This window comes from Hibiscus syriacus, unplaced genomic scaffold (assembly GCF_006381635.1).
Source record: "Hibiscus syriacus cultivar Baekdansim isolate YM2019G1 unplaced genomic scaffold, ASM638163v2 tig00111877_pilon, whole genome shotgun sequence".
Classification (NCBI taxonomy): Eukaryota; Viridiplantae; Streptophyta; class Magnoliopsida; order Malvales; family Malvaceae; genus Hibiscus; species Hibiscus syriacus.
This window is the reverse complement of record NW_024063208.1, coordinates 2,459,638-2,528,792: the sequence shown is the minus strand read 5'-3', so window position 1 is coordinate 2,528,792 and position 69,155 is coordinate 2,459,638. Positions and strand designations below refer to the sequence as shown.

Sequence of the window (69,155 nt, the reverse complement as noted above, 5' to 3'; positions counted from 1 at the left end):
TACCTTTATGCTTTAAAAACAATGTAGTGTCAACCTTCCCTTTCGAAAAACCTTTCTCAATTAAAAAGTTTGACAATCTTTCATATCAAACTCTAGGAGCTTGTTTTAAACCATAAAGTGCTTTTGTCAACTTAAGAACATGATTTGGAAATTTTAAATCTTCAAAACCAGGAGATTGTTCCACATACACTTCTTCCTTTATAAAACCATTTAAAAATGCACTTTTAACATCCATTTGATATAATTTAAATTCATGAAAACATGCAAATGCTAATAACATTCTAATTGCTTCCATCCTAGCTACGGGAGCATATGTTTCATCATAATCTATACCCTCTTGAGTATACCCTTGAGCAACAAGTCTAGCCTTGTTTCTTACTATATTACCACTTTCATCAAGTTTATTCCTAAATACCCATCTAGTACCTACAGTAGATTTATTACTAGGCCTTTCAACTAATGTACATACTTTACTTCTCTCAAATTGATTTAACTCTTCTTGCATAGCCATAATCCAATGTTCACTCTTTTAATGCTTCTTTAATATTCTTAGGCTCTATGCATGAGATAAATGCAACATAATTAGAAATATTTCTAAGAAAAGATCGAGTTGTTACCCCTTTGAATGGATCACCTATAATCTCACCATCCTTGACATAGTTGTACTCTCTTGGGGTAAGATACTTCTCTTTCTTCAATGGTTGGATTCTCGAGAGGATCTTGAGTTTCCTCATCTTTCGTTTCTTCCTTTGATGATGGTTCTCCAATGTCATGTTCAACGTCATTTATATTTATAATACCTACATCATCATTCAAACAAGAATCCTTCCTCGGAAGGGGATTATCATTGAAAACAACATGTATAGACTCTTCTACAACTAAGTTATTTTATTAAATACTCGATAAGCTTTAGAATTTAATAAATAACCCAAAAAATTCCTTCATCACTTTTAGCATCAAATTTGCCAAGATTGTCTTTATCGTTGTTTAAAATAAAACATTTACATTAAAAGGATGAAAATAGCTAATGTTAGGCTTTTTATTTTTTAAAATTTCATATGGAGTTTTCTTTAAGATTGGCCTAATCATTACTCGATTTACAACATAACAAGCGGTATTTGTGGCATCCGCCCAAAAATATTTTGGCAAATTGTTTTCACAAAGCATGGTTCTAGCCATTTCTTCTAAAGTTCAATTTTTCCTCTCAGCAACTCCATTTTGTTGAGGAGTTCTAGGTGCTGAAAAATTATAACTAATACCATTAGAATTACAAAAATCAGTAAATCCAAGATTTTCAAATTCAGTTCCATGATCACTCCTAACACTAGTTATAGAGTAACCTTTTTCATTTTGGATTACTTTTGAAAACGTGATGAATTTTTCTAATGCTTCATCTTTAGTACTTAAGAATATAACCCAAGTATATCTAGAATAGTCATCTACTAAGACAAATGCATATTGTTTTCTACCCAAGCTAGTAGTCCTAGTTGGCCCAAAAGATCTATATGGATCAATTGTAATACTCTACTAGTTGATACATCATTAATGGATTTAAAAGAAATTCGCTTTTGTTTTCCTTTAGCACAAGCATCACAGATTTTATCATTATCAAATTTAAGCTTAGGCAACCCTCGAACTAAATTTCCTTGAATTAGCCGTTGCAAAACACTCATACTAGCATATCCTAGTCTCCTATGCCATAACCAACTATCATGCTCATCCTTAGCAACTAAGCATAAATTAGTCATATCAGTAGAGTCTAAATACACCATGTATATGTTTCCTATTCTATGATCAACAAGCATAATCTGATTAGATGCAATGTCAATAACTTTACAACCATTAGTTTCAAACATGACATTGAATCCTTTATCACATAATTGACTAATACTTAAGAGATTATGCTTTAATCCATTCACATATAAAACATTTTTAATTTGTATGGAAGAGGTATTACGTATGGTACATATACCTTCAATGTGACCTTTTGAATTATCACCAAAAGTCACTTCTCCTCCATTTTTGGCGTTAAGCTCTATGAACCGACTTTTTTCTCCGGTCATGTGTCTTGAGCATCCACTATCAAGGTACCATGAGTTTGAATTTGTTTCCCGTGCCTTGTAGCAATGCTCATTTTCCTACAAACATAGATTAATTTCTAATTTTTGGTACCCAAATTCTTTTGGGTCCATATTCATTAGTTTCCAAAATCCTAGTCCCCTTAGGTATCCATTTGTGTAAGATATCTTTATCTTTAGTAGTAATGAGTCCTTTAGGAACCCATATACTTCTAACGATTTTTCCATTAGAGGTTCTTCGGGAACCTCTATGATTGTAGTTTTTAAAACTTTTTCTAACAAAGTTGGATTTTGAATTTTCTCCATTTTCAAAACGTTTTGTTCCAACTTTATCAAAAGAAGCTTTAAGATCATCAATTTTCTTTTGATGATCATCATTGACCTTTGAAAGTAAATTTTGCAAATCCGAATTTTTCTTTTCAAACTCTTCTAGTTTGATTTGCAAATCTTTGATTTTGCTTTCAAAATCATTGTTTGTCTTGGATATGTGCTTATTTTCATTTTTTAATTTTGAGACATCATTTTTATATTTTAAAAACAATTTCTCATAATCCAAAGCCAATCCATTATATTCCTCTAATAACTCATCATAAGATAAATCATCTAATTCAAATGAGTTAGAGGTTACCTTAGAATCTTCCCCGAATGCCATCAAGCACAAGTTTGCTACTTCTTGTTCCTCTTCATCGCTCCATGTAGCCACATGAGCCTTGTGCTTATTCTTTGATTGACCCTTTCTTTTCAATTATGGGCAATCATATTTGACATGCCCCGGCTTTTTGCATTCATAGCAAATGATAGGGCCCTTCTCTTTTGGTTTATTTTTTAGACCTTCATTTCGTTTGAATTTTCGTCCTCGTAAGGTCTCATCATTTTCTGAACCGTTTGGCAAACAATTCCATTTCCTCGTCATCGTTATCTTCATCTTCATCTGAATCACTCTCATCTTTTGTGGATTTGATAGCAACTCCAATGTTTTTCTTCTTCTCCTTCTCCTTTGGAGTCTCATCAATCTTATCGAGGTCCACCTCATCTTCAAACATCATTTCATGAGTGAGGAGAGAACCAATTAGCTCTTCAAGAGTTAAGGATTTTAGGTTATTAGCCTCGATGATTATCGTCTTCTTGGATTGCCATGATTTTGGAAGTAAGTAAACTAACTTCCTCACAAGCTTTCGTTTAGAATAATCTCTCCATATGATTTGAGACCATTGACAATCGTTGAGAATCTATCCATCATAGCTTTGATATCTTCATTTGGTTTCATCCTGAAATTTTCATAGCTATGTGTTAGAAGACTGATTTTAGATTATTTTACCTCGTCGGTGCCTTCATGAGTGACTTGTAGTTTATCTCATATTTCTTTGGCGGTTGTATAAGATGAAACTCTTCCATATTCATCTGGTCCAAGAGCACAAAATATGATATGAATTGTTTTGGAGTTAAGCTGGAACATTCTTGTCTCTCCTTCACTCCACAATCTTGGATGAGTGAGAGACTTGATATAACCATCTTCTACAACATTCCATGCTCCCATGTCACTTGATTGAATGAAATACATCATCCTATTCTTCCAATAGGCATAGTTAGCTCCATTAAAGAAAGGAGGCTTGTTGACGGGCATCGAATCGAGACCGGAGTCGACATTTGAAGTAGAGGTCATTGATGACTTGATAATCAATGTAACTCTTCCCGAATCGAATCAAGAGGTGATTAAACCTTCAAATGAGTGAGGCTCTGATACCAATTGTTGAGTTAATCGATCGACATAATCGACCAAGAGGGGGTAAATTGGCAATTAAAATTTTGGTGGAAGCTTTTGCAAAAAATTGAAAGTAATTGCACAGCGATTTAGAGTGGTTCGACTTTCTCAATCAAAGTCTACGTCCACTACCTTAGCTATCCACACTAAGGATTTTCCAAAAAATTCACTAATTTGTTCTTTCTTTTGAGGCCAAAGAGATAACCTTACAACTCCCTCAGGAATATACCCCAATTCTTGATAACACTCTTTCTCAAAGAGAAGATTACAAATTTGCAAACTTACAAGGAAATCCTCACAAGGTAGATTGTTTGCACAATTCTAGAACAAAGAAAATAACACTAAAAAATGAATACAATTGAGTACAAGTAGTGTTGTTGAAAGCAAAATGAATATTGAATGAAAAATAGGCTTGAAATGCTCAAACTTGAGGTTTGATGCTTTCTCTTTGATTCTCTCTTGATTCTTGTTGATTCTTGTTTCTTGTTTTTTATCAATGGCTTCTAAGCTTGTTTAAATACACCTTCAAATGATTCTAAACGTTGGGGATGCTTAGTGGAGCCAATAGAGTCGTTTAAGTGTGAAAACAATTAATTAAATTCAGTTGGGAGCATCAGTGCATCGATGCATACCCATGTGCATCGGTGCATCAGTGTAAAATTCAAATATTTTGATCGTTGGAACACTTAGTGCATCGGTGCACCAAGTGTGCATCAATGCATAAAATGTATTCGATGTTTGAAAAGTTAATTGGTGCATCGATGCATGGATTGGTATATCGGTGCATCACTCTTAAAATTGATTTTAGATTTGATTTCGGTTCAAAATACTTTGTAAAAATTGTTTAAAAAATTGTTTAAGTATAAAACATAATTGTACACATTTAGTAAGGTTTAAAATTGATTTTGAAAGACTTGGAATAATAATTTGATATTCGATTAATTGAATCGAATATACTTAGAAAATTATTTGTAAAATCTTAAAATTCATTTAAACTTAGTTTGTTAAATCGAAACATCAAAATGTTTTCAATAGTAAGTTCATCTAGTCCTTCGCGATTAGAACTACCCACTCAACTCCGGGTTATGAACTTATTAAGAATAGATATTCAGCCAAAATCGGTAAATTCATCAAGTCTTTCTCACTAAGACCACCCAAAGCCTGGGCTATGAATTATTAAGAGCAATTAAGCTCATCCTGGGCATGCACATTATTCATCATAGGGATAGGCAGTAGGAATATGCACTATGAGTCTTTTCATGGTTTCGTTTCACCACATGGAACTTAGATAACTAAGTTGGGTATCCACCATGAATTCCTCAACCAATGGGCTTTAGACCCATCCCCGTCGACGAATCTAGGACCAAGGATCCGCTAGGTTCCTTTCCGACTTCACATACTCTAAAGAGAGCACTTCATTCTTTATTAAGTGTCTAACTGATTCATGTCTTATGCGAATGTGTCTTTTCTTACCATTGTAAGCTTGGTTCTTAGCCACACATATCGCATCTTGTGAATCACACAATAAGAAATCGGAGGAGTCGGTCTTCCCCACAACGAAATATCTGCTAACAAGCTTCTGAGCCACTCGGCTTCTTGCCCAGCTAGGTTAAGAGCTATAAACTCTGACTTCATAGTAGAATGAGCAATACAAGTCTCATTTGATGATTTCCACGAGATTGCTGCTCCACCTAAAGTAAAATATACCCGCTCATTACCTCATCATTATCAGAAACCCAGTTGGCATCTCAATATACTTCCAGTACCGCAGGAAAGCCAACAAACTCAAGTTTCCAATCCAAAGTACCCTTAAGATACTTCAGTAAGCGTTTAAGAACAATCCAATGTTCACTACTTGGATTATGAGTATATCTACTCAGTCTACTCACAACATGAGCAATATCAGGTTGAGTATAGTTCATTAAGAACATTAAACTTCCGATTAATTTAGCATATTCTGTTTGGGAAACGCTACTTCCTTTATTCTTAAAGAGATATATGCTAGAGTCACAAGGGTTCGAACAGGGACAACATCAAAACTGCCAAATTTCTTTAACACTTTCTCAAGATAGTGTGCTTGATTTAAAGAAAATCTCTTTTCAGTTTTGGTAATTTTGACTCTTAAGATTACATTGACTTCTCCCAAATCCGTTATCTCAAATTTAGTGGACAATAAACTGTTTGTTTTGTTAATGGACTCAATGTTGGAACTGAAAATCAACATGTCATCAACATACAAAACTTATGATGACACAATCAGTACCAAACATCCTCAAATACATACAAGCATCTGAACCATTCACAACAAAACCAAAACTAAGTATAGTTTTATAAAATTTCTTGTACCATTGTTCTCATATAGATCTCCTCATCAATATTTCCATTCAGAAATGTAGTCTTAACATCCATTGATCATCCATTTGATGTACTCGCAACTTATGAATGGAGGCTAGTGCAAATAATGCATGGATCGTTGAGATGTTCATAACGGAGAGTATGTATCAAAGTAGTCTAAACCAAACCTTTGATTGAACCCATTGACAACTAACTTTGCCTTGTACCATTGGATCAAACCATCTAATCTCATTTTCTTCCGGAAGATTCATTTGCTACATATTGGTTTAAATCCTCTAGGCAAGTCAACTAATCCCAAGTATGATTAGACATTATCAATTCTAGTTCATCATTAATAGCGCTTTTTAGAAACTAGCGTCGATAGATCTTATAGCTTTTTTAGGATCCTCATATAATATTTAAGCTATATGGTCAGAAAAAAGAGTCTAAATCATTTATCTCAAAAATAAAGGAAGTGATAAATTTTGGTCCAAATAGCCTTTTACTTCTTCTAGACTCGAAATCAATTTCTTGAAAAGACCTAGCAGGAATACTAGAAGAAATGGATAGAATATTTTCTATTTGAGTTTCTACATTTAATCTACATTTTAAGACACCCCCATATTTCTAACATTTTAGGATTTCCATAAGTGTCTTGTAAAATGTGTAAACAAATACTCAATCATACTAGAGTAAAGTTTGTTATGAATTTTAGCCATAAAACTATATTTTAACAAACTCAAGTTTTGTTTACACATAATTATATTCTCAAAGTTTTGAGAAGTTACAAATAAAAAATGCATAAACCATTATGAAATTCTTTATGACTTTTTCTCATTCAAAATGAATTTTGATTTTTCCTAACATCAGGAAAAATGATCTCAAAGATAATCTCTTTTCTTTCCTCTACTTAGGAAAATCACTTAAAGAGATTTAATAGTTACAACACTCTTTTAGTAGAAATAGAGTCTTATCATATTCTCATTCATGATATTCAACATATTAGCCTTAAAGAGATCATCATATATTTTATTTACTATGACTAAATTTGGTATTTCACTCAACCAAATTAATCTCTACTCTTTTAACTTATGCACTAAGTTTTAAGAGTTTTTATCTTGTCATAATAGTGAGCATAGTAATGAACAATGCACCATGTAGGTTTCTATGAAAGAGATGTGGTGCACTAGGCACGCTTAAGTACCAAGTCTTCATAGAACCAATCCTAGATATGTACTTTCATACTCATCACACTATTTTCCTATAAATCATTTGTAGATTTTCTCTTTCTTAAGGCTTCTTAAAGAATTATGCTTGATACTTTTAATCATAATAATGTCTTCTTAAGCATATATATTTTGGGCTCAAACTACTACCTTAGCCTTAGTAGTACTACCTTAGTCTTTAATAGTGGTTTTATCTCTTTTCATAGTATCCACTGAGTTTTAAAGACTATCTTAAAGGCTCATGCAATCTAATTCATGTATTTTAAAAAAACATGAATTAACAGATAACAAGTCTAAATAATCTGACCTCGCTGGTAGAGTCATAATTACTAAATAGACTTATTCATCCTCACCATGCATGCTACTTCATCCTTTGCATCATCATTTTTAATCAACATGATCCCAAAATCCATCGTGACAATCTCTTCATCTGAACCATCATCTCTTTTAAATCTTCTGAAGTCAAATGAAGAATATACATGGTTAGTCATGAAATTAATTTACTAACAATAATTTAAAAAAAGTATTGATAGTGACAAGATCCTTATCTTTAGGATTTTGGTTCCTTATCTTCAAGAGATAAATCAAACTCAAATTTAACAACTATTCAGTTTGGAGAATCTCCTCGTTCAACATCATCACCTTCATGATTCTCCAAAATTACAACCGTTCTATTGTCTTTAAAAATTTCTCAAAAGAAATTATTAGTATGATAAAATAGTTGATATTTATTTTTAACTTAATATTCAGAAACTGAATAATCTTACCCCACATAAATAGTTACACATCTCCACATGAACCAAAGGTTGTTATTCTCCAAGAGAATCAATTTCCATTATAATGGAGTCATTAAATCATAATCTTTATTGCACAAATATTAGAAATATATACTCATGTATAATAGCAATATATATTCATTAAAATGAGAAAATAGTTAATTCACCAATATAGCTATGTATACACGTTAAAAGCAATAAACACACGTCTCCATTATCATTTCAGTTTTGCAATATAAAGACAATTCATTAAAAATTATTTTGAAAACTAAAACGTTTCCTTGCTTTAAACTCATAAAGCAGTGACTAATTAAACGTTTTTTCCCCTTTAGTCCATAAGACCTTATAATACCATTAATGCTTATTATAATATAAAATTTATAAATATTCAAATATTAATGAATTATAAACAACTGTTAAGAAGTATTTAACAGCTATAATACTAATGTTTCCAATTCCATGCATTTTATAAACTTTAATTCATGCTTTAAAGTTTCCAATATTTAAATGCAGGAAAACAGCCTTGTCATGCATGTTTACTGTTGCTCTTAATAATTATAAATTAATCATGAAATTAAAGAATGACAAATTTCTAAACATTAGCAACCACAAGTTTGTTACCATATATTTTATCATGGCGCTATAAAATTCCTTTTGATAGCAAGATTACCGACGAAACAAAAATGAAGAAACTAACCGGAATCCATAGGCTCAATTTCCTTACTTTCGACATTTTTTGCTAATCTATGCCCAACAGATCTTATTGTTGTCGTATTTAGCAGCAGTAAAGAATTCGTTTCTAAATTGTTTGTAAAATAGACTGTTGCAAAACGAGACGTTAGCACTAACAGAAAAATATTAAATAAAATAATCAATCAGAATGAAACAGATTGATAAACAGTGTTGTGGTAAAACCACTTCCTTAGAAACGAATTTGCCCCGATGTGTGTAATCGCTGCAGTATGCAGACCGTTCCCCCGAGGTTAACATGACTCTAGGGATGGGCATGGTTCGGGTTTTTGGACCACCCAACCCGACCCGAGAAGAAAGGGTATTCCACCCGTAACCCAACCCGACCCGACGAAATTATAATTTCACCCGACCCGACACGATATACAATTAAAAAAATCCAACCCAATCCGACCCGATTTAATTTTTTATTTATTAAAACCCACGCTTGGTCGGAGAAGAGAAAGAAGATGAACAAAGCTGATACAGTTTTCATGGTTTAGTGCAGTTTTCATGGTTTAGTGTTTATTGCATAAAGCTCGGTGCATAGCACATGCTCACCACCTTCAGTTATTTTTTTTTATTTTAAGTTTTATCGCCAGTTTTAGGTACATGACACCAAACTCTGTAATTAGGATGTCCATAGGGGTGGTGCATGTATCCGAAAAATTGAGGGAGGGAAGACTACGGTGGTTTGGGCATGTCCTTAGGCGACAACTGTCGGATGCGGTCAGGAGGGTATAGTCGATTACAGTCGACAGTGCTAGAAAGAGAGGACGACCAAGGAGGAAGTGGGTAGACTGCTTGAGATATGATTTGAAGGATTTAGCCCTTACCAGACATGACCTCTGATAAGAAAGTATGGAGACTTAAGACCAGGGTAGCCGAGTAGTGTGGGTCACATCTATAGGGTGTAGCATCTATGTCTTCTTTGTAATACCTTTGAAGTTAATTTCTAGGACTTCTACTTTATATACGTTTTTGTCATTGGAATTTATAAAGGCTTATATTAGGGTAGCGGAGTAGTGTTGCCTTAGTTTAGGTTTTAACCCATTTGACCTTATTCCTTCTCGTAGCTTGCTATCGTTGCCTTCTGTGTATCCTTCTAACGTTTTCTGTCTCTAAGCAGAGATTTTTACGCAGGGATTTATTTGCAGAGATTACTTCCCATTACAGACGCGCATAAGAAGACTGCATATGAAGACTGTTCAACTATATATTTATTGATTTATTTATACATGCATTGTATTTTATCTTTAATTTTATTTTATCATTGCCGGAGGTCTTCCACGGAAGCTGCTCTCAACCTGCCGTTGGGGGCAGCCTACTATCCCCACCTCCCCCTTACCCCATTGCATATGGGAATAGGTTTTGTTGTTGTTGTAATAAATGAAGGTGTTGGTTTCAAAGGTGCCAACCCATCAATCTTGGTGAACAAAACCAAAGCAATTTGGACCACTGATAGGGAATTTTTAAAAATTCGGGAGAACTACCATTCTCGAAACACAAGAAATTGGAATTTTGAAAGTTGCCGGGTAGGAATAGTCAAAGTAAAAAAATTAATAATAATTATATATTAACTATTTGGGTCGGGTCGGATTATTTTAACCCTAAACCCGACTCCGACCCGACTACGAATATTTTAAAATAAAATCCGACCCGGCCGAATCCGATTTTTTTTTTAAAAAACCGACCTGATCAGGTCGGGTCGGGTCGGTCAGAACCCGTCGGGTTCGGGTTCCATGCCCATCCCTACACGGCTCTCCAAGAATTCATACACTTGAAAACTTGAGTGAACTTGGTGGTATTGCTCTTCTCTCAACTCAAACAACACTCAAAAGAGATGATTGTTTCAAAGCAAATGTTTGATTGGAATTATCTCAAAGTGAATGAAATTGCTCACTATTTATAAGCTAAAATAGTGAGGGCAAAATCGTCATTTCCAATATTAGTGGGATAACCTAATTTGAGCATATTTGCAATATTAGTGGGATAACCTAATTTAGCATATTTCTAATACTAGTAGGATAACCTAATTTGAGCATTATCAACAAAAATATCCCAATCGGACAGAATACAAACCAGACGAATGTCCACTCCATACAAGAACAACCGAATGCATTGGGGACATTGGACATGCCAAAATATTTTGCGCATCCAACCCACAAAAAGCATCTTGAACAAATGAAATGTTCCAACTTGGGGAGTCAGGAAACATAAAATCACCACATAGCAGGAGCCGCAAAGCATGATCGGCATAATTTCCAGTGAGACATACTGGTGTGGTGCCACCCCAAGAACTGTGATGGATGGGGACGCGACTATGAAGGCCTACACGCCAATGAAAGTCAACTTTCAATTCTTGAACGATAGTACAAATACTTCGTTCGCCAAGCATAGGAACGCAACCTAACAGAACTTAAAACTCACTACTCCAGAATATGATAAAGTGCTGCAACAACCTAACAGTGATGAGCTGTTAGAAGATAAGGCAAGCTATCCAAGATTAATTGGGAGATTAATTCATTTGACTAATGCAAGACCAAATATTACATAAGCAGTGCATTATTTGAGTCACTTCATGCAGCAGCCAAAGAAATCACACCTAAATGTAGCTTTGAAAGTGGTTAAGTACATCAAAAAGGATCCAGGGCAAGGACCGTTGTTAAAAGCATCGACAAAAAAATCAAATTGTAGCCTACTGTGGTTCAGATTGGACATCATGCCCTATGACAAGAAGATCGATCACGGGGTATTGTATTAAACTTGGAGAATCCTTAATTTCATGGAAATCGAAGAAGCAATGTATGGTGGCTAGATCTTCAGCAGAAGCTAAATATCAAGGCATGGCAGCTACAGCAGCAGAGGTGTTGTGGTTGAGAGGATTGCTTGTTGAAATTGGTGTTCAATACAGAGAACCAGTAACGCTATATTGTGATAGTAAGGAAGCTATTCAGATTGCTGTAAATTCAGTTTATCATGAGAAAACAAAAATTATTGAAATTGATTGTCACTTCATTAGAGAAAAGATTCAAGAAGACCTGCTCAAAACAGAACATGTACCGACTGGAGAACAGCTTGCAGACATCGTGACCAAGGCAATAAGCGTACAACAACATAGTTATTTACTTTTCAAGTTGGGGTTAAAACATTTTTTATCCTCTAACTTGAGGGGGGGGGGTGTTGAGTTAGTTTTAACTGATTAGTTGATTAGTTAGGAGTTAGTTTTCATTCTGTCTTGTACTAGTTGCTTTCTCAGCTTGTATATAAAAGATGTAAACTTAGAATTTGTGAATATATGAAAAATGATGAATATTCTTCATTTACTGTGCAAAATACTCATTCTCAACAATCCTCCATCAAGATGAACCCCCATTGCTGTCAGAGTGTTGAACCTTCAAAACCTTGAGGGAATCAAGAGTTTTGTAGTCGAATACGAAGCTTTAAGGAAAATTCGACATGGGACTCTCGTCAAAGTGATTACTTCTTGCTTGAGCGTCGATTATCAAGGCAATTATTTCAAGGCTATAGTTTTGGAATTCATGGCTAATGGAAGCTTAGAGAAGTGGTTGAACCGCGACTTTTCATGCCATTTGAGCTTTGGTCAAGTGTTGGACATTGCTATAGATGTTGCCAATGCCTTGGATTACCTTCATCACCATTGTGAAACTGTGATCGTTCATCGTGATCTAAAGCCAACCAATGTTCTTCTCGACGACGACATGGTGGCCTGTGTCAGTGATTTCGGGATGGCAAAGACCCCCTTCGATGCTGCCAGCAAACTGGGTTTCGAGCAAGCAACTTCCTTTGTCATCAATGGAACAATCGGTTATGTTGCCCGTAAACTTCAAACTTTCTCATCACATTTCATTAGTAGTTCTAAAGTTTGGATTTTGTATAGGTAAACATGTCATTTTAGATATTAACTCAAATTCTAGTTAGTAACTTAGTTAGATTTTATTAACTTAAATATAGTAGTTGAAGATTACTTGATAATCAAATTTATTTAATAAGTAAATATTTATTTTAGGCGATAAATCTTAGAACTATTTTTTATGATTAAATATTTGACTCTATAAATATGGAGTAAGGTTTTAACTTTTAAAATTATGAGAGAGAATTGTTTTAGAGGTATAATTTTTTGTAACTTTTAGATTTTTTTTAACAGAGTTGAGTTTTGTAGGGATATTGTAAAAGTGTTTTAAGATACGTACAAGTTTTAGAATACATGAGATAGGGATATCATGTATTTATACAATTCGTGATCTCTATATTTATAGTGAATTATTATTCCTTTCAATTGTGGAGGTATGGAAGATTGAATCATGTTTAATCTTATTTATTATGTGCGCATATCTTATTTCGTGTTAATTTCACTTTGATTATTGTTAAGCGTATAAAAGTATTATATTTTCTACCATTTTACCCATAATTATTGCTAGATTTAGGTTTGGCCTAGTTGCATTATTAGTTATTCATGTATGATTTCATAGTTTCCTTCATAGTTAAATTTGATATTACATTTTGGTTGATTTTGTGGAAAAGATGATATTGATGTGTGTAAACTAGTGCAGATTAGAAAATAGCAAGTTGAAAATTCTAAGGCATTTGAAGATAATCACGGCATAAGGGGATAAGCCCTAGAAAATTGAATATTCATGCAGAATTTAAGGAAGGAAAAAAGTCTTATTTGCAGCAAGGATTTGAGGATAAAGATAAAAGAGATTTACATCTTCTTTTATTAAAATAAATTTATTATCTTTTTTATTAAAAGATATTTATTACCTCTTTTATTCCAATTAAAACTCTTCATCATCAATAACCAAAGTTAACCTAATTATTCCCTATAAATAAGGAGGCGCAACAAGAAAAGGGGGCGGACGAGAGAGAGAAAAGATGGACACACATCTTCTTCTTATTTTTTTATTTCTTTTTTATTATTGTCGTTGGGAAATCTTTATCTTGTTTTCTTTTTGCACCCAACCATGAACTAAATTTATTTGGCTTGGGTTATTGGTTTTTTGTGGTTGTGAAAACTTTGGATTTGTTTAAGTTCTTGATTGTAGATTAAAATCAAAGTTTGTTCATTCTTGGTTTTTTAATTGATTTCGAGTTAAAGCAATGATGTATCACCAAGGCATGCACAATTGCCCAGTTATTTGAGTTAGGGGTAACAAGAAGAAATTAAAGAACTCTTTGCTAAGCTTTGAAGGAGGAAACCCAGTTGCTATGGCAATTGAATCAATTTCAGTTGTCACGACAATCAAGTTGCCTCGACAATAAGATGCCCAGACTGTCCAAACAATTGCCATACCGCACTTCCCGATAACTCGACCTACTCTCTTATCTGATCATACTCTACTTTTATTTACTTGTATAAATATTTTTATTGTTAATTCAAACTCCTACCATCACCAATTTATTTCTTTTTATAGTGAAAGGAGTTAGAATACAGAGTTACACCAACCCCTGTGGAGATGATATATTTTCTATACTATAACTTGCGACGCGTACACTTGCACCAATTGTGAAGCACTTAAATCACGCAACAATTATTTTTCGCTTACAAATTCCTAACTATTATCTCTTTTCATTCAAATATAAACGGTACTAAATGTTGCAGAATACGGCATGGGTGGTCCGATGTCTCCAAAAGGAGATGATAACAGGAAAGAAGCAATCAGATGATCTATTCAACGACGGATCAAGCCTTCATGATTTTTGTAAGACGGCATTAACCTCGTCGGAAAAGGTGAAGAAAGTTACAGATTCTCGACTGCTCCATGAAATTAATGATCAGCAGAAAAAGACCATAATTGGTGACGATGTTATATGGGAATGTTTGGTTGCTCTCATTAACTCGGAGTTGCATGTTCTATTTAAGTTCCAGTTGAGAGAATGAAGATTGAAGACGCAATTAAAGAACTGCATGCAATTAAGGGAGTTTATCACCATATAATTAACCAATCGAATTCGTGGATTACGCAGCAGAATAAGTAATAGAAATTTACAAAATCATCGCTAGTGATAGTCTGGGTTCGAGTTATTACGTCTGAAATGTATATTGTTACTAATAGATTAATTTTTTTTAAATAAATATCTTATAACCATCTCGATAAATTCAATTCTTCATTGAATACCAAATGGTCTAAATATCTTCAAAGACGACTGAGCTACAGGTAATTTATCACTTTGGTATTGAATTTGTCATGAGAAGGACAAAATTTTGGCACATTTTATCTTTTTTTAAATATATATATATATTTTGAATTTTTTATGAAAACAATAAAATAATTGATGTTAACATTGGTAAAAGGGAAAACTAATTTATATCAATTTAGCAAGTTCGTTAATTTTTTACCAGTTAGTTTAATTTGACAAAATATTAAAGTTCGAGGTCAAAGAGGTTTAAAAAATTAAGGACTAAAATAATTCTTTTACAATTAAAGGTTAAAAATGTTATTAAACCAATTGTGTTCAATTCATTTCTTGAAAATATTCCTTCGCCATTTTAGTATCATATCAACGTTGAAAACTTCAAAACTAAATTATATTTTATAACATGTTGAAAATATTTAATTAATTACAAATTAATTTTTTTAATAATTAATTTTTAAATATTTTAATAATCCAAAATGAAAACCGAAAAAAATTCTATGAAAAGGTATGGAAAATATAAGTTGATTTTAATGTATCCATTTTAAAATTATGTTCCTCATTAAAATTTTGCATTATCAAATATATTATTTATTTTAGATATTTAATTTTAAGAAATATATCAAATATATTTTATAACTTCACTCTCACCACAAATGTCAATCTTTATTTTTTTATAATTTATTTTTAGTTCATCAAATAATATCAAATCTATAAAGAAAAAAAATTATAAATACAACCTCCTCCTCTCTCTTCCTTTTTTTTCTTTACAACTTGTGTCAATTTTATTTATCAATCTAACTTTTTCTTCTTTAATTTTGTTTAATCGGCGACGACACTGGTTTTGATGCGGGTTGCCGCCCGCCGATTATATTTTTTCTTCGTTTTTCTTAATTTTTTAATAAGAATAATTATGTCTTTGTGACAAGTTCTCTGCCTTTATGGCAAGTTTATCTCAGCCTTTGTGGCACATTTATCTCAACCTTTGTGACACGTTTTTCTCTTCCTTTTGGTAAGTTACAGTTTTTTGCTATTGTTTTCATTTATCTTTTTTCACAGGGTTGAATTTGACATTACCACCATTAATCAATATGACGCTTATTTGTTATTATGTTGATCTTCCCTACTTTGGACCCTCAGATTGATTTGGATGTGTTTTGCGCTCGTGGATAGTTTTCTCACGTCGCTCGACTTTGATTTGCGATTTGTCGGTGGTCTTTCAGTAGTTTCATCCCCTTTTGTGGTTCGTTTGTCGATGCAATCAGATTTGTTCGTATTTTTATTTTACTCTAGCATTGGTTTGGTTTTTTTAACCTTTTTCCTTTTATGGTCCTTATATGATCTAGGTGACTAGTTTTTGTGTTAATGATTATATGAAAATGTCATAATTATAATTTAGTTTACATTTACGGTTATGCTCGTAAATCTTCATTGTAATTCTGGATATTTTCTATTTTTAATAAAATTAGCAGGCTTTCTATATATATATATATATATATATATATATATATATATATATAATACTTTAAATATATGGAAAAACAATAAAAACATAAGGTATATTTTACCAATATAATATTCTTATCTGATACATACTTGGAACTCACATGCTATCTTGCACAAGTACTCACATACATTGATTTCGTCGAAGCACGAACCAATCCACATCTTTTTTCACAATTAACAAGAAATAAAATATGAAATCCTTGAATGTGAATGAATATTAATAATCGAAGTTGAAGATGAAGATAAATTACCTTACAATTTTATACATCAAAGTGAATATCCAATTAGCAAGAGTTGAAAAGTTGAAAATTCATAAGGCGAGAAAGCGAATCCGGCTGGCAGAGCGGCCGGCGAATGCAGAAATATTTCAGGGCTCGAAATCAAAGAGAAAGCATCAATGAGGAAGAAGAATATGGTAGTGATGGGTGCCATTCTCAAACTTTAGCCTCCTAAAAAAGTTGTGGGCAATCAACTCTCCCTTTGTTATATGAATTTATATTTATCATATTGGACAACGTAAAAATCTATTAAAAAGCAATTAATTAGAAAAGTTGGGGTAAGGATTTAATTTTCATAATTGGAAGGGTCCTAAAAAATAATTAAATCGAAAATTGTTTGAGAGTAGGTTTAATTTCACTGTTTAAAACTATTAGAAATAATTGCACATGAGATCCTAAACTTTAACATATTCTATATCAATCTCCAAACTATAATTGTCGTTCTAAGTAGACATCTGAACTTAAAAATTCTACACAATCCTCAAACTATCAATATCATTCCATTTTGTTCATTTAATTAATGTATTATTGACTCTAATAGTTAAAAAGTAATTTATTTTCAAGGTCATGAAAATTGAATTTGTAACTTTCTAAAAAAAATTACATGACCTTTAAAACATATATTTTTTTCGAAATTCACTTTTTCAGTTCTCACGACCTTGAGAACAAATTATTTTTAAAAGCAATAAAATTAACTACACGTTATCAGAACAATCAAAGTGAAATAAATATGATTGTTTGAGTATTGATATAAAATATTTTTAAACTTAGGGATTAATCTAGAGTGGGGTCATAATTTGGGGACCTCTGTACAATTATCTCGAACTATTGAGAACTTAAAATATAAGTGATGACAGACAATATAATTTGATGCTTCTTTCACTTAGTTGCTTGGAGTGTTTGCTTTGGATAAGAGTGTTTAAGACATAGACATGATGGAAGCGATTGCTTATATCTTCGGGGAAAATGATGTTTTTTTTGTGTTCTTATTGGATTCTTGCCTACAACATTATAAGGAGACAAAAATCACGTTTGGACAACTTGAAAACTTAATTATTATGTATTGCCTACTTTCTCGTCCAATTTAAAATGAGCATCCAATCTTTAAATTATTGGATAAAGTTATTTTTTTAATTTGTTGGGTCATTAAGGGTATTATTTTGAAGTTTTTTTTAGAGTGCGAAATTAAGTCGGATCATTGAATACACCTACACATTCAATGCTAGAAAAATTCTATCTTGGCCCAAGTTGACTGATGTTATTTGGGCTCTTTCTTGCATGTGATTATAACGTTTTTCCTATATTCATTCTAAACTGATCGTATTCGAGTTGTAATAAAGTTAATTGTCAACATATAATTATTATTATATTTATTTTTATTTTAAATTTTGATGAAATTTATTGTTCATCATTTACAATGGTGTTTATTTGTATATTCTATTTTTTTCGAGTTATTTGGTTAGATATTTTTAGACTTTTCGTGTATTATTTTATTTACATTATTTAGTGGTTAGTTTGTGTTTTTTTTTAACGTGTTATCGCCAGCTATAATGAACCAAAAAAACCAAACGTTTCCAAACCAGTTGTGGGATACAGCTAGACAGACCACTCACAATTACTAAAAATCAAAGCAGCAAAAACAAAACCAAAACACAAAACTCAGGTGGCCTTTCATCTTCTTCCTTCACCGGCTTCCAAAACATTTCACGAACAGAGAAGAAGAAACAAACAAAACATAATAGAGACAAAGCACGATCCAAAACAAAACGCAACAGCTACGGTGGGACGATCCCTCGACTATCCTCTGCTACTTGGACCTCCACGCAGCGCGGCCCCTCCTCAACCCAGAAGCAATCCTTCATTCCCAGACCAACGACGGTTGCCAGAATGTGCGCAGCTTTATTAGCCGATCTTGGTGTAAAGGTAAACTTACATGCATGCAACTGATCAGCTCTCCTTTTTGCTTCCCATATCAGTGCACTTATCTCCGACATATCATATTCACTCGATTGCAGCTTATATATCACCGATCTCGAGTCACCCTCCACCACAACATTTTTAAAGCCGAGGTCCACCTCCAATTCCACCGCATGCACAGCGGCCTTTGCTTCAGCCTTGAAAGCCGAGGTAACAAAATCGCTTTTCCTTCCACATGCGCCTAAAATAAGGCCTTCGTTATTCCTTATAGTCACTCCTGACCAAGCAAGTTTTGATTGTGGCGAGAACCGAACATCAAAATTCGCTTTGACAACTTGTCCCTCTGGCGGCTTCCACTTCGCCTCAGGAGAAATCACTGATGTCTACAAACATTCATTAGCCCTGGAAAAATCCAAGCACTGGGCTTGAGCAAAGGTAACAATTTCTTCGACTATTAAAACCTGGCCTTGATGTAAATATTTGTTCCGGGATAACCAAAGAGCCCAGATGGTTATCAACACAACTGCATGTCTTTTCGAATGATTCTGCTTAATTAACCAAAAAACCCAACCTGTAAAATTCAAATTTGCAACGGTTGGAGGCCAGAAGAACCCCAAAGCCTACCAGACATAATAGGCTAGCGGGCAATCACGCACCAAATGCACCTTATCCTCTATAGACGTAGGGCACTTCTCACAGTACATATTGTTTGAAATTCTACGTTGATAAAGGTTCTGATTTGTTGAGAGATAATTGAATAAAAATTTCCAAGCATGTATCTTTATCTTCCATTGACATGCACACTCCCAGATTGCCTTCAAAGCTACAGTTTCATCTTGAGACACCAAACCATTACCAAGCAACAAACGATACCCACTCTTTACACTGTAGATACCAGATCGCTCTCCCCCCACACTCGCATATCTTCCTGATCAAAGTGGAAAATAGGAATACTTAGAATCAACTCCGCCTCCCCGTTCGAAAAGTTCTGTCGAACCACTTCCACCTTCCCACTAGCATCCATCTCATTTATTAAATCATAGATCTTATTTATTGAGTCCACTCGAGGGAGCCAAAAATCGTTCCAAACGGATATGGATCGTCCATTTTCGACTTTCCATTGGAGTCCCTTCTCAAGTAATCTGCGGGCACTCCATATGCTGCGCCAGATGTACGATGGTGATGAGCCAAGCCTCACATGAAGAAAATCTACTGTAGGTTAATATTTAGCTCGCAATACCCTACTCACCAGCAACAATGGATTCAACAGTAATCTCCACCCTTGCTAGCTAGTAACGCTATATTAATTTTCTCCATATTTCGGAACCCAATACCTCCTTCTTTTAACAAGCTAACCCTCTCCCAAGAACACAAATGAATACCCCGTTTGTTGAGATACTCAAAGTAACTATGCTAAGGAACAAGAATAAAAAACGCAGAAGCTTTCTTTCTCATTCTTTTAACTCTTCCTTTACAAGCTTTATATAATATTCATACATGCATGCAGTTACAAACTGTTAACAACCTTAACCACCTAACGTCCTAACTGCAGCAACTCAACGTGCAGTAATCAGCTATGAGCAACTCCATGAGCACGAGCAGTGATTGCATGCATCTGCTGACTGCATGTATCTGCTCGACTTATTCCAACATTCTCCCTACTTTCTCTACTCTCCTTCTTCAACACACCTTCATTCACAACTTTTCTCGAAATTCTTCGAAGGCATGTCGAGCTAACGGCTTGGTCAGGCTATCAGCAATCTGATGAGTAGCAGGCAAATAGTTTACACGCATTTGCTTTCCTATAACCTTCTCTCGCATAAAATGGATGTCAAGATCCACATGTTTGGTATGTGCATGATAAACAGGGTTCACGCTTATAGCCACAGTACTGGTGTTGTTGCACCATATGATTGGTTCTTCTTTTTGACATACACCAAGTAACGCAAAATTTGTTTTACTGCAACCATATGTGACTGTCGTGGTGCATGCATATATTGAGCCACTTTGTTAACACATAATGTAATATCAGGCCTTGTGTGGAACACATAAAGCATCCCTCTAACAATGTTGCGATAGTTGTATGCATCAGCAATAATCTCCCCATCATCACAACGCAATTTGGTAGCAGCTACCATTGGAGATGGTGTAGGTGTAGCTTTTAACATGTTTGTTTTTTCCAGAAGTTCCATAATAAATTTCCTCTGTGACAAAACAAGACATTCACATGTTCTTTTGACTTCAATGCCTAGGAAGTATGAAAGTTGTCAGAGATCCTTTAGTGAGAATCTATCACTTAGCAATCGAACCATTTCAACTATCTCAATACTCGAGTGGCTTGTGATGATTATATCATCAACATACACTAGCAAATAAATGTAGTTCTCACCCTTCTTCTTGATAAAAAATGATACATCATCTCGTGATTCTTTAAAATAATGCTTAACAAGCTTTCTCGAAGATTGGTGTGCCAGCTTCTGGGTGCTTGTCTCAGTCCTTAAAGCGCATTTTTCAAACGACATACCAACTTACTTCCATCAGGAGCAACCTGTTCAAAATCTAGTGGTTGTTGCATGAAGACCACTTCTTGAAGCTCACCATTCAAGAATGCATTGTTTACATTTACTTGTCGAAGAACCTGACAACTGTCGTTTTCGATGTCAAAATAAATTCCTTCTTCTCAGTTAATAAATAAGGAAATTTATAGTAAAAAGAAGTAAAGTTCGAATCCACAGGGACTTAGAAAATCACAAATTAATGTTTGAATGGTTTTAACCAGGCGAAAAATAGTAAAATGGGGGGTTTGGTAAAATAAAATTAAAATGGTAAAAATAAATAAAAGCAATTTAAATAAAAAATAAGAGAATAAAGTTTGTGAATAAATACGGTAAAAATAGCCTCAAGCTTCACTTTGTCTCAATTTCCTTTATATCATCGATTAAGATTTTCTCTTCGGGATTCACGTCGGTTACTTTGTCTACAAGGGCTATCCCCGTGACTATATCTTGTATACTGAATACCCAAGTTAACCTTTGATTCCGACTTCGGGAATTGATTCTATCAACATCAATTTTCGTAGATCAATTACCGTTTAAGTTAGTGGTGACCGACTCGGATTGTTGCTTCAATAAACGTCAATTCCAATCTCAATTCCCTCTTGGCGAAGCCATCTCGCCAAGTATGTTCCCAGGAAGTCGAATTTTCTTTCTATAAGCCGAATCTTCCTCCCACACATTTAATCACAACAACCTCTTGAGCAAAGTCGATCTTTGATTTTGAAAACCGTTTTGATTTTGAAAAATAAGCGCAGAGATTGAGAGAGATATTCTGAAGATATTAAGGGTCTGTTTCAATTCTCCCGTTAGAATTGAGTCATCGCGTCAGCTCTCGACTTATGAAAAATTTAACTAAGCATGACAAAAGTCATACTTAGCATATTAAAAACAAAACTTGAAAATAAAGAAAAAAAAAGTAAAAAGAGAAAGCTTTTATAAAAACTAGAGAGAAAAGAAGAATGTAATTTGAGTGATGAGTTTAGGCTTACCCCAAGTGGGTATTTATAGCCTCTCAAAGCCTAAAGGATAAACAAAGAAAATAAATAAAATAATCCTAAAGATAATTATTTTTTAATTTAAATTCAAACTTAAACTAGTCTTATAATGCAACTCTGCTCGTAAATCTTCCAGAAGGCGTGCGGAGGAAGTCTTCTAGAAATCGTCGTTGACTGGACCTTCTAGAAACTGTCACGTCAGACCGCGTTGTGCCCAGAGTAAGGACATGAACAAAAAACATAACACGACCAATTTAGCATCAATAATTCCACAAAAACGAAGAAATAATGAGCAAAGATTGACGATTCTGAACACTCATCAAATTCCCCCTCACTTATCTCATGCTTGTCCTCAAGTATGATTAATCAAATTAGTCAAAAGATTCAATTATTGTTCTTTGTCAAGTTTCACATTCGAGGAAGCAAGGCAGAGACCACAACAACAATTCAAGTCAAGAAATCAATCAATTGAACATCATCATTTGGAACAAGTTAAGTGCAATTGTAATATCCATTCATTCTTCAATCTCAATGCTCATTACTCAATGCCTTACCGGGATTCACTCAAATCACTCAATGTGTTTGGGGTAAAGAAACGCTCAATGTTAGAATTGACACGATATTGCCATAGACATGCATGTAAATTAAATCTCCACTACTAATAAGAACAAGATGCATAAATCGAAGGGTCTTTTATTGGTTGTAACGGGGCTTAGGTAAGGTGGAGAAAAGGCTAAACATACGGCTAAATATTCAAGGCAAGGAACTAACAAATAATAATTTCAATTCCATCAAAACATTAAGCACAACAAGATAAAAGACGACCTATCAAACAACAAACTTCTTTTCGAAATGCATTGATTTTTTTTTCTTTGTTGTTGTTTCGTTCTCAATTCTTTTTCACGTCTTTCTTCTCTTCTTTTTTTTTTCTTTTTCTTTTTCGAACAACATCTTTTTTTTCTTTTCGAACTGCTGTTTTTTCTCTCTCTCTTTTTTCGATGGAATATACAATGGATAATTGTTCACTTGCCCTGAAATTGGTAGAAAAGAGTGATAAAATAGAAGGCTCGGTTTGTAAACATGGTGAAAACAAAGAAGCGAAAATAGGCTAAAAAGTGGTTAACTAAGGGGGAAAAATGCATGGGAATGCTATTTAGTGGGGGGACGGAAGGAATGGTTAATCCTAAGGTGCCCAAATCATCTTTAAGCATCATGTTCATGTGTAATCTCGATAGTATTTAACATATAGGTTCTAGAATATCAATGTCAAATTCGACACACTCAATACAACAAAATGAGAGCAAAAATTATATGCTCGTAAAGGCTTAAATCTCACCAAATTGTTTTATGCATTGAGCTAATCACATTTCAACCAACGAAGTCATGACATATCACAAAAACACCAACTTATCACAATTCATGTTATTCGCTATCAAGAACATCCTAACCTAAATCATCATGTGTTCCCAAACAAACATAACATTCCAAAAATATTCAACAAGACAAAGAAATTCAACGAAATTTTCGCGAATCCAATAAACACATACTAAAATCAAAACAAAAAGATAAGCAAAAGGAAAATTCAATCTACACTCTACTCCCCCTCACTTAAAGCGTTTTGCCTCAAAACGGAAAATTCAAGTGCAAGAGAAGGAACAGAGTACTCCCCGGATTTCATGTCGAGTTTGCTAACGTGCGTCGATCTCCATAAGAGTGTGCTAACGTGCGCCGTTTAATGAAATGGTGCGCATGGCTGGGGCATTATTTTTTCTGCTTGTTCGACTGTTCAATGCTCAGTAGTCTCTAAAATTAGCACTGTTCGAATCATAATTTTGTAAATTTTTGTCGTTCAAGTTTGAATAATAAAAAAAATTGGTTACTGCAAAATAAAAATTAAATTAAACATGCTTGATTGAAATAAGATAAAATAAAAAATATAACGGAATTGAAAACAATGGGTTGCCTCACATGAAGCGCTTTTGTTTAACGTCGTTAGCTCAACGACCTGATTCAGATTACAGGTTCTGTGACAGACACTTCCACTTCATTTGTTTTATCCAACAATGAAATTTCTTATGAGAAATTCGAAAATTCTCATAAAGATTTCTTCGAATATTTCTCAATTTAAAAATCTTGTCGAAAAGAATGGCCGTCAAAACATATTTTTTACCAAAAAAATGATTTCTTCAAACGATTCCTCGACAATTTTGACTTAATTTTTGGTGTCTTCAAAAGGGAAGGTAAATCTTTAGTTTTCAAAGGAGTTAAGATCAAATCTAAATCAACAATTGAAATATTTTTCAACTCCCTTATGACATCTTTTTTGTCATCCGATTTCCTATATAAATTATCAACAAAATTATATTCATCATCAACAAGCTTAGTAACGCCAACAAAATTAATACTATGCACGTTATCCGGATATCTCATTGTTTTATAAACATTAAATTTTATGATCTCACCGTCGAACTCCATAGTAAGAATACCGCTTCGAACATCAATTTTTGTATTTGCCGTGCTCAAAAAGGGACGTCCGAGGAGGATTTCAGAACCAATGTTGCTACGATCATTTTTCATATCAATCACATAAAAATCAGCAGGGAAAATTAAGTCTTCTACCTCTACTAGAACATTTTCTATAAGTCCTTCATGATAAATAATTGATTTGTCGGCAAGCTGAAGTGTAACTCTCGTCTCCTTCAAAGGCTCGGTGGAAATTAAATTATAGACGGAGAGATGCATTACATTGATAGAGGCACCTAGATCGCACATGGCTCGCTTAATCCTAACTTTACCAATTTTACAGGGTATTGCGAACATACCTTGGTCTTTCAGTTTCGGTGGTAACTTTCGTTGGAAAATAGCTGAGACATGCTCTCCCAAATTTACCTTCTCGTTTCTAGTCAGTCGCCTTTTATTAGTGTAGAGATCATTAAGGTATTTGGCATACCTCGGTACTCTCTGAATTATATCAAGAAGCGGAATATTTATTTCCACTTTCCGTAATACATCCAAGATTTCACTCTCCTCTGATTGATTGTCTCTTTTAATGAATCTTTCAGGAAACGGAGGCGGAATGTCATAGGGAGATGACACAGAATTAATTTTCGATTCATTTTCATTCTTTTCTCGGGATTCTGCATCAACTGCTTCTTCATCCTCCTGGAGTTCGAATTTTCTTCTTTCTTCCTAGATCTTGCGCTTACTTCCTTTGTGTCTGGTTGTTCAATAATTGTACCACTTCGGAGGGTGATGACGCTAACATTCTCTATATGATTCAGCTCATTTTGTGATGATAGCCTCCTTTGTGAATCTAATCTTCTCACAATTTGAGTCAGTTGGCTCATCTGCTTGTCTATATCTTGGAAGTGGGCTTCAGTACGAATCTAAAATTTTTTCTGAAAGTGTTAACCTCTCGACAATTGATTCTAATGATATCTTCTGCTGCTGTTGTGGTGGTGGAGGTGGTCACGCTTGATAACCTTGATCCGACCTTGAGATTTGAGCATAACTAAAATTTGAATGATCCCTCCATCCTGGGTTGTGTGTATTGTCGTAGGGATTATAAGCTCTTTGGGGAGGTCCCTCCGTCTGTCGGATGATCAGGTAATGCCCATATTCCACATAATCGGTTTTGTCTTATCTTTCCTACAACAAGAGAGTTTACGACTTCAGTTAACTTATCTATTTTATTTTCCAAGGAATATGAACTTATCTGATGAACCCTTCGAGAAGGTTCATTATTTGCGTGGATTTGTTGGGAATTTACTGCCATCGTGGATATTAAGTCTCTTGCCTCAGTAGGAGTCATATTCACCATGCTCCACCGCTGGAAGCATCGATCATCTTCATTTCCAGGGGAGACAATCCTTCATAAAAGTATTGAATGAGTGTTTGTTCAGTTAACCCCGTGATGTGGGAAACTATAACATAACTTTTTAAACCGGTCCTATTAGTCGTAAAGTGACTCTCCATCAAGTTGCTTGATTCCAAGTATTCTCCTTCGTAGTTCACTTAATTTCCCCGCTGGGAAAAATCTGTCAAGAAAAAGAGGAGTCATTTGAGTCCATGTAGTAATAGAATTAGGGGGAAGATAAAATAACAACTCATTAGCCAAATCGGCTAAGGAAAGGAAAAGCTCTAAGTTTTATTTGGTCATCGGTTACTCCCTGTGGTCTCATGCTGCAGCAGACCATATGAAATTCCTTGAGATGTTTGTGTGGATCCTCGTTTGGAAATCCGCGGAATGTAGGGAGGAGATGAATAAGGCCAGTTTTTAACTGGTATGGAGTTTTGCCTTGGGGAAAATCAATGCTCAAAGGCCCTTATTCAATAGGTGTCGCGGCTAACTCCCGAATAGTAAGATCAACCATCGGATTTATATTACCTGAATTTGATTCTTCTTCTGGAGTTGTTTATTGTCTCTTTCTATCCCGAAGCGTCTGTGCATGGAGTCTCCTAGCTTTGGCTTCAATCTCTGGGTCGTACTCCACTAATGCTCCCGGATTAGACCTAGTCATAAATCAAAAGCAAACCAAAATTAGTAACTTTGGTGAAGTCCCCGACAATGGCGCCAATTTGACAACTATCGATTTCGATGTAAAAATAAATTCCTTCTTCTCGGTTAATAAATAAGGAAATTCATAGTAAAGAGAAGTAAGGGTCGAATCCACAAGGACTTAGAAAATCACAAATTAGTGTTTGAATGGTTTTAACCAGGCGAAAAATAATAAAATAGGGTTGGTAAAATGAAATTAAAATGGTAAAAATAAATAAAAGCAATTTAAATAAAAAATAAGAGAATAAAGTTTGTGAATAAATATGGTAAAAATAACCCCAAGCTTCGCTTTGACTCAATTTCCTTTAGATCATCGAATAAGATTTTCTCTTCGGGATTCACGTCGGTTACTTTGTCTACAAGAGCTATCCCCGTGATTCTATCTTGTATACTGAATGCCCAAGGTAACCTTTGATTCTGGCTTCGGGAATTGATTCTATCAACATCAATTGTCGTAGATCAATTACCGTTTAAGTTAGTGGTGACCGAATCGGATTGTTGCTTCAATAAACGTCAATTCAAATCTCAATTCCCTCTTGGCGAAGCCATCTCGCCAAATGTGTTCCCAGGAAGTCGAATTTTCTTTCTATAAGCCGAATCTTCCTCCCATATATTTAATCGCAACAACCTCTTGACCAAAGTTGATCTTTGATTTTGAAAACTGTTTTGATTTTGAAAAATAAGCGCAGAGATTGAGAGAGATATTATGAAGATATTAAGGGTTTGTTTCAATTCTCCCGTTGGAATTGAGTCATCGCGTCAGCTCTCGACTTATGAAAAATTTAGCTCAACATGACAAAAGTCATACTTAGCATATTAAAAACAAAACTTGAAAATAAAGAAAAACAAAAAAAGTAAAAAGAGAAAGATTTTATAAAAACTAGAGAGAAAAGAATAATGTAATTTGAGTGATGAGTTTAGACTTACCCCAAGTGGGTATTTATAGCCTCTCAAAGCCTAAAGGATAAACAAAGAAAAAAATAAAATAATTCTAAAGAGAATTTTTTTAATTTAAATTCAAACGTAAACTAGTCTTCTAATGCAACTCTACTCGTCAATCTTCCAGAAGGAGTGCGGAGGAAGTCTTCTAGAAACCGTCATTGACTGGACCTTCTAAAAATTGCCACGTCAGACAACGTTGTGCCCAGAGTCGTGCCCATGTCTCCAGCCGTGACCAAATAATAAAAAAAATTGCAGAATGCGCCCATTTTGTCACTAATTCTAGAAAGTAAGGACCTGCACGAAAACAAACATAACACGACCAATTTAGCAGTAATAATTCCACAAAACCGAAGAAATAACGAGAAAAGATTGACGATTTTGAACACTCATCAGAACCCAATTGTTGGTTACTGTTAGTGAAATGATAACATTCAACGTAGTGAATTTAACCACGAGGCTAAAAGTGTCTCTAAAATCGTAGCTAGGAATTTGTTAGAACCCTTTAGTAACCAATCGTGACTTATATCGATGAATTGTAAGTAACCATTTACAGCCAACCACATTCCTTCCTTCTAATAACATAGCTAGTTCCCAAGTCTTATTGCGTTGCAGCACATTATACTCTTCATAAATTGCTTCTTTCCACTCTGAAAATTTAAATGCTTCTTGCACAGTGTATGGAACATAGTTAGCAACAGACCCTATATAAGCTTTGGGTTTAAACACCACGCATTTGCTCCGAGTTAGCATATGATGAGTGTTGCCACAAATTACTTCAGTTTCAATATTATCACCGCTGACCATATCATCAACTGATTGACCTTCAGCATCATCATTTATGGCCATGTTGTCAGTATGTTGTCCTAGGGTCATCTCATGCTCTACACTTCCACTATTGTCATAGACATCAGCTGCTGACAGCTCATTACCAGCAGCAGGAACAATATTTTCTTCCATAATATGAGCATCACCTGATACTTGCAAGCTATGTGATGAACTACTGCTTACACTTGTAGACAGCCTATGAGTTTCAGGCTATTGAGCCCTGAATTTAGTAACATCAGTGATTAATTCAAGCGACCGAGATTGTCTTTTATTTGAATCTGTAACAAAACTTCTACTAGGATTACCTGCAAAAGGAAACATATCCTCATTAAATACCACGTGTCTTGAAATGTAGACACGACCATCACTTGCTAAGCACTGAAACCCTTTGTACTGCATGTTGTAACCTAATAAAGTACATAGCTGAGATCGAAACTCAAGCTCGTGATGCAAAAATGGCCTTAGATGGGGAAAACATCTGCAACCAAACACTCTCAATCCATTGTAATCTGGAGTTTTGCCATATAAAACCTCAAATAAAGACTTATCATGCAAAACTCTTGATGGTAATCTGTTAACCAGGTGCACAGTGGTCTAAATAGCATAAGACCAGAATTTAATAGGCATGGAAGCCTGAGCAAGTAGAACCAAAGCCATTTCTACAAGATGCCTGTGATTTCGCTCAACTACACCATTTTTTCATATGTATAAGGACAGGTAAGATGATAAAGAACATCAGCCTTGCTTAATTCATCTGTCAACGGTCGAAACTCTCCTCCCCAATCAGTTTGAAGAGCTTTAACTACCCCACAAAACTGTGTAGCAACTAACTTTTGAAACAGCCTAAATGATGTTACAGTTTCAACCTTTGTTTTTAACAAGTACAGACATGTAAATCGTGTGGCAGCATCAACAAATGATACATAAAATCAAAAACCATTTGAGGAAACGTGTGGAGGTCCCCATATATCCAAATAGACAAGCTAAAATGGTTCAGTATAAACTCTATCAGATTGAGGAAAAGGCAACTTGTGGCTTTTACCCAAATGACAAGTTATACAACTTTTATTGACATCATGAAGAGTTTTTACATCAATTTGTTTACAAACTTTAACAAGAGTATTATGACCAGGATGCCCCAGTCTCCTATGCCAAATTTCAGATGTCTTGGAGGATGCCATGGCAGTATGAACTTTAGCTACATCATTTCTTCTTTGAGTACTGCTAGCTTTGAAGGAGTATAAGCCATCACATTTTACACCTCGCAACAACACAACCTTTGTGTCTTCATCTCTAACACAGCAGGTTTTAGCATGGAACTCGAGAAACACATGGTTATCCCTAGATTGCTTAGAAACAGAAAGTAGATTCTTAGTAATGGAGAGAACATAAAGAATATCACTTAAAGACAATGTACACGATGAATCTTGTAATTCACCAACCATTAACTTACCAGGATTGTTACAATTTGTGTGATGAGTAATCGAGGCTGTATTGGAAGTAACATGGTGTGTTGCACCAGAGTCAATCACCTACTGATCTTAACTAGCAAAACTAGAATGTGCCTGATTTTTCCCAACACTTCTGTTATCATCATGATATGTATTGCCGTGATTATAGAAACCACATGCATTGCCACTAGTTCCATTAGAAGCATAATATACTTTAGAACTTTCAGAACCAGAGGTATGATCATCAAGTGTAATACCAGTGAAATCCTCTTCAAACCTATGCCAGCACTGACTGGCAAGATGTCTGTTTTTGCCACAAAGTTGGCACTGAACCTTGGGTCGACCTCTACCCCTGCCACGAGATCTCTCGCGTGAGTAGGAAGAACTACTAGATCTATACTGTTGCTTTTCTCGATTATTGTTAGAATCATATTCTACCTTTCCTTGTGCAAGATTAGCACTAACCGGTAAAGACTCAGGCTGATAATCGAATCCTTCAAGCTATGTCTCAGCATCAATGAGCATGGTGCAGATGATGTCGAGTGACAACGAGTCACTCATAGCAGATCTGACTGCAATGAAGGGCTGATACTCCATTGTGAGACCTTTCAGGGTGCTTGCAACATTTTCAAACACTTAAACTGGACTTCTACAAGAAGTTAATGCATCAGTAACTTCTTTCACCTTAGTGAGATAAACTCTTATGATATCTCATCCTTTCTTGAGGGACTGCAACTTGTAATGTAGACTCATTACAGCAGTAGCAGATCGATTTGCAAAGAATTGCAAAACTTTATTTCATATCTGAGTTGAAGTTTGAGCACCAACAAACTGTGGGAGTAAGTGAGGACTGATAGCAACCAGGAAGCTAACACGCTATCTTGGACCAGAAACTCCTCATATTCTTCGTTGATTACTACAACCCCTTCTTCACCAACCACTATTTCTGGAGGAGGTAACATCGTTCCTGTCAACATCCGCTCAAGACAATGACTTCTCACAGTGAGTAATACTTGTTGTTTCCAAATAAGGAAGTTTGATTCATCAAGAATCATGTTTACCCTTTTATTGGTGAAAACTTTGGTGTTTCTTGATGAAAACTCCATTTAAGTGGTTGTGAAAGAGGCACTTTGATCCATAACAACACGAACATCGGAAACAAGCCCTAGGATACAACAGCGAATGATACCATGTTGAGATACTCAAAGTAACTATGTTAAGCAACAAGAATCAAAATCGCAGAAGCTTTCTTTCTCATTCTTTTAACTCTTCCTTTACAAGCTTTATATAATATTCATACATGCATGTAGTTACAAACTGTAAACAACCTTAACCACCTAACTTCCTAACTACAACAACTCAATGTGCAGTAATCAGCTATGAGCAACTCCATGAGCACGATCAGTGACTACATGCATCTGCTGACTGCATGTATCTGCTTGACTTATTCCAACACCGTTTAACTTCCGTTTTCTGCCACCATAATCGGGCCATGATACCCTCTAGCTTTTTGCAAAATGTTTTCGGCAATAGGAAACAATTCATAGCAAACAAAGGGATCGCCTGAAGAATAAACACTGTATTCTCTCCTTGTGACAAAAACTGAACACTCAAGTTTCTTATGCAGGCACGAAACTTATCTTTTAAACTCGAGAAATCGTCTTTTTTATCTCGTCCTACAATTAATGGTAATGTAACACCCCCAACCCGTATCCGACCCAGATACGAGTCCGAGATGTCACATCAACTTTTCAAAACATTTTCTTGTATCAAATAGAAAAAAATGTTTTTAACTCAATATAAACATAATAAATAATTTACATATAACTACTTGAAACATTTACAAAATTGTTCAAAGCTTATACAATATACTCTTTTAAATACATGCCAACTAGATTTTTATATACCATATTACATATATTCAACAACAATTCTGATTTGATCTATGGCAAGGAGAATCTGACCTGTCTTGCTCCTCATTGCTTCGCTTCTCGCTTTTCAGAACCTACGTGTGACACGCTCACACGCCAAGTCTATGACTTAGTGAGGCATATAAAACTTATAAAGTAACCATGGCTTCTAACAATGAATGCATGTTTTCTACTATTATAATAAGCAACCTCATATACAATACACTTCCACATAATGAACCTATACATACATACAATTCATCATATCATACATATATTTGCATACATTTTCATTTCCATATAATCCTGTATATTTACCCTGCTCAGTTTATATCACATTTTTCCTATTATCATTTAAATCTTTTCTTTTATAAAATTCTTAATCATATAATTTCTATCCCAAATTTACATAATTTATCCCTTATTTCCATGTGCTCTTATTTATCATATAACCCATAAATTCTTGTTATATGTTCTATTAGTTCATTTCTCATCTAATTTGTCACATAGACACATATATTTTATTCACTTTCCATAATTTAATTTCTATGAAATTTTCATATGACTTTCTTTCCTAGATCCTTGTACTATATTTCATATCAACTAAGAATTTAACAGGTTTTAGATCATAATTTCATTGAACCATATAGCCATTCCTTTACAAATTAACTCATATATCCTTATTCTTAATCCTATACATGTTTCCTATTTGATATCCTATTTCTTTTATCTCTATTCTAATATAATTCCATTATACGATTTCTTTCCCAAATTACATTCTCGTAGTATAATCATAATTATTCTATCCATATAATCCTATAGTTCATCATTTCCTTACATATACCTATACTTATGGAGTTCACAACATCTTTAATGTAATTACTTGTAACATATCATATAAGTTCATTTCATTCTCTTATATTCAATTATATCACACAAACATATTTCCACATAAATAATATAACATATAAAATACATGCAACCAACATACTCATATTCAAGTTCTCAATCAAATATAACAATCATCTCAAGTTTACTTATTATATCTTTATTAGCCCATGTACACATGTGAGAACTATAAATATACGAGTACATTGAGGTTGTGCATTATGCTATCACCACAGCTCGTATAAGTCCCACTGAGTGGCATATAAAATTTGTCCCGAAGGACTATGTATGTCTCGAATGACCTCTGTATGTCCCGAAGGACCTATGAACCCTCGACTCTTGGCATGCCAACTATACCTCTAGCCCGCATAACATATAACATGGGCATTATTATTTATCATTTCACAAATTCACATGTATATATCACTGTTCATATGATTTCATATTCATATGTTACTTATCTTAGAACACTTCCCATGTGTTCATATAACATGTATATCATTTCCATATCTTGTTCACATATGTTTCCCGTATATCATATATATATATATATCACATATACACATAGATCATTTTTATATTCACATATCACATGACTTATTTCTCATTCTTATATTTTCTCATCTTGTAATTTATATTACATGTGCATATAATTTTATAACTTATTATCAAGTAGCTAAGGTAACATTCTTGCAATGTTTCCTAGATCATTATCATATACTACATATCATATAAATGCAGATCACGTAACATGTAATACAAGCAAAGCATATTCACATATTACACAATCCTGCATTGAATCATACTATCATATATTCAAAATATTGAAACAGACTTATCACAAGTCTGGTTTCCATGTAGAAATACATATATTCTAAGAGTATGCACTCACCTGGCCTCACTAGTCAATACCAATCTCTCATCTTTCCCTTAATCGATCTTACTTGCCAAATGTTTTGGAACTTGTTTAGGCTCAAAATCTACATAAATATAATTTCCAAGACGATTATTAGAAGCCTAAACATTATAATTTGATGCTAATAACTTAAACTAATTTATCGAGCTATAATTCATTTTTTCTTTTAGGGGTATCGATACACCCCCTTGAGGTATCGGTACCCTTGTTGTATTCTGTTAGTTTTTCGTTCAAGAGGGTATCGGTACCTAATTGGGGTATCGATACCCTCATTACATTCTGTGATTCTTTTCGTTCGAGAGGGTATCGGTACCTGTTGAATGGGTATCGATACCTCTAGCCCAGAAATCATATTTTCAACACGATAATTACCTCATTTCATCTCAAACACTTCATGTTTCCTCCTCCTTCATATGCTAAACTCAAATACACCTACTTAAGCCCATTTATACTCATTCAACACATCTTTAACTTAAAAATTCCATCCTCCATATGTAATTCAAGAATTACACCAACTTTGCAATATGTACAAATTTCAATTCTAACACTTCATATTTATTAATTTAACCATTGACAAGTCAAATTCAACTTCAAAATCTATTAACTCCTTTTATTTCAAATATTCACTTAAAAACTCATTTTTCTTAATTTCTCATAACTTGATAATATTTGAGTTTTAAGCCACCTAAAGCTTTTCTTAATCTTTCTTAACATCCCAAGAATCAAAAAAGTTTTAAAACGAAAGAATTAACCAACTGAAGACCCACTTATCTTATACAAGACTTCACGGTGGAGAGGAGGAAGAAGAAGACTAAAGAATGATCTGGAGAAATTATCTCATTTCCACGTGCTTATTACCCTTTATAAAGGGAAAAAAAATCTTCTCTGAAAAATAAACATAATATCATTATTACTTTCAAACTTTGTTATTAAATCCAACCTCAACAATTTTCATTTAAGTCCCTAAACTTTCAATCTTTTCTGAGATTGGTCACTAAATTACCAAAAATTCTATTTTGGTCATTGACCCGACTTTTGGGATGTTACAGGTAATCCCAGATATCGCTCCGGATTAGAATTGCTTGTCACCTCCAAGATATACTTTATATCACGTCTGATCTCTTCAATAACATTTGAGCTGAAAAAAATATCGGATTTGTCCAGGTTAAATTGTTGACCTGAGCTCTCCCCATACGCAGTCAGAATGCTCTTTACCTGAAGAGCCATCTGAGGAGTGGCTTCCCTAAAGATAAGGCTGTCATCTGCAAATAAAAGATGAGAAATAGATGGATCATAACGATTAATCTTCACACCACGATACTCCTCCAGTTGCACTGTCCTCCTAATATGTGCCGACAACCCCTCACTATAGATTAGAAAAAGATAGGGACTCAACGAATCATTTGCCTCACTCCACAAAGTACAAACTGTTTCCATACAAAATTTTTCTAATAACCACGAAGCTTCAAACTTAAAATGACATCTCCGAGGAACTCCCATATGAGTCGCCAAAGTAAGAAGCAAAGGGCAGTGATCAGAAAAACTAACCATTTATTTGTTTAATCTACTTTAATTGTTATATATATTTTTATTTATTAAATAAAACTAACCATTTAGGGCATCTCCATCCCTACGCTGGAATGGCTTTATCTCCACATTGGAGATCTCCAGTCCATCTCCACTTTGGAGATAATTTTAACTACAGCTACAGTGACACGCTATATATAGCGTTGTATTGTAGATGCACTACATTTTTTTTAATTTTTGTAATTTCTACATAATAAAAATAAAAATTAAATACAATATAATAAATTCAAGTAGATTAAATAGCAAGATAGATAAAAATACATTGAAATTAGATAAATAAATATACTAATTTTTTGAAATATAAAAACTACTACAAACATAGAAAATACTAATAAAACTCGAACAACATTTTAACTAATATTTTATTATTTATTAATGTTTTATTTATGTTTTTTTATCTTGATATTTATTAGAAATGTATATGTTTTATTTTATATTTATAAAATTAATATTATAATAATTAAATATTATAAATAAAGTAGAGTTGGTGGTAATATAGAAATAATATTATAAATGAATTATTATTTAATTTTTAAAATAAAAATAAATATATTATAGAGTAGAGATGATGACTAGAAATGACCTTAATACGTTAAAGAAAAAGTTGAATTTAGAGAGTAGGGGGTGTTGACTAAATATTCCAATTGGGTTAATACAACACTTTTTTATTTTGATTTTCGTACAAAGCATGTCAAATCGATAAATTATCGCTCTATTTTAATCATGCTTTTAGAGACCAGCGAAATTAGTGGAGTAAATGCCTTTTGCCTTACGAGTTATTTGTTATCAAAGACAATTAATTAGTGGATTATAGAAAGTATTAAAAAATGTTGTTACTCCTTTAAATCAATGTTAAAAAATGAACTATTTTATGAACTTTTATTTTTTTTACTAATATAACAGTTCCACAAAATATCAAATGTTATCTTGTTAACATGTTTATTAATATATGGTCTATTGATCAACGATAATAAAAAATAGTTCATAAAATATCACTTTATTTTTTAGAAGGTTTCATTTTTAATATATATTATTTTTATAATCACAAGATCCAATTCTTTGGTCTATCGATATAAATTTATAGATGTCTATTATAACATAAGATATAAGGTCAACTTCATTTATCATTGTTATAATATTGAAATTTAAATTTTAAATATTTATTAATTTATCCAATTATTTCAATGATTAAAGGAAGTGTTATTTTCTCTTAAAATTATAAATTCGATCAACTATATTTACAATATATATATATATATATATATATATACGTTATCGATCATTAAAAAAACCTTTAAATAAATAATATTCTTATAATCACTAAAATAATCATATCTCAAATTTTTATATATCACAATTAACAATTTTAATCAATTCCTTTGACCAAATTTCTTGACCAACTCGTCCCCTAACAATAATTTTATCAACTGTTTTTCACTATACAGTAAAACAGTTAAAAACAAAGAACCATCTTTTTCCATTGTTAAAAGTCTACCAAAAAAATGACCCCACAATTCCTTTAAAACCCAAAATGGGAACCTACTTATTGACAAAAAAGGCAAATTTATCCACAAAAAGTTCATATATTTTTGTCTATAATTAGTGGTGCTCCTCTATTCTTTTGAGGACGGTGGTGGCGTTAAACGCGGGAGCTACAAATAAATTATATATAGTTTTGGTCCAATTTGTTTTTGGTCCCTCTCCTATGCATAAATTATTTTATTATATAGTTACTTAAAGTTTAATTATTTTCTAAACGGAAAAAAATATTTTATTAATGCAAATTTCATTTACCATGCCAATATCCTATTTTGGAGCAGAAGATGGACAAATAAGATATATTTTAGAAGAACAACCGGACATTTGTGGTCTTGGACACCTAAAATGATTACAATTGTAACATTACACACTTATTTTTAATAAACAAAAAATTTAAGCACCAAATCGTATTTTTATGTATAGTTTATACAATTAAAATTGTATTAAGCGTTACAAAAATCATTTAAATATATCTTTTTAAAAAAACGGCTTAATACAAAAATAAATATTCAAACTATGTCTCGAAAAAAGTTTTAATACCTAGAGAATTTTTCACTGAAAATAAGCGACTAGTGTTTTCTTAGTTATATTTTTAAGTATCTATCATTATATTTTTATTTTTTGATTTTTTATAAATAAAAATATTATATTTAAAAAGAAAAAATTAAAAAAAATTAATTTATTTATAAAAAGCCCAAAAATTTTAATACTTACAAAATAACCTCAGTTAGATTTTCACCAAAACTTAGAAGCTTCCGCCCCGGCAAACGTTGGTGCTACTCTATGAGAAGACCGTTGGGTTTTCCTCGGCATGAGACAACACTCTCACTAGTGTAAACGGTGACGATCATGGTTGGTCGGAGAAGGGTTAAACGATGACAATCACAGATTCTTGTTGTTTTGTGACAAATTATAGTTAATTTGTGTGATTGTTGGTCTGGGTTGGAGTCGCGAGGCGTCAGCAAATCTGTTAGTGATGGCGGTGTACACCACCAACTACTGGTGGCGGTGGCGTTGAAGAAGAGGAAAGGGAGGAGGACGGGTAGGGGTGAGGGATTTTTTTTATATATATATATATATATTTATTTATTTATTTTTAATAAAAAATATTTTTTATTTTTTAAATTTTTAAATAAATTTTAAAAATTACTAGAACATGACAGTTATCACTTAACGAAGATTTTTAACCGATAGTTAATGTTCAAGAATTGTAACGTTAAAAACATTAGACAATTATTTCTAACGAAAATATTTTAAACACTAAAATATTTTTTAAACATAATTTAATCAATTATTTTTATTACCCCTTAAAAAAGACAAATTATATTAATATATTGTAGACTTGTAGTACATCCAAAAAAATTAACTGAAGTGATAGAACCAAATTTGACCTAATCTTTTTCACATAATTTGACCGTTGATCACGGATCCAATGGCATTGAAATATCTTTGATCGTCCGATCAAAACCAGCAAACGATCACAACCGTTGGTTAGCCTTGAAATGGTAAATTAACGTTTATATTAAAATAAATCAAAATGGAAAATGGGGTTTTCTGTGGGGTTTTATTTTATTTATTTATAAAACTAAAATAAACAGACTTTCTCCGAAAGCAAACTGCTTCTGTTGTTCTTGCCTTTGCTTACTCCTCTTTCTCGTTTCTGGGTTCTTTTCCTTGTCTTCATCTGTGGTTTTGGCTTTCATTTTCAATACCTTTTTTGTTCTCTTTGATGACCACTTCACGAAATAGAAAATCTGGGAAACGTCGATTTAACCTTCTTTTCAAAGAAGGTGATACTCGCTTTGATTCTGTTGTTGTTTTATACTAATTTTGTTTAATTCGTTGTTTTGAAGCTGAACTCACCAAAATTTTCATCTGCGCAGACGAATTTTTCATTTGAGAAACAAACAACAGATTGGAGTGAGCACAATACTTTGAGTTCATAGAAAGAAGAGATTTTTCGGTTATTTTTTGTTTGGGGTTTTGATAAATGTCGTCGACTGCTTCATTGGAGATGCAAGAACCCAGCATCGACACAGATAAATTGAGTTACGAGATATTTTCGATTCTTGAAAGTAAGTTTTTGTTCGGGTACGATGATCATCAGAAGCTGTGGATTCCGAAACCCGTGTCGCCAGCGCCTGAACCATCGCCGTTGGGTCATTCGGGCGATGAGAATCCGTCGTCGGCCATCAAGAACCAGAGAGGTAAAATCTGTATCTTGAGCATCGATACCGGCGGCATGCGAGGGATTCTTAGCGGGAAAGCTTTGGCTTATCTCGAACACGCGTTGAAATCAAAGACGGGCAATCCAAACGCTCGAATAGCCGATTATTTCGACGTTGCCGCCGGTTCCGGAGTCGGTGGTATCTTCACCGCCATGCTTTTCGCCACTAGAGATGGAAGTCGCCCGATCTTTACCGCCGAGGAGACATGGCGGTTCCTTGTCGAGAATGGGAGACGGATATATTGGTCCGGGAAGAGTAAACAAAACGGTATTTTGAAGAAATTTTTGAAAAGCAGTTCGACCGGATCGGGTTCAACCGGTATGGAAAAAGTGGTGAAGGATGCGTTCAAGGCGGCCGACGGAAGGCGTTTGACGTTGAAGGATACACTGAAACCAGTTTTGATTCCATGTTACGATCTTTCCAGTTCGGCGCCGTTTCTGTTCTCGAGGGCGGACGCCTTGGAGACGGACGGTTTCGACTTCCTGTTATCAGATGTCTGTCGGGCCACCTCGGCTGAACCGGGTATATTCAAACCGGTTATGATGCAGTCTGTAGATGGTCAAACCAATTGCATGGCGATCGACGGCGGCTTGGCGATGAGTAATCCGACGGCCGCCGCAATTACACACGTGCTGCATAATAAACAGGAGTTCCCTTTCGTCAGAGGGGTGGAGGATTTGTTGGTGTTGTCACTAGGAACCGGTTCATTACTCGAGATAAGCTACGAATATGAAGAAGTCAAGAATTGGAGGGTTAAGGATTGGGCTCAACCGCTGGCTCGAATATCCGGAGACGGTTCGGCCGAGTCGGTGGACCAAGCCGTTGCCATGGCTTTCGGACAATGCAGAAGCAGTAATTACGTAAGAATTCAGGTAATATATTTTTGCCTAAAATCTCTAAACTTTATACAATATTTAGACTATTCAAACTATTTCCCACCCTTAAATATTTTTAATCACACATTTTCTTATACGAAGTAAGATCAATTTTTCGTTCTCCTTGAACACGACTTGAAAACTGAAAGGTTTTATCCGAACTCGACATGATGTTTGGTGATTTTCATTCCATCTGAATTTGACTCAAATTTTGAGGTAAAATTTCAACCGCCATAATATAAATATTTTTTTTATTTTTAAGATAAATGAATAGTTCAAAAAATGTATAGGTAACGGCATTATAATAATTATCCATATGTCTAGAGCGGAATTACACTACTATCTCATGTCCGGTTGAGAGTTTTTCACTTTAAAATTGATTTTGATCTTATTTGATTTAATCTTTTATGAGATTTGATTTGATCATATTTAAATCCGATTTTTTTTTATAAAAAAATTGATTATATAGGATAGAGTTGAATCAAAACTCGTCATATTTAAATAATTTGTTCATCTCTATTGTTATCATAATCGAAATTCTATGAAATATATCTAGATGTTAACGGATCTAATTTTCGACCAACTCAACTCGATTCGAGGAGCATACCTCCTCCAATTGAACTTGACCCAACTTAGATTAGGGAGGTCCCATCTGACCTGAAAATTGATTTGAATTTTGGGGTAAAATCCCGCATCCGATCATACCCGAGACACAGATACATATAAAAATAGGGACCAAAATGAAAAAAAATATATAGAGAGAAAATTATACTATTATTATGTGTCATATTGGTTTTTGTTTTTTCATTCTAAACTTGTATTTATTTTCATCTTTTATAAAACCTGATTCAAACCCAGATTCTTTAAACAAAAACTTCAACTTTATAAGATCAGGTCAAAATTCCTTGAATTTTATTTAAGTTGCCAATCCTGACTATTATTGAGATGTAGAATTGTTTCAAAGTTGCGTGCCTCTTTGCTTTGACACATGTTTGAGAAAGGGACACTTACAAGCATCATTGAATCTGTGTAAAAGAAAGCTCTAAAAAAATTCTTCCTATTTTGCTTCCTTTGAGTTATTGAGTCCTATGGGAATGTTTTACCTACACTTCCAATTGATTTTTGTCGCATTGTTTGTTAGAAGTAAAAGCTTGGTTAAGTGTGTGGGGACACATCATTTGAGTAAAGCTGAAAAATATACCATTTCTTATTCATGTCACCGTCTCTGCTATTGCCTTTTATAATTAGTTTAATCAGATCAATTTAACGTTAGGAGTATTAGCGTTCAATGTCAAAAGATCAATTGTTATCTTTCAACATATATTATATTGTACTTATCTTAGATTAATAAAAAAATTATTTTCGGGGTACTTTTGGAGTCATAAACAATACTAAACAAATAACTTTTTGAGAGAAAAAAGTTTGAAAATCACTTTTTAACATAGATGTAAAAGCTATTTCAACCGTTGCATTTGAAGTGTGCTTTTAGAGCTAAAATTACAGTTTTAATATTCATTGGTTATGTGTTTGTTTTATGTTTTGTAAATTTAAATTTTTTATTTATAATGATATTATTAATTGATTATTCAACTTAAGTATTAAATCAATTTTTCTTATAAAAACAAACACTTTCTCATAGTATTTTTCATTGTAGTTTTCGAAAACAATGTTAAATTAACTTTTAAGCTTTTATATAGTGTGATAATATTTTATAACCTTTATCCTAAATTGGTCTCTAAGTTTTTTTAATATTTTAATTTCATTCTTAAATTATGACTCTTATTTTAAATTGATCCCCAAACTTTTCAGCATTTCAAATTCATTCTCAAATTGTTAACCTCACTCCAAATAGGTAACAATAACATCCCCAAAATCATTCAAAAGTTTAGGGATAAAATTGAAACATTTAAAAGTTTAGAGAACAACATAGAATGAGGGTCATAATTTGAGGATGAATTTGGAACATTCAGAAGTTTGAGAATCAGTTTAGAATGAGAGTTATAGTTTATGGATGAAATTATAATTTTCAAAAAGATTTAGGATTAATTTAGAGATGTGCAGTGTAATTAACTCTAATATTCGGTACCTATGTTTTCTGTTACAATGAAATTTGTGTTGAGACAGGCAAATGGGAGCAGCTTAGGGCGATGTGGAGCAAACGTAGATGCAGACCCCAGCCCCAGCAATGTAAAGATGCTGACGCGCATCGCCGAAGAGATGCTGAAGCAGAAGAACGTCGAATCGGTGTTGTTCGGCGGAAAAACGTTGGCCGACCAAACCAATTTTGAGAAGCTCGATTGCTTCGCCGCTCAACTCGTGCTAGAACATCAGAAGCGGAGCTGTCGGGTTGCTCCCACTGTTGCTTTCAAGCAACCTAACCTGAAATCCACCCCCTAGAAAAGAAGGAACATTTTCCCGAGAATTTGTACCGAACATGATTTATCATGATTTGAGTAAATTATTGAGACGATCATTTAGCTTTAAAAATTATTTATTTCAGTCACGTTAACTATAAACCCTAACAATGTTAATAGTAAACTGCATAATTAATTATCTAATTTTTAGGATGCTTTCCTTTTGATTACTTAAATGTTCCTAAATAATGCCCACCTCTCCAAGCAATCCCAAAAGATTGTCAATTTTATTTTATTTTATAGGCTTAAAAATAAAATGACACATGAACTTGATAAGTCTGGTGAAATTGATTTCTAATTTTTTATGAAATTTTTATAAAAGCTTATCAGTTTATAGAAATCTAAAAAAGTTGGCCATTTAATGGAAATTTTAATGATAAATATCATATCAATTTGTACGATTTAATTTGATATTATACGATTTTAATTAAATTTTTGTTGAACTTAGGTTAGTCTTTGGATTTATAATCCCTGTGTTTCTGATTTAATCTAATCGAAGTATTAAAATTAAATCGAATCAAATCAAAACCTTAGATTGATAAAAATCTTAAAATGTTATGCATTTTTTTTTTCTTTCATATAAAAGTTTAGTGTCCTCCAAAGTGAGGATGAAAGTAGCATATATGGCATCTTCACACCTTTTGCAAGTGAAGATGCCTACCCCTCCTTTCTAACTTTTCATTAAAAGTTTGAATCGAATTTATCATTCGATTATTAAAATTTTGAATCGAATTTATCATCCGATTAATAATTGATCACATACTATAAATTTTAACTAACAATATTTTAAATAGTTATATACAGAATGATATACTTCAAACATCTATTCTTAAAATAAACCTAAATAAAATTATATTCACACAAGAAAAATGATATACTAAAGCACACATGTATTTGAAGAAAGTATATATTTATATTTGCCTTTCTTCCTATCAAATATTGTTTTCTTTCTCGACTTATAACACCTTTTCAGAAAGGGCTTTCAAAGGGAAGTAAAGGTAAAGAAAATGAAAATATTTAAGAGTAAATTATGCCGATAGTCCCTTTTGTTATTGGTCTGACCGACTTTGGTCATAAAAAAAATATTAAGGGGAGATGATACCTTACATTATCGGTCAGTCCGGTTTAAGTCCATGTGCTATTATTTTTGTTTGACCCCCTTTTATTTTAAGTCCCTTTTGTTGAAGTCACCAACATGACTGAGGGACTAAAATCGAATAGACTGATAACTTCCGGGATTGAAATTGGACGGACCGATAACGTTAGGTACTTAAATCGGACGGACCGATGGCGTTAGTGACCATTTTCCCTTTTTTTCCTCTTACCAAAGTCGGTCAAACCAAAAACATAGGGTACTATCAACATAATTTACCCCAATATTTAATTATCACCTGTACCAAAGGTGTAAAAGACACTATAAACACCTGATTCTTCTTAGAATTGTCAATTTAATCACCAATATTAAATTGATCTCAAAGGTTCTGTAATACATATTTTTTTCTTTTTATAATCCTACTTTTAATCCAAATTAGGATATCCATTACCGGTAACAGTGGTGATTAATATTTTTCTAAACATAAATACTGTTCGAAGAAATAAATGACTGACTATGAAATATGTTCTATTCTCATAAAGATCAAACCTCCAACCACATTGACGAACACATAATATATAAATGTTTATAATATCTACATTTATATTTAAACTATTCATGTATCTTGTTATGTTATTATTGTTTTATCATACACAGGTACAGATCGAGAGACAAAAAGAGAGCCCGTAGCAGTCGCATTTTAGAAAATTTCAAATTCTCATATAATTTAAGCATTTTCTTTATATTTTCATAATTCTTTCAACAATCATTTATTAATGTCAAGTAATTTGCTTACAAGCCAAGGGAGAAATAAATCAAGCTCTTGAATACTGCATTTATCATGGAATTATTATTACAGAGAAAACACAAACAATAAAGTACGGCAAGCAATGCACATCTGGGATTTTCGTAAAAAACCTTAAAACTACTACATTCTCATGCAAAATGGAGTATTTAACACTTGGTATTCAAGAAAGAAAACTCAAGAGTTGGTGAAAGCAAGGGGGTGTTACTGGTTCCATAACCATTCTATAGATTAGCCGGTTTTAAGTTCGGGAAATTCAAGCTCAACGGTTCTTGTAACTCCGGGTTAATGGGGAAAAGGTTACATTGTGCATGTTGTGCCATTAGTTGGTCCACAAGCACCAAGGCTACCATGGCTTCAACCATCGGAACCGCTGCACCACCCGAATCAACAACCAGAGATTAAAATTCTAGCTATTAGTGGGATATTGTTTGCAAGTCAAGGAATCTAGTTGCATTGGGATCATGGCAGTTGCAAAAGGAAACTGTATAATCTAGGAAAGATGAGAAAGAAGCAAAGCATAAACTATAGTCCAACAAAATACCTCGAGGGACAACACAAGGATCATGACGACCACGGGCTAGTAGTTCTATCTCTTGTTTCTCTCGATTCACCGTGTGCTGCTTCTTCTGCAAAAATTATCAGAAAAACAACAATTTCAACATGATTAAGAACCCAAAACAGCATTGGTAACAGCTACGTCACTCAAACTCGAGTGTAGGTATGCATCGGACACAGTATGTTCAATCTTTTACAAGTTTTCTCTATGCATGTAGAGTGTGACATCCCTATATAACCTTAAAAAAGGGCACAAGGCTCATTAAGGCAATAGGGATTTTATAGCCAAGGCACACTTTTTGAAAATAAATGATATACAAGTTTTTTCCAGTTGTATAATCAAACAAAAAGAACAGTTCATACAATAGAAACACCAAAAAGTGTCAGAGATTAGCTTCCTAATTTAGGATGATTATGTAGGATCCTTCTAAATATACTCTACTAGTTAAGAGTCCCTAACTTGAAGGAATTAGTATTACTCCTAGAATCAATTACTTACCTAGCTTAGCAGTTTCCTAAGATAAGGCAGCAGTGTGTATATTTAAATTCTGTATTTTTTCCTACAAACAGCAGATCAATATATTGAGAAGTTTACCAGTTTTGACATGGTATTTTCTTGGTCTTGTTAATCTCGGTTTAGCAACCCTTTCTCTTTATTTGATCCTTTCCTTAAGTGTGTACTGTTATTCCAACAAAAACCGCGGTTGAAATGGTCGATACTAGCAGTACCGAGACAGTCCAACGAGTCAATGTGAGTGATGGGAGTTATTCTTACTCTAGGTGACTTACAAAATATACAGACTGCTTATAGGTTGACTGGAAAGAACTACCACAAATGGTCTCAGCTTGTTCGCACGATCCTAAAGAGAAGAGGCAAGTTAAGTCGTCTCCTTGGAACTGGACCTAGGGAAGGGGATCCTAGATTTGATTCGTGGGATGAACAAGACTCACTAGTTATGTGATGGCTGTGGAATTCAATGATCCTTGAGATAAGTGACACCTGTATGTTTCTTATGACAGCCTAGGAGATATGGGAGGTTGTGAAACAGACCTATTCGAAGGTTCGAGATGCTGCCCAGATATATTCTAAACAGGGAAGATTTCGTCTACTAAACAGGGAAGCAAGTCAATTACATAATATTCTAATCTGCTGCAAAACTTGTGGCAGGAGATGGATCATTATCAATGTATTCAAATGCAATGCAGCGAAGATGTTGCAATCCTAAACAGGTTTGTTGAGGAAGAAAGAATTTATGATTTTCTTGCTGGACTGAACATTGAATTTGATGCAGTTAGAGTCCAGATCTTAGGAAAAGAAGATCTGCCTTCACTAAATGAGACCATTGCTATCATTCGAGCTGAGGAAGGAAGAAGAGTGGTGGTAGTTGAAAATAGCCAAATAGAGAGTTCACTAGGGTTGTAACTGAGGAATCAAAACGCTTGGAACAACAGACTTTTAAAGGAAAACCAGAAGCAACAAGAACAGTTAACAAAGACTCCTTATGACGTACTTACTGCAAGAAGCCCCGCCACACTAAAGACAAATGCTGGAGGTTACATGGAAAGCCTCGGTCGGCAAGCAAAAATTTTATCGAGAAAGAGGGTTCATCAAGAGGACAAAGAAGAGCTTATACAACTAAGCAAATTGTTAAGGAGGCTGAATATGTTGAGTACAACAGAGAAGAAGTTGAAAAATGAAAGAGTCTACTGGAATCCTTGGAGAAATCTTACTCTACAGGTACATGTAATTTGGTTTTCTCAGGTATATCCTCTTCCTTTTCTCAAGATTCTAATGTCTCGAAACTATCCCACCCACATACCTACCCAAAATTCCTGGGTAATTGACTCAAGAGCCACAGACCATATGACCAATTCCTCACTCAAATTTCTTACCTACATACCTTGTCCTAGCAGTAAGAAAATCAAAGTTGTTGATGGCACTATCATAACAGCTGCTGGTCAAAGCGATATTTCCATAAGTGAAACCCTTATACTTAAAAATGTTCATGTACCAAAATTGTTTACCAGTCTTATATCCATCTAGAAACTTATCAAAGTTACTAATTGCAATGTTTTGTTTTATCCTGAACAATGTATTTTTTGGGAGCAAGAAACGAAGAGGATGATTGGGCGTGCTAGGGAAGTAAACGGTCTATACTACCTTGAAGAACCCAGTGGACCAGTTAGAATCTTGGATACCCAACCTCTATCTCTTTTATCTGAATCTACAGCAAATAAAGACCAAATTTGGCTATATCATTTTCGCCTTGGTCATCCACCTTTCAAAGTTCTAAAGACTATGTTTCCCTCTTTGTTTAATTCCTTAAGTTCTAAAGAATTTCATTGTTAAGTGTGTGAACTTGCAAAACACAAACGTTCCTCTTTCCCTACAAGTAATAAAAAATCTACCAATCCATTTACTCTTATTCATAGTGATGTTTGGGGTTCTTCCACTAGTCCTAATATAACATGGGCTAGATGGTTTGTGTCATTCACAGATATTGTACTCGGGTTACTTGGATCTTTCTTCTAAAACAAAAGTCATACGTTATCTCTACTTTTAAAACTTTCTGCACCATGATTAAAACCCAATTTGGGGCTGAAATTAAAAGAATCATATCAGACAATGCCAAAGACTACATTAACCTAGTCCTATCTCCTTACTTTCTAGAAAAGGGTATCATCCATGAATCATCTCGTGTCAGCGCCCCACAGAAAAATCGTGTAGCGAAGGGAAAGAGAAGAGTAGAAGCAAAGAAGAAGATGATGAGATGTTCATATTGTGTAAAGACAAAAACATGTGTAGAATGGAGAGAAAAAGAGGGGAATGGAGCGTTTGGTGGAGAGTGAGCTCTCCTATTTCAAAACAAAGTCCCTAAACGTTACTAGGAAAACTTGTGTTAATTGCCACCTACATGATAAATATACTACTCACTAAAGTCCGTGAATCTCAAAGTCCTCTCCAAGTTATCACAAAATTCTATCCAAATTTCAACCCATCTGTTAACTTAAAACCTAGAATATTTGGTTGTGTTGCTTTTGTTCATATCCACTCTCATAGAAGGGGTAAACTTGATCCAAGGGCACTAGAGTACATATTTATTGGCTACTCTTCTACTAAAAAAAGACTACAAATGCTATCACCAACCTAAAAGAAAATACTACACCTCTACTGATGTCACCTTTGTTGAAAAGGAGAGTTATTTTACTGTTTCTTATCTTCAGGGGAGATAACATTCAAGGAAGATAAGGATGTTGATTTTTCCCTTCTTCAGCCCCTCATTGATCTCCCTACACCTACACACACTGACAAAATACAACACACACAGTCTGCTTAACCTGCTATTGCTCCAAATTCTCTTTCAAATTCTCCACAACCAAAACCCAATACACCACCACCACAGAAGGACATTATTCTTCCTCCATTGGTTTATTCAATGAAGAAGGCACCTATGCAGATTCAATCATCCCTTCCCCTGTTCCTTTACAATCTGAGGTACACTCTGAAACTCTTCCCAATCAAACACTGGCAATAATATGTCTAATTCTAATTATGAATTTCCCATTGCTATTAGAAAAAAAAAGAGCATGTCCCACTAAACATCCTTCCTACTTGTTTATGACTTACAAAAACCTATCTTTTAGTCATAGAGCTTTTCTTACCAGCCTAAACACCATTACCATTCCTAAGACTATTTTCGAGGCATTAGAGAATGAGAACTGGAAAAAGGCTATGAAAGATGAAATAGAAGCACTAGAAAAGAATAAAACCTGGGACTTAGTTGAGTTGCCAGAAGGGAAGAAGACAACGGGATGTAGATGGGTGTTCTGTGTTTTAAAAAGCGCGCTTGAGGCGCTAGGCGAGGCGTTTAGAAGAAAGCCTCCGACCACCAAGGCGGCGGCGAGTACATGAGGCGGCGATTCAGTCGTCGGAGGCGACGACGAGGCGATGCTTTTAGCGATTCACGTACAATGACCCATTTCAGATTGGGCTTTGCGAAGGTACTGATTGAATGGCTAACCTAGCTTTCAAGAGAAGTGAAGGGACGCACTGGTTTGAGGAACCACCAAATGAACTTCAGGCGTTGCTGCAACTTGATACCCATGAGATTGAATTTCTAAGATGATAAACAAAACGTAGTCGTTTTGTCCTTCGTACCAAATAAAAAATGGGGCCGACAACTAATAAGTAGTGATAATAGATTATACTAATACTAATAATAATATAAAAATAAAAATAATTTTCAGACGAAAATTAAGTGTTTACAAAAATTAAAAAAAGATGAATAATAATAATAATATTAATGAAAAATAAAATAAATTAAAATTAAAAAAAGAAAGTTCAAATCGTGCTTTGCGACGGAGATATCAAAGAAAGGACACCACAAATCCTATTCTTTTGAAGGAAATAGATGAAAGCAACGAGTGGTTGATGGGCCATATGACGATGAAGATGGTGAGGAGGACGACTTTGTCTTTGATGGAGATGATTTAACATGGTCTGCTGTTGATAAAGCTTTCGGGGATTCTCAAGCTACTTATTCCACTAGAAGAACATCTACATCAAGTTCATCAAGAGAGAGGAAAGGGTGTTACCCAAACCTCCACTCATAGAAGGCCCTCTACTGGACTAAATTTGATTGATGAAGACGATGAAGAGATAAAACAAGATATTGGACTTTCCGAAGATGATGGGGAGATGAGGTTCTTGGGATTGATGTTGATGACGATGATGATGAAGATGAGTTTTAGGCATTTTGATTATTGATGATGTTTTTTATTTGTCTTTTTGAGATACAATATGACATGCTGCTTGGTGTTTTTGCTTATTAAGTTAATTACTAAATTGTTTTGTGTTTGAGGTATGGTTATAAAATATTTACAAATGTTTTGTAAAATTAAACGCCTCGCATACGTGAATCCCTCGCCTCAAAGCGCCTAAAAAATTGAGGCTCTCGGGTAGCTAATCGCCTTGGAGCGCCTCGCGCCTTTTAAAACACAGTGGGTGTTCACAGTTAAGTATAAGTCAGATGGCTCCTTAGAGAGGTATAAAGCAAAGTTGGTGGCAGAGGGATATTCTCGAACCTATGGGAGAGATTACCTTGAAACCTTTGCTCCTGTTGCAAAGATGAATACAGTAAGAATTCTAATTTCTTTGGCAGCTACTCAAGGATGGAATTTGCAGCAGTTTGACATCAAGAATGACTTCTTGCATGGAGATCTTGAAAAAGAAGTGTACATGGATATACCATCTGGATTTGAACCAAGTACTGGGCAGAAAGTTTGCAAGTTAAAAAAGGCTTTATATGGACTGAAGCAGTCCCCTATATGGACTGAAATAGTCCCCTAGAGCATGTTTTGGAAGGTTTGCTAAAGTGATGTTGAGACAGATTTAAACAGAGCTAAGGTGACCATATTTTATTTTTGAAGCTCTCTTCTTCAGGGGGAGTGACTGCACTCTTGGTGTATGTAGATGACATAATTGTCACAAGAAATGATATTGAAGGAATTAGCAGTTTGAAGAAGTGTCTGATAAGGGGGTTTGAAGTTAAAGGAACTTGGAAGATTGAAGTATTTTCTTGGAATTGAAGTAGCACACTCGCACCAAATTTTTTTTATATCTCAACAAAAGTACACTCTGGACTTGTTAAAGGAGACTAGAAAGCTAGGGTGTAAACCAGCAGAAACACCAATAGAGGTCAACCATAAGCTTAAAGATTCAAAAGATGATGATGCAACAGTTGATAAAAGTTTGTTTCAGAGAATTGTGGGAAGGCTCATTTATTTGTCACATGCTAGACCAGACATAGCATATGTTGTTGGAGTTGTGAGCCAATTCATGCACAATCCTAAGGAATCAAATCTAAAGGCTATGACTCAAATTTTACATTATTTGAAGGGGACACCAAGAAAAGGAATTCTATTTAAAAGAGAGAGAAATTTGACCCTGAAAGCTTACACTGATGCAGACTATGTTGGATCCATAGTTGATAGAAGATCAACCTTTGGGTATTGTACTTTCTTTGGAGGAAATTTGGTTACTTGGAGGAGCAAAACGTTATGGCTAGATCAAGTGCATAAGCTAAGTTTCGAGCTATGGCTTTGGGAATTTGTGAGTTATTATGGTTGAAGATCATTTTAGAAAATTTGAAGGTCAAATGAGATGGATCAATGAAGCTATATTGTGATAACAAGTCAACAATTAATATTGCTCATAATCCAGTACAACATACAGAACAAAACATGTTGAAGTGGATAGACATTTTATAAAGGAAAAACTTGTTAGTGGCTTGATTTGTACTCCCTATGTGACCACTGAAAATTCAGTTGCAGATATACTTACCGGCCTTCCTGGTAAGTATTTTCAGAAGTTGATAGACAAGCCGAGGATGGAAGACATCCATGCCCTAGCTTGAGGGGGAGTGTCAGAGATTAGATTCCTAATTTAAGAAGATTATGTAGGACCCTTGTAAATATACTCTTTTAGTTGGAGTCCCTAACTTTAAGGAATTATAATTACTCCTAGAATCAATTACTTACCTAGCTTGAGAGTTTCCTAAGACAAGGCAGCAATGTATAATTAAATTCTGTATTTTTTCCTACAAACAGCAGGTCAATATATTGAGAAAATTACAGTTTTGACAAAAAGTGTTAATTATCAGCATTTTATGTAATAATCACTTTTGTTCCATCCACCATTGAACCTTGAGAACCCAAACACCCCTTTCCTTTGTCCACAATTCCACATAAGAAACTGAAACAATAAATAAAAGTCTAATAATGAGTTGGCACCAACTTCTTACTCGTCTCCTTCTTGTCCCTCCACCTCACACCTCTCAACAAACATATCTTCCTTCTTGTTAACACGATAACACCACCTACACCTAAGCCTGTAAATGAACTGAACGTTCAGCGAACCGTTCATGAACTATGCGGCGGGAAGTTCGTTTATATGCGTTTATTTATTAAATGAACGAACATGAACAAGATTTTGTGTTCGTTTAACTAAATGAACGAACATGAACATAGGTCTCGTTCGTTCATTTACGTTCGTGAACGCTCGGTTATGTTCGTTTATGTTCATTCATTTATGTTTAACCCAATCTTCTTAAATCAATTTTGGTGACCAATTTGTAAGTATCTTAAAAATATTAATTAATCTGATATTCTGATGACCAACTCCATAATTAACCCAATTTTATTTGGAAAACCCAACAATATTAATATGGTTTAGTTCTTTTTGAACGATCCATAAGCTGCATACCCAGCACTGTCAACATCCACTGCGTCGGAACCCTATGTGACTGCGCCACCAGTTGGTTATCCGATGAGCAAAGAGGAGTCCCAGAAACCGGTTGCTTTCGAAACCAAGTCCAAAGGTGATAGATTCCGGAAGGGATGTTAAGTATTAAGCACTGTTTCTTCTACTCAAATAATCTTCTTTTCTTTCATATATAATGGAGTATTCGAATTTACAAGTAAATAGTGATCAACCAGCAACTCAAGTCAGCTTACTTTGAATCAAGAACCCAATAATGGTGAGGCCTTATTCCATAGGTTGAGAAGTTCTTTAACGCGTTTCATCAAACAAATTTTGTGCGCCATCCGGATATGGAAATTAGCCAGCAGAGAAAGAATGGTTTTTGATGTATGAGTTGGTGTGAACAATAAACCAACCTACTTCTCTCATCTCCCAATTTTCAGCTTCGTGCTAAGGACATGTTTGTTTGATCCCCAAGGATTAAGGTCGGCAATCACATGAAACACAATCTGTGTTCATCTCGACTGTTGTTGAAGGAGAGAGGAAGAAAGAAAGTGAAGGAACGTTATACAATCCCACATCAGTAGCAAACAAGCAGCTCGGGTTGGTAACTTATATAAAAGAAGATGGGGGAGAATAGGTTTAAGCATCTTTGCGCTTGGAGCAATGTCGAGCTTGAATCGAGCTCAGAATCGAGCTTTAATCGAGCTCGAGTCTCGAGTTTTAATCGAGCTCTTAAATTTTTTTTGAGTTCGAGCCTTTTCGAGTTCGAGTCGAGTTTCAATATTATATTTCGAGTTCAAGTCGAGCTGGATAATTTTAAGCTCGCGAGTTTTCGATTCGAGACTTTGAAAGTTTTCGAGTTCGAGTTGAGCTCAGCAATACTCGAGCTCGACTCAGCTCGTTTACACCCCTAGGTAGGGCCTCCAACGTTCATGTTCGTTTATGTTCGTGTTCATTTATGTTCGTGTTCGTTTATGTTTGTGTTTGTTTATGTTCGTTTATTTATTAAATAAACGAACATGAACAAGTTATATTTCTTAATAAACGAACATGAACAAAAAAAAATTGTTTGTTTATGCTCGTTTATTATTAAATGAACGAACATGAACATACCTCCGTTCGTGTGCAGTCGGTTCGTTTACAGGCCTACCTACACCCTAAACCCCACTTCTCCAAATCCACCCTAATCCTCCATTTTCGTATTTTTAAATTGTGTTTCCAAGCTTTTCTTTCTTCTCATGGATTCAAATTTCACCATATGCTAAACGTGCTGCTCAAGAACCCATCACTATGCAACAAAATTCACTGAAACCTATCTTTTCCTCCCCCGATTCTCAATTAGTGCATGCATGTCTCTCTCTCATTTTGTCTGCTTAGTCGGTTGTCTTTTTTAACACCAAAAATGGCATCTATTCATTAGGGGTGGTAAAAAATACCCGACCTGGTTGATCCGACCCGAACTAAAAAATGGGTATTTTCTAAAAAAAATACCGACCCGACATTTTCTAAGTCGGGCCCGGGTCACAAAATTTCATTTTTCCAGGTACCTGGTTACCCGAATATTCGGTTATAATTATTTTTTATATATTATAATATTACATATTTAATTATTAATAATTTTATATATTAAATTAAACTAATCAAATTAAAAAAACCACCCACCCAATAATTGTATGTTTAATAATTAATATAATATTTTTTAATAATATAAGTTTTATTTTTTAAATTAATAATTTAAAAAAATAAAAAACCGGGTACCTGATTATCCGAATTACAGGTACCCGATTACCAGAATTACGGGTACCTGCAAAATCCGAGTACCCGGGTACTAGGTACCAGCAACTTCCAGGTCAAGACACGAGCCGAAAAATTTAATACCCGAAGACCGGGTACTCAAACTTCGGGTACCCGAAAACCAAGTATCCGAATTTGAACACCCTTATTATTCATCCCCTTTGTTTCTCTCTCTTTCAAACTTCAAGACAAACAGTAATTATATAAGGTAAAGCACCCCATCTTTATTTGTATTTCACGCCTACCATGAAACTCTCTTTTCTAATCACCCTACCATGTTTCTCTTTTCTTCACTGAAAAAAAGACGAAGAACAAAAAAATTTGAAAAGGCGGCGCCTTGCTGCGCTTCATTGAAATCGCCTCGCCTAGACCTAATTAGGCACTTCACCCTCGCCTCGCCTTAGCATGCCTCAATTGCGCCTTTTTAAACATGGTACATAACCATGTTCGGTTATGTATTGAACACCATAATTGAATACCACTAGTTCTAAGAAAAATGAAGCCGGAAAACATATTGTAAACTTGTAGTTAACAGGAAGAGCATCAAAAACTGAAGGACTATTTCATGACAACCTTGGAGAGTTCATAACTTACTGTTTTACTTAATCAAACAGAATTTAGAGAATTAAAAGTAATTATATGCTATAAAGATATATAACACAAATCATAAAAGCTAAAGTGTAGGAAACATATAGGATGGCAAACGAAAATCAAACTTACACTAATTGTTGCTGTTGGCTTGAAGGCCACTCTCATATTTATAATTTCCCCATTGGATATTCCACCCTGTAAGTCAACATTACAATCTCATAATACTCGTGCTGAAGTTGTGTATTTATCCCAAGAATTAAGAAGTTGGAGAATAACAGACACATTCACTTGCACTTGGGTGTGAGTGTTGGACACAAGTATGTGTCCAACATGGATATCTTAAATTTTCTCAATGTTTTTCCATGTATTTGATATATCATATCCCCATAACATGTTCAGATATGTGCCACACATTGGTGTCGGGGATGATAGCTCAAGAAAAATGAAGTCATCCAAATACCTGTATCCCACCAGAGCGATTTGTTCTTGTTCTTATTCTTCCATGTTCATCAGTAAAGAACTCATCATTATGTTCGATACCGGTTAGAAAAGTACCTGCAAGGAGTTTATTACACGACAATAAACAAAACTTCCGGTCCAAGCTGAAAATTTACCACACAAACCATTGACCAACTTGATTCAAAGAGATTTAGGCAAGTGAAAAAGTAGCACTACAAAAGTATAAGAAATTTCTTAACCTGCAAATCCACTTCCAAATTCAAAACCCTTGGTAGCAGGTAAAGACATTACAGCCTTAGCAAGCTCTGCTTCAAGCTTATCAAAAACCGGTGAACCAAGCCCCTGACAAACAGGAATTAGATTTTCAGTTCTATGGAAACTTCAAGGAGACTTTTGATGGTATAATTAAAGCATTTCCATCATTTCAAGGTCGAGGCTTAAATTTCAATGTAAACACACGATTATCGGAGAGGAGAGAATACATACACGTGGGGCATTCCTCACTATGCAAGTGACAACACCACCAATAGAATCTCCTCTTGTCCGTACAGCATCAATAGCAGCAATCATTTTCTCGGCATATTCGGGATTTGGGCACCTTACAATATTGCTCTCAATCTGGCAACATTTTTTGAAAATAGTTAGACCATGGCAGAACTTCTGGCGATTAAGAGGGGGTTGGGTTTGCTTATTGATTCAGGTGGGGTTCGTAATCAGAGGATTATTTTAGAATCAGATTCTTCCAACGCGCTGAAGTGGATCAAAAATCCGGAATTAAGCACCCCTTTATTCCAATCATTGGTGAAGGAGATAGTCTCTACTATGGAAGGGTTGGACATTACGTTAAGGCTTATCTTGAGGACTGCTAATTGGGAAGCGGACAGATTAGCTAAAGATGGTATAGGTTGATTTGCTGTCTTAGTATTTGGGGAGTTGGTGTGTATGCTTCACTTTGTTACTGCAGATTTTGGTTCTCAGTCTTATGTTATTAGTGACTACGATGTCCAGCTGATAGTGGTTTTTAAGTCTTATGCTTTTTGGGAAGTTTTGTTTGTTGTAAGGGTTGGCTATGTACTATTCTTCTGTTTAATATAATTATAGGCGCTCTTTTCCTCCTTTCAATGCCCTTCATGTTACTTTCATAACATGGAGGGTAAAAAAAGGGGGTTTTACGAGGCCTCATCCTCTATCAAAAAAAAAAAGAAATGAAAGTACACCAAAATGCATAATATATCTTGGGATAAATGCAATTCAGAAATTGTACAATCAAGTCAGATGAAATTGACTAAAGTAATTGTGTTGAGTTCAAGACCTGGTCAAGTGTTACAGTGTCATGGTCAACTGCGCCATCTGGAAGCAAAACTTGGTGAACCTGTGAGACATAGGCAAGAACCTGAAAGACAAGATGAACATTAAGAAGAAACTCCAAAGATAAAAAGACAGCCAATTCGGTCCTAACACATGGTAAAAGATGAGCTGTTGTGATTCTAAACATCTAGTTGACACAAAACAGATGTTTTGGATGCGAAACATGGATGTCAGGATAACAGTTCTATTTCTTTTACTTGTTAGTAAAATCATGGATTTATTGTTTTGTGCAAACATACCAAACAAACACAACTAATGTAACAAGTACAAACATGATCATAAGAATAGAGTAGATAAATATGATCACGCATGACAATATTGAAGGATAAAAATGATCAACCCCACCAGCATGACACATACCTCAGTTCTTGAAAACTGCTTGAGAATTTTCTTAGCAATAGCTCCAGGGGCAACTCTTCCGATAGTTTCTCTTGCTGATGATCTGCCACCACCCTTCAGTTACAAGTTCAATTCAAATGGTTGAGTTCAAACAAGTCAGCATCTCTTAAAAATGATGCAATAGACTGTGATATTGGGTTGATATGAAAAGGTACTACCTGCACCGCCCTGACACCATATTTCATGTCATAAGTTGCATCTGCATGAGATGGCCTATAAGCTATTGACATTTCCTTGTAATCCTGAAAGGAGAAAGAAATCATTAATGAATCCTTCTAGATTCCATAGGAACAAATGATGAAGTCAAAACTGAGCAAATGTTTGCCATATTATATGCAGTGACAGATCTAGGCACTCGAATATGGGGGTGGGGGCGACGAGAGATTTTTTTTAAGGGTCATATATATTATATAAAACAAGTTTGACGGTAAGTTCTGCCATGGCGTTTCTTCAATAAATAAATACATATAAATATATATTAATACGAAATTTAAAATTTTTTGAAGGAAATAATTGAAAATTTTCAAAATTTCAGGGACATAATGATCATTTCCGCATTATCTAACTAATGAATGTGGTTTATATAGTTACAACATTTGATTGCATAATCAGGTTTCGTTCACTATTTGTATAGTTGCATCATTTGGTTTGTTAATGAGCTCTCCTTTTAAGCATTGTTCAGTAGTATCAACTCTCTTATGATGAACCAAAAGAACAAGTATCAGCCCTAATACTACAAACTGACCCTTGAAAGGTTCGAAATATATTAATATCAAAAGAGGACTCAAAATATATTATACTCGTTTTAAATCCTAAGTTATAAGACCAACCAAATGATTGTTCAACCTCATTTTTAGTATTCCCATTTTAGACTGGAAATACATAATACTCACATGTCCTCTCTGATCAGTATTTGGTACAAATACATGGATTGGTGTTCCAGTAGTCACTCCTGCAGTATGTCATGAAAATTCTATTTAAACACAAAAAAGAACAGTAACGTGAAACAGCAACAATGATGGCTGAAGATAAATCTAGAAATTCGAAAGACCCAGGGGAAAAGAAGATCTGCCTTCAGAAACCCCAGAATATATTCGGCATGTGTCAGTCTCTTTCCTTGGGGTAGTAATTCGGCTCTGACCTGGCCTCCTGAAAAATATCTTGACTATTAATCCCAAAAGAACAGAGATATTTGCATCGAAGAGGTGAAATTTTATATGACTAAAAAGAACTGTGTCCATCATTAATATGCCAACCCTGTTCACAAGCACTACCACTAGATCAACATGCAATGAACACAAATCACACCGACCTTCATATAAAGGCAAGCAAAAGAATTAAATAGGACACCAAAATCCCAAAATCAAGTACCTTCGGTCAAGATCAACTTGCAAATCAGCTTCTGAGAGAGGAATCCTAGGAGGGCATCCATCAACTATACAACCAACACCACCTCCATGAGATTCTCCAAAAGTTGTGACACGGAAATAATTTCCAAATGTGCTCCCAACTGCCTGTATCTCTGTTAAGAAGTACCATTTGTCAGACTTTAGAAGCTCAACTTGCCCTCAGTATTCTTTTTGGAGAAACTATTACGAAGAACATTACAGGTGCAGCAAAGATACACTAAAATTGTTTAATTTCTAACACATACAATTTAAGCTTCATCGACACATCAAAATACCACACCCTCAACGTAGTAATTCCAATAGTTGAATTCCTGGTAACTTCAGTGATTCACAAAAAGTTGATGCAATCAGAGAATTCCACAGGTTATAAAACTAACATAATTACACTGTTTAAGAGATTGTACCCATGTCGGCGCCTGCCCATACCCGAAACTCACACCCAAGTCCATGTAACACACTTATGATCAAACAAAAAAATCAATGATTATTATATATGTAAACTGGACTCTTCGTTCTCCTTAAAGTACTTGTGCCCCGTACATATCCAAACATGGGAATGTAGTGTGTACCCATGTCGGACACATGCCCACACCCGAAACTCATATCCACATCCATGTAACATACTTATGATCAAACAGAAAAAAAAAACAATTTCAGTGTACTTTACAGACCATCAATACTAATGTTAAAAACTCTATTGGAGTAAACTAGCACCTAACACCATAGATTTCTACATTTATCTTTAACCTATTGTGTTTACTGGACTTAAAAATCTCATTGATCTGAACAGTTCACTCCCAGGTCAAAAACAAATCAACATACAACAGTTATAGCTTCCATAAACATGTGAACCTAATATCAAACATTCGCCTAGAATAAACGGACTTATAATGCCAACACAAATATCGCATAAAAGTCAACACTTGTGGGCTGATTTACATAAGATTGCAACATTGTAATACCATATAGAACTCCTTCAATATCTTTCTTGCATGATGACAATAAAGTTTCCCTAAAACAACATTAGATAACACCTAACATTGAATTAAACTGATGCAAAGTTCTATCAGTGATCAATCAAACCTTAATCACTAGTCCTATGCATAAAATACACAAAACTTACAAATAAAACATACAAATTTCAAGTTAATAACAATCTAATTCCCAGAAAGTAATAATCATGCAAAGACACTCAACATAAAAACAAGAGGTTTTGCTTCCAATTAACATATATCAAATAACAAAACTTACGAAGATTTTTGTGGGTTCTGGGTTTGACTGAGATGCGAAGAGAGGAAATGGAGAGTCTTTGAAAATCCGAAGAAAGAGAAGAATTGGGTTTAGTAGCTCCAAGGAAAGGCTTGGGTGTAATGGAAGAAGCCATGAAACCGTTGAAAACTTGAAAACCGAGAAAGGGTAGTGCTGGAAAGAGATGAAGAAACGATTGAGCTAATAAAAAATGTAGGATTTGGTCGAAGAAGAAAGGGTTTTGAGGGTGGTGGGTTGGTTTTGGTTGGTGGATTTTTGTGATCCTTGGTGTTCTTATTTATTTTATATTTTTATATTTTAGAACTAACATGCTCACCTAACTTTCTTTTTCTTCCGCATGTTTAATTAAGAAAAATGATTTTACACACACAAAAAATTACAATGATAACTGAGTTTTGTTAATAAAGATAACAAAAAATAAAAATTATAATACACTTAAAAAATTAAGGACAATAATCATAAAAAAACTCATTCATAACCCACAAATATTAAAATTTAATGATATAAAGAAAAATAAAATATTCTATTAAAAATGACGTCTAATATCTAAAGAACTCAATAACCTTCATAGAATTTATTGTCTTTATCGAACCAGACGTTTTACGAAATGATAGAGTGGTGAACGAACCAAATAATTTGACAGACTGTTTTGCTACACAATTTTGATTATATCCTCAAACAATCTTTTACTAAAGAGAATATCTGACAATATGTGATTACCGACAAACCAATAAAAAACAAAAATCGTGGGGATTTTTGTGCTCAACCGCAGAGGTATTCGAAAAATGTAACAGAAACCATAAGAACGTACCATAAGAACAGAGAAAAAATATATCACAAGAGCATAGAAAAACATCTCACAAAGATGAATATTATTATTTAGAATTGAAAAAATTCAAGAAAAAAGAAAGAAAAGTAAAGACATAGTACAAAATAAAAATAATAATAATCGTTGACGGTCATCCACTAATATTAAGATTGATGTTGTCACTGATCAATCAAAAATCGAAAGAAAAGAGAAATACGTACAAAAGTATTGAAAGAAAACTTTAAAATATAATAAAATGCATATGCATGAGATGGCCTATAAGCTATTGACATAATGGCATTTCCTTAATCTTGAAAGCAGAAAGAAATCATTAATAGCATATATTGTACCCGTTTTAAATCCTAAGCCAGAAGTCAAAAAGTGAGTTTTATCATATATTGCATAATTGTATCTATCTCCACACATTACTAGCAGTAATGGATGCATTCCCCCGATGTATATCCTGGTACATGTACAGTCAATCAAGATATGGCATCTTTGAGTTTAACCCTTTAAAAAAAAACCGTATAAATTCAACGAGCCCAACAATTTACCCTAAAAAATGATATTCCACAATTTTTTAAGGGTAAATTATCAATTTTTTAGGGTAAATTGTACCAATGTTTGGTAAGGCTGGAATAACCCAACAATCTGAGTTAATATATACAGACACATGATAAGCTTATATATAACCCAACAATCTGAGACATATCAGCAAAGCATCAGATTCAGATACATAAATTTGTATTGCCATAAACTTATAGTACAAAATTCAGAACATCATTGTTTGAAACAAACAACTTTGATTTAGCTATGGCAGAAACAAATCTGGCATAAAGAAACATGGTAATCTAAGCTAACATTGTATAGCTACTGCATTTTCCTGAAGGTTCCAAGGTATATATCTGAAACGAAAACTAACATCAAAGAATGTTCGTATTTGATTCCGTCGACACTAAGTGACATTAATGTTCCTCACAGCATTGGCCGGAGCACATGTTTTCAACACCATTTCCTCATACTCCGTCTCCGGATCAGATAATGCAACGATCGCCCCTCCTGCACCTATAGATGCTTCATCTTTGTGTATGACGACTGTTCTTATCACGATATTAAGATAAAAAGTTTGGTTATAGGCGAAAAATCCAATGGAGCCCGAGTATATACCTCGGGAGCAGCTCTCGATGGAATCTAAAAGTTCCATTGATCTCAACTTCGGAACCCCTGTCATTGAACCACCGGAAACGCTGCCTTGACGCAATCAACAGCACCAACATTCAACTGCTTTTTCCCCGGATCGTACTCACCATAGTATGAACAGTTGCATAAGACTCCACTTCCATTAGACGAGGCACATGTACGGTGCCTGGTTCACAAACACGACCCAGGTCATTCCTTAGAAGATTGACAATCATTAAATTTTCAGCCTGATCCTTTTCGCTGCGGAGAGACGAAAGAGAGTTGGTACTTAAACTTTGAATGAAATAGGAGAATGTTATGAGCATACATTATGGCTCTCAATCCATCATGCTTTTAATATTAGTTTAACGGGTTTGAAATCCGGTAAAACCGTGCGCATACCAACAGATACAGATAACGGAATTACCTGTACTGCAACTGCAACTTGAGCCATTCATCTTCTTCTGATGTTGCACCACGAGCAACGGTCCCCTTAATCGGTTTGGCTTCAAGTATACCATTTCTATCTAGTCGTAAGAACCTCTCGGGAGAAGAAGAGCATATGCATAATTTTTCCTTTGAAAAATATAGCCATGAAGCATAGGGAGCCGGATTTCTCTCCCTAAGATGAAGATAAAGTCTCAAAGGATCTACTTCCCCAATGAACTTTCTAAACTGATTTGTGAGGCAGAGCTCATAGCCTTCTCCATCTTTAATGTACTTCAGGCATCTCTCAATGTCACTAAGGTATTGCTCTCGGGATTTCTCGGAATGAAATCCTGCTTCATGCGGAGAGTTTGCCGCAGCTTTCAAAATCCGTTCATCTAACTTTCTTGTGGCAGAACCTTTCAAGCTGACAAGCTTCTTTTCGGTATCATCCAGCCATTGTGTCTTAGTCGTATTTCCTTCGTGTAAGGACATCAAATAAACATCATCGGAATGATGATCGATAACTATAAGGTTATCCACAAAGAAAAAGCATGCATCTAGAGTTGTCGATTTGTGAGCATTTGATGCTGCACCACATTATACTTTAAGATTATACCTGCAATAGGAGCAAATTCATGTCCAATACACTCAGAGCCAAGTGACTGTTGGTTTCATCGGAATAAGAAATCCGACACACAAGAAGGAAAAGCCAGTAAAGCCATAGCTAGAAGTAAAATACGATTGCAGCTATCGAGCTAAAAGAACAGATTGTTTTTGTTTCGGTAGGGGAGGAAAATAATTGAAAGAAATCAAACGTTTGTACAAACAACATACCCTATATAACCTATAAATCCACCATAGAAATCAAATGGCAGTCCTTTCAAATCTTTTTCCTCATGACAGAGTGACAGAAGTTCCTGCTACATGAGTAGAAAAGCGAGTTACCATAAAACCGAATTGTTTAATGATATAAATTAGAACGAAAACAGAAAACAATTTTCAGTATGATTCGAAGAGTCATAACCAACATATTTATACAGTCATCGAGAGAGATGGTATACACTGGGAGCATACAACCAAAAATTAACATGAATTTCATTTGATAACCAACATACGATGGGATGAATTCCAACACGGGTATGTTCAGATCGAGATATGTGTCGGACACAAATGTATGAGTACTTTTATGTGAGAAAAAAAGTGAGAGCAACATGTAGTCATGTATAGTATGTTTGAATTTCTCTTATTCTGATATTTTCGATCGAAGCTATCTGATGTACTAACTAGGAATGAATAATACATCCATCAAAATCCATAAATACCTTGTTCAAATATTCCAAAAAACCTTCTTCCAGAAATTTACTGTTAGTAGAGCCTTCAGCATCTTCAATCAATAAATGACCTCCACGTTTACCAGCTGCATCGCTACAAATGGAATGAAGTTTTTATTAACTATTATATGATACTCAAAACAACTAATGAAAATCGACCGTTGAGCAATCAATCGTGTAAATAAACCAACTTGGAACCTAAAAATATTTCTCAAGACAAAAAGAAACTGACTAATTGGTTGAAAGATGACAGAAAATAGATTTTATTCAAACCTTTCTTCGGACAATCTGAAAGTTAATTGCTTCCAAAGATATCCACCTTTGCCCCCCATGAATGAAAACCGTGCTCTTCCCTGAATGTCGAGAAAAATTAAGATCAAGAGGATACTCAATCAAAAAATAGAGCTATGAAAAAGTAAATTATGAAGACAAGTCAATTAAATTGGTTATTTATTACAACTATATTATGTCTAGCCAGAACTAAAATATAGACCGTTTGCTTCAAGCGACTTGCTTCTAAACAGGCTACTATGTCTTTCGCTTCTGCAAATCAGATCGTTTAAACTTAGATCTTTTTCTATGTTCCGTTTGAAAGAGATTTTGCGAAGTGATAAACCAACCTTCTCTGTTGATGAACTGTCCAACCAAAAAGTGTTTTCAGCCCTATTTTTCCCAAAAAGTTCAGAAAATATATTCCATGCTCCGCTAACTTCCACCATTTCAACCTTAGAAATTTAGCACCCACGCTCTGAGGCAAAACATTGACAAACTTGTAATAATAGATCATAATACCTTAGGCGTCAATGGATTGGCTCAGATGCATGGATAGTTTGAGCGCCATGTACATAATCTAGAGCCTGTCAAATCAAATTTCAATTGAGTCAAATACTGACAAACAGAACCCAACAAAAGAGAGTGAAAGAGATAAAATTGATCAGAAGCTCAATGATGAAAAAGAATTGTGCATAGGAACAAAAAAATAGCTCTATTTTAAGTCCATCAAGGTTGAATGGAACTGAAGTGAAAAGAACAATATGATAGACATTCAAACATAAAGTACACCAATTCATTTAGGGCATCATAATCAAACTATAATCTTAAAACACCCTATAAAAATACCCTTATAATCAACTGTTGACGAAAACGGGTAAAGAAAACGAAAGAACACGAGAATTTTACGAGGTTCGGCAATGTGCTTACGTCCTCGGTGACTAGGCGGCGCTAGAAGTTTTATTCAATGATCTTTTAGGTCTAGGTTACATCTCTATTTATAATAGAAAACCCTGGTACATAATTACAAAATCAACCCTGTACCGTACCGCGGGGCTGCGCCCCCACACCCCCAACCCACATAATTCGTAACCCCACAACGAGACTTTTTATGAGCCATACATAACAAATCTCCACCTTGGCGAATATCCTGCCCCTTGGAAACTTCAATGTGGGTTGGGTTACCTTGCTTCTTTAACAACTCGAAACATTCAACAAGTCCAAGCAATGCTTGAACTTGTCTGTCGTAACTGGCTTGGTGAACATATCAGCGGCATTCTCATCAGTATGTACCTTCTGAAACAAAACCTCTCCAGATGCAACCAACTCTCTGATCTTGTGGAACCTTACATCAATATGTTTAGTTCTAGCACGATACACCTGATTCTTAGCCAAGTGAATAGCACTTTGATTATCACAAAGCAACTGAACTCCACCTTGTTGAACACCCAACTCCTTCACTAAACCAGTAAGCCATAAAGCTTCTTTTGCAGCTTCAGCCGCTGCCATGTATTCAGCTTCAGTTGTAGATAGTGCCACGACAGATTGAACAGTAGACTTCCAGCAAATAGGCCCTCCACCAAGAGTAAACACATACCCTGTCGTAGATCTTCTATTATCTAAGTCACCTGCATAATCTGAATCCACATATCCTACAACCAAAGGATTATCCCGCTGACTCCCAAAAACAATTCCATGTCCCACAGTACCCTTTAAGTACCGAAAGATCCACTTGACTGCATCCCAATGTTGCTTACCAGGTTTAGACATGTACTTACAAACTTGACTAACAGCATGAGCTAAATCAGGACGAGTACATACCATCGCATACATCAAGCAGCCAACAGCATTAGAATACGGAACCTTTGCCATATTTTCAGCTTCCTTATCTGTCTTAGGGCACTGTTCTGATGAGAGCTTAAAGTGATTCGCCAATGGAGTGCTAACTGGTTTCGCGCTGCTCATCGCAAACCTTTCTAGCATTTTCTCAACATAACCCCGTTGAGATAGCCGCAGTTTCCTTGAGTCTCTGTCCCTGCAAATTTCCATTCCAAGAATTTTCTTTGCAGCACCTAAATCTTTCATATCAAATTCCTGACTCAATAAAGTTTTCAAACCGATAACATCATCCATGTTCTTCGCAGCAATCAACATATCATCAACATACAGTAATAGAAAAATAAAGAACCATCATCAAGGCTCTTAACATAGACACAACAATCATACTCACATCGGTTGTAGCCAATCTTGATCATATAGGAGTCAAACCGTTTATACCACTGTCTCGGAGACTGTTTTAACCCGTACAAAGATTTCTTCAATCTGCAAACTAAATGCTCGTTTCCAGGTTGAGTGAAACCTTCAGGTTGCCGCATGTAGATCTGCTCCTCTAAATCACCATGCAAAAAAGCAGTTTTAACATCCATCTGCTCTAAATGCAAATCCCAACTAGCCACCAATGCAAGTACTGCTCGGATTGAAGTGTGCCTGACCACAGGAGAAAAGATTTCATCATAATCAACTCCTTTCTGCTGTGAAAAACCCTTCGCTACCAAACGAGCCTTGAACTTCTCCCCTCTTTTTCTGTTACTGCTGGTTTCTTCTTATACACCCATTTGCAACCAATCGGCTTCTTACCCTCAGGAAGGGGAACTAACTCCCATGTGCGATTGTGATTCAAAGACTCCATCTCCTCAACCATGGCTGCCATCCACTTGTCGTTTTCCTGACTAGTAACGGCATCATGAAAAGTAACTGGATCATCACTGCTAACAGTAAGTGCAAAAGATACCAAGTCTTCAAAACTCAATCTGTTCGGAGGCTTTATATTCGTCCGTCTCACCCTGTCTCTGGCGAGACTATAATCATGCAAATCATCCGTAGTGGAACCACCAGAAGTCGGTTGAGAAGTTTCTGGTTTCTCAACTGGAAACTGCTCGAAATCTACCACTGTCGTGTCTTGCTTCTGCTGCAACATAGACTGTTCATCAAAAACGACATCTCTACTAATCACAACTTTCTTCGCAACTGGATCCCAGAACTTGAATCCTTTGACACCTTTCTTGTAACCCAGAAAAATGCACTCCTTCGATTTTGCATCAAGTTTGGATCTCATCAGCAGGTACATGCACATAAGCAGGACAACCAAAAATCCGTAAGTTATCAAAACTAACATCATGACCAGTCCATACCTCTTCTGCAACTTTCCCAGCCAGCGATGCCCTTGGCGATCTGTTGATAAGGTAACACGCCATGTTAACAGCCTCAGCCCAGAAGTGTTTGGGAAGCCCCGCATTCAACCTCAAACATCTGGCTCTTTCATTCAACGACCTGTTCATTCGTTCCGCAACACCATTCTGTTGTGGTGTCTTGCGCACTGTAAAATGCCTCTGAATCCCATGCTCCTTACAGAATTGTAGGAACTGTGAATCTGTGTACTCCGTACCATTGTCAGACCGCAAACACTTGATTTTTCGTCCTGTTTGGTTTTCTACCTCAGCTTTCCACAGCTTGAACTTCTCAAAAACTTCAGATTTCTGTTTCAAAAAATACACCCAAACTTTCCGTGAAAAATCATCAATAAAAGTAACATAGTACCTAGATCCACCCAAAGACGATGTCGTGGAAGGCCCCATACATCAGAATGCACATAATCAAGAATCCCTTGAGTTGTGTGCTTCGCAGTCTTGAAACGGACTTTAGTCTGTTTACCAAGAACACAATACTTGCAAAAATCGAGCTTACAGCTTTTGACACCATGCAACAAGTTTCTCTTGTGTAATTCTGTCATACCACGTTCACTAAGATGAGCAAGGCGCATATGCCACAATTTTGTCGTATCATCACAGGACTCAACAGAGTGAACTCCACCTGCAACGGTACTCCCTAACAATCTGTAGATATTCCCTGCAGTCATCTTGCCTTTCATCACAGTCAATGCTCCTTTAACAATCCGAATGGTTTCCCTATCCTCGTCAGCCTTAGGGATAAAACCATTCTTGTGCAAAGTGCCCAAGGAAATCAAATTCTTCTTCAAGTCTGGGATATGTCGAACACCACTCAACGTCCGAACGGAGCCATCGTGCATCTTAATTCTGACATCACCAATACCAACAATATTGCAACATCGATCATCACCCAAATAAACCGAACCAGAATTAACCGGCCTGTATGTCGAAAATCATTCCCTATTTGGCGTGATGTGATAAGAACATCTAGAATCAAGAATCCAAGCATCCGTCAATTGTGTCGTTGAAATAGAAAGCATATCACCCTCACTGCAATCAGAAGTATCATCCTCGACCACGTTCACAGACTTGGATGAGCCATCACGCTTCTCATCCGCCTGCTTTTTCAACTTCGGACAGTCTCGCTTCATATGTCCCGCCTCCTTGCACTTGTAACAGTGAATCGTCTTCTTATCCCTGGATTTGGATCTGGAATTCCGCTTCCCGGACCCTGCCTTCTCTGGCTTCCGTCCCGATCTCGATTACCCTTGACATATAAGCTATCGGCTTGAGAGCTTTCCCCTGCATTATGCTTCCGCTGGTTGTGAGCCAACAAGGCTGCAGTAATCTCCTCAACGTTGATAGTCTCTTTCCCGTATGTAAGAGTAGTCACCATGTGTTCGTAAGAGGAAGGCAACGAACACAACATAATCATCGCTCTGTCTTCATCCTCAATTTTCACATCAAGCCGAGCCAGATCAGAAACGATTTGATTGAAGACATTCACGTGTTGCGCCAAATCGTGATCGTCCTGCATCTTCAGCCCATACAGCCGCTGCTTCAGATACAGTTTTGTCATTAAGGATTTGGACATAAACTGACTTTCCAACTTCCTCCAAATTTCGTCTGGAGACGATAGATGCATGACGTGATACATGACCTCGTCCGCCAAGCATAATCGTATGGTTCCTGCAGCTCGCTGCTGCAATTCTTCCCAATCTTCCTCATCCTCGACGCCGGCTTTGTAGGTCGCAAAGCCTTCAAGATCCCTTGCTGCGCCAATAGATCCTTCACCCTCGTTTGCCATAATCCGAAGTTACCCTGACCATCGAATTTCGCAACTCCGAATTTTGCTCCTGACATCTGATACCAATTGTTGACGAAAACGGGTAAAGAAAACGAAAGAACACGAGAATTTTACGAGGTTCGGCAATGTGCTTACGTCCTCGGTGCCTAGGCGGCGCTAGAAGTTTTATTCAATCTTTTAGGTCTAGGTTACATCTCTATTTATAATAGAAAACCCTGGTACATAATTACAAAATCAACCCTGTACCGTACCGGGGGGCTGCGCCCCCACACCCCCAACCACATAATTCGTACCCCACAACGAGACTTTTTATGAGCCCATAAAACAATCTCCACCTTGGCGAATATCCTACCCCTTGGAAACTTCAATGTGGGTTGGGTTACCTTGCTTCTTTAACAACTCGAAACATTCAACAAGTCCAAGCAATGGTTGAACTTGTCTGTCGTAACTGGCTTGGTGAACATATCAGCGGCATTCTCATCAGTATGTACCTTCTGAAACAAAACCTCTCCAGATGCAACCAACTCTCTGATCTTGTGGAACCTTACATCAATATGTTTAGTTCTAGCACGATACACCTGATTCTTAGCCAAGTGAATAGCACTTTGATTATCACAAAGCAACTGAACTCCACCTTGTTGAACACCCAA

General features: G+C 35.1%; 5 protein-coding genes and 1 long non-coding RNA gene across 7 annotated transcripts; 2 read left to right on the top strand and 4 right to left on the bottom strand.

Annotated features, from left to right (window-relative positions):
• The first annotated feature begins 11,712 nt into the window (after positions 1-11,712).
• On the top strand, positions 11,713-14,807 carry LOC120172786 (probable LRR receptor-like serine/threonine-protein kinase At3g47570). Its single transcript, XM_039180159.1, has 3 exons — positions 11,713-12,041; positions 12,291-12,789; positions 14,529-14,807. The coding sequence occupies exons 1-3, from the start codon at positions 11,713-11,715 to the stop codon at positions 14,805-14,807; spliced, it is 1,107 nt and encodes a 368-aa protein (XP_039036090.1).
• Positions 14,808-16,595: 1,788 nt separating this feature from the next.
• On the bottom strand, positions 16,596-17,068 carry LOC120172695. The gene is made up of 2 exons (XR_005520987.1): positions 16,819-17,068; positions 16,596-16,729 (listed from the first exon to the last, which is right to left on the bottom strand). It is a non-coding gene; the product is annotated as an uncharacterized LOC120172695 (long non-coding RNA).
• A 1,424-nt stretch (positions 17,069-18,492) lies between these two features.
• LOC120172719 (patatin-like protein 6) lies at positions 18,493-42,432 on the top strand. 2 transcript variants are annotated; one of them, XM_039180114.1, is made up of 4 exons: positions 18,493-18,768; positions 18,861-19,197; positions 38,812-40,028; positions 42,156-42,432. In XM_039180114.1, exons 3-4 carry the CDS (start codon positions 38,919-38,921, stop codon positions 42,426-42,428), a joined length of 1,383 nt encoding a protein of 460 aa, XP_039036045.1. In that variant the 5' UTR covers positions 18,493-18,768; positions 18,861-19,197; positions 38,812-38,918; the 3' UTR covers positions 42,429-42,432. The 2 variants fall into 2 exon arrangements, with proteins under 2 accessions (XP_039036045.1, XP_039036047.1); XM_039180116.1 differs by lacking the exons at positions 18,493-18,768; positions 18,861-19,197 and adding an exon at positions 38,526-38,718.
• A 1,982-nt stretch (positions 42,433-44,414) lies between these two features.
• Positions 44,415-59,709, bottom strand: LOC120172720 (chorismate synthase, chloroplastic-like). Its single transcript, XM_039180117.1, has 13 exons — positions 59,437-59,709; positions 58,148-58,298; positions 57,849-57,925; positions 57,670-57,728; positions 56,935-57,018; positions 56,738-56,830; positions 56,322-56,402; positions 55,496-55,627; positions 55,249-55,351; positions 55,011-55,105; positions 54,680-54,745; positions 44,888-44,972; positions 44,415-44,716 (listed from the first exon to the last, which is right to left on the bottom strand). The coding sequence occupies exons 1-13, from the start codon at positions 59,567-59,569 to the stop codon at positions 44,568-44,570; spliced, it is 1,308 nt and encodes a 435-aa protein (XP_039036048.1). The 5' UTR covers positions 59,570-59,709; the 3' UTR covers positions 44,415-44,567.
• Positions 59,710-61,149: 1,440 nt separating this feature from the next.
• On the bottom strand, positions 61,150-62,473 carry LOC120172639 (aminodeoxychorismate synthase, chloroplastic-like). Its single transcript, XM_039180052.1, is given in 4 exon segments — positions 61,150-61,501; positions 61,504-61,557; positions 61,560-61,702; positions 61,869-62,473. Coding segments are annotated over 4 exon segments (975 nt in total). The 5' UTR covers positions 62,363-62,473; the 3' UTR covers positions 61,150-61,217.
• Positions 62,468-63,935, bottom strand: LOC120172785 (aminodeoxychorismate synthase, chloroplastic-like). The gene is made up of 5 exons (XM_039180158.1): positions 63,822-63,935; positions 63,475-63,554; positions 63,193-63,295; positions 62,705-62,787; positions 62,468-62,486 (listed from the first exon to the last, which is right to left on the bottom strand). Exons 1-5 carry the CDS (start codon positions 63,918-63,920, stop codon positions 62,468-62,470), a joined length of 384 nt encoding a protein of 127 aa, XP_039036089.1. The 5' UTR covers positions 63,921-63,935.
• Between the last annotated feature and the right edge of the window lie 5,220 nt (positions 63,936-69,155).

Bases quoted from the DNA above. Each gene is read 5' to 3' on its own strand.
- LOC120172786 (XM_039180159.1), top strand. From the start codon at position 11,713: ATGGTGGCTAGATCTTCAGCAGAAGCTAAATATCAAGGCATGGCAGCT. The intron at 12,042-12,290 runs GTTGGGGTTAAA...CATTGCTGTCAG, and splicing joins CATAGTTATTTACTTTTCAA to AGTGTTGAACCTTCAAAACC. The intron at 12,790-14,528 runs GTTTGGATTTTG...TAAATGTTGCAG, and splicing joins ATTTCATTAGTAGTTCTAAA to AATACGGCATGGGTGGTCCG.
- LOC120172719 (XM_039180114.1), top strand. From the start codon at position 38,919: ATGTCGTCGACTGCTTCATTGGAGATGCAAGAACCCAGCATCGACACA. The intron at 40,029-42,155 runs GTAATATATTTT...GTGTTGAGACAG, and splicing joins GTAATTACGTAAGAATTCAG to GCAAATGGGAGCAGCTTAGG.
- LOC120172720 (XM_039180117.1), bottom strand. From the start codon at position 59,569: ATGGCTTCTTCCATTACACCCAAGCCTTTCCTTGGAGCTACTAAACCC. The intron at 57,019-57,669 runs GTGAGTATTATG...TTCTCCTTTCAG, and splicing joins ATACTGATCAGAGAGGACAT to GATTACAAGGAAATGTCAAT. The intron at 55,628-56,321 runs GTCTTGAACTCA...AAATGTTGCCAG, and splicing joins ACACTGTAACACTTGACCAG to ATTGAGAGCAATATTGTAAG.
- LOC120172785 (XM_039180158.1), bottom strand. From the start codon at position 63,920: ATGGTGGAAGTTAGCGGAGCATGGAATATATTTTCTGAACTTTTTGGG. The intron at 63,555-63,821 runs GTTGGTTTATCA...CTCGACATTCAG, and splicing joins ACAGTTCATCAACAGAGAAG to GGAAGAGCACGGTTTTCATT. The intron at 63,296-63,474 runs GTTTGAATAAAA...TTCCATTTGTAG, and splicing joins TTCAGATTGTCCGAAGAAAG to CGATGCAGCTGGTAAACGTG.